This window comes from Hippocampus zosterae, chromosome 4, assembly GCF_025434085.1.
Source record: "Hippocampus zosterae strain Florida chromosome 4, ASM2543408v3, whole genome shotgun sequence".
Classification (NCBI taxonomy): Eukaryota; Metazoa; Chordata; class Actinopteri; order Syngnathiformes; family Syngnathidae; genus Hippocampus; species Hippocampus zosterae.
This window is the reverse complement of record NC_067454.1, coordinates 17,995,508-18,067,596: the sequence shown is the minus strand read 5'-3', so window position 1 is coordinate 18,067,596 and position 72,089 is coordinate 17,995,508. Positions and strand designations below refer to the sequence as shown.

General features: G+C 41.5%; 4 protein-coding genes across 8 annotated transcripts in view; 2 read left to right on the top strand and 2 right to left on the bottom strand.

Annotated features, from left to right (window-relative positions):
• The window catches only part of sema6dl (sema domain, transmembrane domain (TM), and cytoplasmic domain, (semaphorin) 6D, like), a 22,900-nt gene extending 20,649 nt beyond the window's left edge, over positions 1 to 2,251 (top strand). For all 5 annotated transcript variants that reach the window (XM_052063705.1, XM_052063711.1, XM_052063707.1 and 2 more), the window contains one exon: positions 1 to 2,251. This exon is cut by the window's left edge and continues 1,282 nt beyond it. The gene's annotated coding sequence lies outside the window, so the exon portion shown is untranslated.
• Positions 2,252 to 41,433: 39,182 nt separating this feature from the next.
• On the bottom strand, positions 41,434 to 44,293 carry LOC127599640 (E3 ubiquitin-protein ligase RNF128-like). The gene has a single exon (XM_052063732.1). The coding sequence runs from the start codon at positions 43,859 to 43,861 to the stop codon at positions 42,785 to 42,787; it is 1,077 nt and encodes a 358-aa protein (XP_051919692.1). The 5' UTR covers positions 43,862 to 44,293; the 3' UTR covers positions 41,434 to 42,784.
• Positions 44,294 to 47,992: 3,699 nt separating this feature from the next.
• slc24a5 (solute carrier family 24 member 5) lies at positions 47,993 to 57,831 on the top strand. Its single transcript, XM_052063724.1, has 9 exons — positions 47,993 to 48,285; positions 50,628 to 50,807; positions 51,734 to 51,817; positions 51,906 to 52,009; positions 52,110 to 52,210; positions 53,062 to 53,348; positions 54,284 to 54,490; positions 55,964 to 56,065; positions 57,180 to 57,831. Exons 1-9 carry the CDS (start codon positions 48,123 to 48,125, stop codon positions 57,500 to 57,502), a joined length of 1,551 nt encoding a protein of 516 aa, XP_051919684.1. The 5' UTR covers positions 47,993 to 48,122; the 3' UTR covers positions 57,503 to 57,831.
• Positions 57,832 to 58,342: 511 nt separating this feature from the next.
• On the bottom strand, positions 58,343 to 67,590 carry myef2 (myelin expression factor 2). The gene is made up of 17 exons (XM_052063741.1): positions 67,375 to 67,590; positions 66,067 to 66,269; positions 65,312 to 65,364; positions 64,592 to 64,599; positions 64,402 to 64,495; positions 64,051 to 64,239; positions 63,765 to 63,918; positions 63,639 to 63,688; positions 63,497 to 63,557; positions 62,521 to 62,622; positions 61,660 to 61,704; positions 61,480 to 61,575; positions 61,277 to 61,372; positions 61,102 to 61,161; positions 59,503 to 59,672; positions 58,889 to 58,940; positions 58,343 to 58,729 (listed from the first exon to the last, which is right to left on the bottom strand). The coding sequence occupies exons 1-17, from the start codon at positions 67,482 to 67,484 to the stop codon at positions 58,566 to 58,568; spliced, it is 1,707 nt and encodes a 568-aa protein (XP_051919701.1). The 5' UTR covers positions 67,485 to 67,590; the 3' UTR covers positions 58,343 to 58,565.
• Between the last annotated feature and the right edge of the window lie 4,499 nt (positions 67,591 to 72,089).

Below are 72,089 nucleotides of genomic sequence, written 5' to 3'. Positions count from 1 at the left end.
AGTTAAAAGGGAAAAAAAACACGCGTGCGGCCAAAGATATTCCTCCGATGTTTTTCATTTTCTTGATTTCCATCCTGCTTGTCATTCGGTGGACATCGGTGCATTGGTGTCACCCGTTTTCACAAGTTAGGCACACGGATTAGGATACCAGTGGCACCAGAGTGTCTGTCTGTGTGTGAGGTACCAGGTTGGAAACAGTGGAATACTTGAAGAATGGGTCTCATTTTTCACTGCCTTTGAGCACTGTCTTCCCACTAATGTGAACTCAACAGAGCTGTCAGCTGTGCTTTATGCAAGGCAGCAGAGAATAAACCTAATATTAGTAATTGTTAGGTTCAATGAAAACAACAACACCGGACAGCAAGCATACACAAGAGTGTAAATGATGACGTGTGTTTTGGTCATGTATGTTTGCATCTGTGTGGGCCGATGGGAATGAAGGCCGAACACGTGTTAAGCCTTCACACGTCGAGAACGGTGCCATTAAGACGATGCTCCTTAAAAACCATCTAAGACCTAAGTCACTGTCTCGCCGAAATGTGTTGCTTCGGTCTTCTCAGACCTAATTTTAAACTAAGCCTCAACCATATTTTTTTTTTTTCATTTTCAAGGTGATACGGTTGAGCTACTTTTAAAATGGTCACACTGGGTTGTCTACTCGAACAGGGACTCTTTACTCACTGGGATATCCTCAATACATTTGCTGCTATTGGTTTTAGACCTAGCTGTGTGTGTTTGATACATATAGTGCTGTACCAGAGTGGGATGACCCTAATATGGGTATGCACATCTTTTGTTTTCATTCAAAGAGTAGCTGATAGGCACCATTTGAAAAAACCAAACGCATCGTCAAAGACTGATCAATTACCCGAATCCTAACCTCAACTTGTTGGAATCATACTGCAGTTTTATTTATGTAGCAAGAATGCATATTTCTCATTCAACGGACTTCATAACACAGATGAGCCGTGTTGCGTTTGAATTGGGGCATTTTCTTCAATAGTGAAACAAAACATTTCTTTCTCCAACAACCACAATGTTGGTGACATTATTAGACTGACCTTGAAATAATACATGACTTTAAAAGCTCATTTTACCTTCAGTGTTTGTTCCAATGCCCGTGTTATCAATACAGCTTCCCTGTGAGTGGCCAATGTACAATCAACACAACATTTACCAATGTGTCCAGATAAGTCATGCTGGGAATGACAAGTTTTTGTATATACAGTACTTAAATCCTATAAATAAGGAATAAGCATATTTTTAGGCAAGCGAACATGAATCTGTGCATTTTGTGCCTTATTCTCGTAATTATCGACCACAGTACAGTATATTATTGGCAATGTCAATAGTTGTTAGTATGTTATTGTCATTTACCATCTAAATCATTTCATAGGCCAAAACGTGTCGAAAATGAACTACCTAGTCATACCTGTCGGTCACAGTCCTTTTGTGACCGGGTCCTACGCAAACGTTTTAAAAGGATGGGCATTGTGGGTGTTGACGATGTATTAATCCACCACACAGAGGTGCCATGCAGAGAATGTATTTTTGACAGTGGGATGTACGCTGTTCAGACCTTGCACTGTGGACCAGTCGGCTCAATTCAGCACATCCTGCCCGCGGCCAGTGTATTAAAAATGGTGGTCAAGCGAAAGCCGTTAACCATTCGAATCAAATTCAATTGAGTTTTTATTGGTCAGCAGGGATAACTTGAGGAATGATTTCATTTCACAATCTACATGAGTGACACCTAACCTAAATATCAGCTGCCTCGTTAGCCCAAAGCCACATTTTGTTTACATGTAATGATTGTATGTAAAGACTTCATTCCTGCTTGTCAGCTAAGCAGTATTTGGGCTCAGTCTTTTTTTTTTTTTTCGTTTTTTCACCTGCAACCTGACATCCATTCAACATACACTGCTTAACTGCCTTGTACATTGCAATATGAATTCCTTCTTCAGTTGCAATCTAAATTGAAGCCTTTAAAATTCATTTTAAGCTCTTTTTATGTGCAGAAAAAAACGGTTTTGGTCATGCCATTTAGATTTAAAATGCCATGCAACATGGCGATGCAAAGCCAGGTGTATATATTGGATCTCCAGAGTATTTGAGCGTGTAGATAATGTTTTGAAGATGTACTGTGAAAGTGTAAATAGTAATGGTCTTTGTATCATATTTTTTGTTGACTTTTTTTTTTTTTAACACGGCATGTATAGTTGAAATAAAACATTACTGCACAGAGATAAAATGTAGAAGTGGTTTGTTCATTTTTGGTTAGATTGGTTAGAACGACCGCCTCAAAGTTCTGAGGTTGGGGCTTCGGCTTCTATATGCAGGTTGTTACAAGAGTGCTTGATGTAAGTCCTGAATGCACACTGCCCCATCAGAGCCATCAAGAGTCCTTACAATGATTACGACTCGCTTCAGAGTATTTTTAGAGCAGGGTTGTTTTGAAGTTCGGGGCAAGCGCAGACTCAACCACACCAGAAAGCATGTGGGAAAGTTTCCAAAATAGAATGTTCCTGCAGATACCAAACATCTGGACTAACTACCGCTCAGAGCAAAAGATCTAAGCCACTAATGAGCTGTGGAGGAATGCATCCACACCAGCACATGCATACATTTAAATAAACATCCAGAAAACGATCCGACGTGAAAATACAGCTGGGGACAGATAAGATGTTGACAACAAAGGAGAAAGGGGTGATAACAGAATGAAAATCTCAAGTGTTTCAGTGTGGTTAATTCGGTTGGAAGTGATAACCATCATATGCGCTGCTCCTGTAAATATGTTCGACAATATACAGTCCCCGACTCAAACTTATTTCTCAAACACGAAATACAGCAATGGCGTAAAGAAAGAGTCTTGTCCATAATAAATATAAAACACCACAGAAAAAGACAATAGATACTTCTTTACAAACAAAACTCCCGCTCTGCCTCCTCTGTTCCCGAGACCAAACTGTACTGTTGAAAAAACATCCACAGGTCCAGTATATTTCAAGTAAGCGGCGGAAGCGGATCTCCGATAGCGAACGACGCTGCTCGGCGATCACACTCGCGCTCCCTTCATGCCAATTCAGACTTTTATGGTAACATACGAGGAAAACACTGCCCCAGTATTTGCATACCGCATCCCCGGTCTGGCCCCTCGATAGTGATTGGTTACCTGTTTTTAAACATAGAACCACCAGTACGTTGGCGCCTTTTCTGTCTGGTCTACATCGAATTAATGTGTTGCAGACTTTGCAGATGGCCGATGTCGCCTGGGCGCGACGAGTGTTCTCAACTCGTCTTTTGTTGTTCAACCGCTGTTCCCGAATTATTCATTCCCCTTTTGTGACCGAGTTTCACCCTCTCCCCTGTGATCGCCCACCTGTATTGACGTGCTAATTGTGGACTTCAACAGCCCTCCAGCTTTGCACACAGGCATTTGGGGGTGCTGGATACGCACCCAAACGTTTAGATGTGCCCAGATTAAATTAAACTTTAAACATGATACCATTTCACTCATAGATTCCTGTTTTATGCATGTTTTTTGCAATGTGGGAGGAAACTGGAGTACCCGGTGAAAACCCACAGAGGCCCGGGGAGAACATGCAAACTCCGGCCGGAGCTGGAATTGTACCCGATACCTCCGCACTGTGAGGTTGACGCGCTAACCACTGGATCACCGTGCCGCCAAATAAATACCATACAATACATCATCAAAATCTGCTGATGGACACGTGTAAAATGTCAAATATACAATGATGCAACATATACGCAAAAGAATGTGATTGTTATCATGGACAAAGAAGCTATGTTTTTGTGGGCAAGATTACGCCAAAAATAAAAATAAAAATTGAAACGTTAGTGGATGGAGCTCAGAGCAAGGAAAACCCCAGTATGTCTTGGTGCAGGTCCGAGTATCGATCAAAGTGTACAAGCTGGTGCCTCTCAAATATGCTCTGATAGTCATAGCAAGTGAGCCCAGTTTGTATTTGAATTCTTGTTGTTTTAATTCACGGCACACAAAAGGCAGAGGTAAGCTGTTAATTATGGCAGCGCATCTGGTTTATGCAACATGGTATGTTAGTAAAGAGGCATTTGTGTGATTAGAATAAAATGGCATCCCGCTTACGTTTTCCAACTTCACACAACAAAGAAGGCAGCTGTCAGTTGAGAGATGCATTTTCCATTACAGCAAGTTGGCAAAATGAGCATAATATTCGCAACACTGTATGCAGTGAACCCCCACAAGGTTGACATTCATGAATTTATCTAGTTGCAGATGACGTCTTGGAACATATCCTCGATTGTTCGCTGGAAAAATGTTGCTGTGTTGTTGTGCCTTCATGAAACATTTTTGAACTATGTTGTGGTGAGGCGAAATGCTTCATTTGGACTAAAATTGTGTTGTGCCACCGTCGTGTGGGATCTAGAAGCAATGTTAAACTTTTTTTAGGGTGCTAACTATGAGGTGAATTTGCTATTCACAGCAGGGCTACTGCATATAATTGCGACGGAACACATCCATCCATTTTCAACACCGCTTATCCAGAACATGGTTGTAGGGGAGGGGTGGATGGGGGTAGTAGAACCTATCCCAGCTGACTTTGGGCGGAAAGCAGACTGTACCCCGAACTGGCCGGCAGACTGTCGTGGGGGACAGCAGAACATTTCAAACACTTAAAATCAGATTCTAGCCAACCCACCCTTGCTTTTGATTTTCCATCCTAATCATTTTGCTCACTATTATTGGGATTTGAAACATTGTTGGCCACTTCTTATCCACCTTTGCTGCAGTATCCCAACCACTATCGCATGAGCGATGTGTGTTAGGTCAAATACACAGAAAAGAAAGGGGTGCGCTCTCACTAATCAGAAAGAAAAGGGTGGTGTTGTCGCTTTTGGCTCATCGTTCTCGCTCGAATGCTGACACAAGTGCTCCTTCATTTGCTTTCAGCGGGGCCGCATGTGCAAACATCCTAGCAACCCCAGCTCTCTCTCACTCTCGCTCCCTCTGACACACACACAGGAAACACACCCCCTCTGAATGTTCCAACACAGGCTGGGGTGTGATTTGCTTGGCAATGGGGAACAACAAAGAAGTGCCTCTTGCTATTCTGATGTACATCCCATCCTCTCAATTTATCAGATGGTCTCTTTCAATTAGTGAAGGCGAATCAAACACAGCCAGTGATTCTGTAGCCGTTTCATTCATTTGTCCAACCGCCTGGCCACACTCATTACCAGCACAGACTCTCCCTGCCACCCCCCCCCCCCCCCAAAAAAGAGATTGTTGTAGTCAATTGAACGTGGAGGTGGACTCTGGGTCTGTTTACATATGTGTGTTTCTTCTACATCTCATGGGGCAACTGAAGTGGATGTTATCAAGCGAACATTTCAACCTTTCATAGGCAAGGGATAGGAAAAGTACTGCATGCAAGGATACAGTTCAAATACAACCTGATGACTGTGTGAGGGTTTCTGTCTATTTTTCTTGATGCAAGGTCATATCTCATTTATCATCTGCAATCAACAATTTGATAATACAATATCGCAGAGAAAGAGCATAGTCTGCTTCCTTATCCTCGCACTAACAAAATAGGTTAGGAAGCAGTAGGCACACTTCTCTTAGAGCGGAGTTTGCGCTTGGAAAAAAAAACTTTTTCATCATATGTGTTGAAACAGTGATTGTGCCCTGAGAGAAGTACACGACAAATAAGATTTGTGAAAAAAATCTGCCAACTCTGGCCCCATCTGGTGCCTCTAATTTGATAATCCAATGCACAAGAAAAAATTGTGCCCTAGGAGAAACAAACACGAAGAGACAGTCAGTCATGACTTACGAGGTGTCAATCATTTGTCGTGCACTTTCATTGCGGGCACACACCGGCAGCCTTGCAAAATAAAAAAAAAAGACTTGAGACTGATAAGATTTTGTGTTATAGTAACACTCCGTTATGAATAAGATGCTTCTCTGGGGTAAGGCGGGAATAGGTCAGTGCAAAGCGGTGGGGGTGTGCACGCGAGTGTGTGACAAATAACCAACACCTCCAAAGTCATGACTTCTTTTAGGGGGTGGGGTTGCTTTCATAGCACCTCTAAGGGGAGTCCATTATTCATTCCTGGATTTTTGGTATTCCACTCGGGCTTGGTCCATTTGCCCCGCAGAGAGTCAGGGTTCAATGTAAATCATATTAAGCGACTTTTTTTTCATAGATCATATTTATCATGTACTACTATTAAGTCACAATAACTGTTTTAACATATATGACAAACTCCCCCTATGCATAGATTGGTCATTCATCTGATACTCCAAATGGAAAAATAAATTACAGATGTTGCAACTTGTAACTTTTGCAAGAGGGAAATCCACAACCACAAACAAAGCACTCCATCCATCCATCGTCTTCAGAACGTGTCCTTACTAGGGTCAAAGCTGGAGCAGCACACCAATGCACACCAAATGTATTACATGCTAACATACTGGGAGTGCTCTGGTCCGTTTCTGTCTATTAACTTTCACCACCATCCCTATTTAGAAATGTAAGAATGGTTATTAGACTAATAGCTATCTATCAGTACTTCTTCCGATCCTCTTTTCTTAAAGCCCAGGGGTGAGACCGGCAATTAGACACACTCGCTCATGGAGAGGTGCTTAGAGAGCAAATACAAGTGCTTGTACTGATGCATGAAAGCCTGACGGTGTCCGGGCAATGGTTCGTTTGAAGGGATAATTAAATGACAGCCAGCGGCAAGTCAAATGTTTGGTATGAAAAACAAAATAATAAAAGAATGCCTTCACGTGCCAGGTAAACACATGTTGTCAGCAACTGAAGCCGAGCTTTGAAAAGAGACTTATCAAGAGACAGTTTGTTACTATTTGAGGGCTGGAGGTACAGATGTGGTTTCATGAGCAAGCGCAAACATTTGCAATGTGGCTGAGCTATAAGCAAAAGAGCTCAAGGGACTAAAGCAACACAGCACATCAAGGGACTTTTTTTTTCCAATTCGTTCAATTTATTGAAGCTCAGCCCAGCGCCTCTGGAATCAGACACATTCTTGCACAAAAAGAAATACAGTGGAGGAACACAACAAGACTATTTGAATTCATTGCTTTACATATAAAACGTAATGTTTATGGCAGTTAATGCTCACAGATCACTTGGAGAAAATAACATGATCACTGCTTTTATGTGTTCGCCTGCAACTGTATTTTATCAGGACATTATTATGATTGAGGTGGCCTATAAAGAATGATGTAATGCATTGTATTCTGCAGTCACGTCCAAAGATAAATATTAAATGTTGGATTCATGGCCGAGTGCATTAATGCTCCGTCCTCACGGCAAACAAATTGAACAATTCAGAAAATATATGCCATGTTCTGCTTTTTTCCCCTCTCTATGCCCTTCAGTGTGGTCAAGGATGCACTCAGTCACCGATGCAATCTGTTTGTTTTTTTTAATAAACATAATGGCAACAAAGAGAACACATTCGCAACAGAGCTGCTGATGGCCACAACTCATGCCTGTAGGCCCCACAATCATACTGACGGCCGGAGCCAATCTTTATTCCGAGCTTGTGCCCTCTTACATGACGGCACTCCCTACACAACTGGCCCCGCCCTCACACACACACAAATAACAATAAATGGATATTACAGTACTTTAGCTTTAGCATATGATCAGATGGTCCAAGCTTATTGGACAGAAGCTTAAAAAGTCAACTACTCAATTGAAGTCTCTTTTGGCAAAGGGCCGCATTGTCAGAGCAATGTGAGGGAATGCTATGACGTATATACGAGACACACCATCCAAAGATTTCCTGCTACGCACCTGTCTGGCATCACAATTATTGGGACTATTTAAGGACCTCATTGACCCACTTCAAACTGTTGAATATTTTCACCTTGCGCAAGTGATTGTTCTTGCATATTTTGTTTAGGCGCTCTCATAGCACTCTCGTTTCGTTGATTTAGGTTTACTCTCTTTTTTGTCTCTTGCCTTTGAATATTTTCTTCGTTATTCAGGTAAGTAGTGCTTGGTGTATATAAGTGTATGTATTTTGTTCTTGTCTTTTTGTTTCTTACGAACTGCTTTCGTTTGTGTTTTTTCCTTCCTTGTGCAAGCGCTGTTTGTTTTATTTGCATTATTCCTGGCGTGTTGTCCAGCGTCATTATTTGTCAGTCTTGCGCCCATTTTTTCTTTGTAAATAAATATTTTTGTTAAATCAATTTCCCTGAGTCTACGTCAGTAGGCTCCGATTTTATCCAGAACTTTCAGGATGTCCGACAGTCCTGTGTGCAATCATGCAGGAAACGGGTTCAAACAGCACTCAGCTGTCAAACTTTGTGGGTGTGTTTGCGCAGGTGTGTCCGATATGCTTTTATGAATAGGACGTTAAGAGGGTGTGAACTGCGGGCGCTAATGAACAATTAAAGATGTTGTCAGCGGCCACAGTTCAATCTTTGTGGATTCAGCCTATATTCCCATAACAATCCGGAATGCAAAGTCTGATCCTGGTATAACCCTTTCAGGGACAGCAGTTACTACAGTGGACAGCTTATATTATTAGGACCTGAAAGGGTTAAATAACTAAAGCAAAAATGCATAAAATGGAGACCTCTGAAAACATATGCATGGATGCCTCCATGGCAGTGGTTTTATCAGACCTGAACAATGTTTCTTCACTGAAATATGACGAAGCAACAACAAGGCTGAAGGGCTTTCTTGATGGAAATAATAGTATCACACTTGAGTGACTTCGAAAGAAACACCGTCTGCTTGTCAAGTACTGTATATTTTACTCTGTTTGATCTGAGTCATTCAAAGCAATTCTTTTGGGGGGTGGGGTATGTTTTTAAAACCTCCTAAAGAAAAACATCAAGGGTGGGTCAGTTGACTTTTAATTGAGCTTTGGTGTGAGTTTCCAGCTGTTCAGTATCTCCTCTCTAAATGGACTCTGCACCCGTTGGTGATGTACTTCCGATCACACCTGTGATCGGCAAATTAGTTTCCAATTCCTGCTCATTCACAACAGTGGGAAAATGAAAAGAGAGAAAACTTGATGAGAAAAAAATAGTAAAACGTGGGCGGTATTTTCAAGTTTCCTAATGCAGTGGATGTCTAGAATGAGCACTGCTGTGAGCCTGTGAACCGAATCGTGTAGCTATAGGAGTGACATTAGCTTCCACCATTTTATAAACGCCCCCCCCCCCCCCACCCTCCGCACATATTGGAAGCAAAATACGAAAGAGGGGGTTTGTTACTTGCCACACAGAGGTTATGTAGTAGACATTTCAGCATTGATCAAATACTGTATGATACCGTTTAGGGCAGATGGGCTTTTAGTTATGGATGCTCCTCCATTGCTGTTGAAAAGAAACCATGACACCAGCAGAAATGTTGCCATGGTGTATTTTTGAACGTTTGACAACACAAAAGAATCGGATAACAGCATAAATTAGGTTTCCCAATGATAAGTTACGAGTGCTGAATCTAACTGCCATTTTTTCCCCAACTCAATATTTGTGGACTGCACTTCTAAAGCACAGAACCTATGTAGACACAATATGACTAAACCACACACATCACAAAATTGTCTTTGTACTACAATGGATCCAAACTAATCGGGAGATGCTTCTCTATGCAGCAAGATAATGACCCAAAACACTGACAAAACAACAAGGCAATTCATGAGTGTGTGTGTCTGTGTGTGTGTGTGTGTGTGGGGGGGGGGGGGGGGGTGTCAATTCAATTAGTTTTATAGAGCACTTTAAAACAACTACCACTGTATACAAATTGCTGTACCTGGAAACGGAAAAGGCTCAATCCCCTCTGAGTCACCACTTAGTTTGCTGTACTTCTAATCATGTCTGGTCCGCAGACCTGAGGCACCGGGTCGGTGCATGGAGGTGGAGGAGCTCAGAGAAGCACAGTCGTGCGAAGCCATTTAAACAAATAATAGGATCTTGAAAAGGAGCCAGTGAAGGGATGCCAGAGTAAGAGTTATATGCTCCCTCTTACGAGTACCAGTCAAGAGGCGAGCAGCAGCATTGTGATCCAACTGGAGATGCTAAATGGAGCATTGGCTGACTCCAAAATAAAGGGTATTACAGTATTCCATGCCTAAATTACTGTTTCCAAGTGCTCTTGAGAAAGGACAGGCTTTACTTTAGCCAGCTGCCTAAGATGAAAGAAACAGGATTTAACAACGGGCCCAATTTTCCAGTCCAATTTCAAATCAGTGTCCAGTTTAAGACACAAGTTCGAGACTGTTCACTTACGATTAGGAGCCAGGGGTCCCAAGTCCCCAGGATGGGATGTACAAAGGCTACTGGGACCAAACACCATCACTTCTGACTTCTTTTCATTGTAATTCCAGAAATTCAGTGCCATCCAGGTCTTGATTTCTTCTCGACATGATAAAGGTAGATGACGCAAAAAACTGAGTTTTTTGCTCAGCAGGACATAGATCTGACAATCATCACAGCTGTGGAAGGAAATATCATATTTCCTTAAGATGGAACCCAAAGGGAGCAGTTAGCATGAGACCATGTAGAGGCCCCAAAATTGAGTCCTATGGAACACCACACGACAGTGGGGCAGTTCATGACTCAAAGAAACCAAGGCTAACACAAAAGGTTCTGTCAGTTGAATAGGACCGAAACTACTTTAGGGCGCAACCGCCAATGGCCATCAGAAGCTGCAAATTAGCAAACAGAATACTATACTGTGATCCACTGTATCAAATGTTAAATCCAATAAAACCAGGCACACATTGTCTCCAGTGTCAGGAGGATGTCATTAAAAACTCGTAACAGGGCTGACCCTGTGCTATGCATAATCTTGAAACCTGACTGGAAGAAAATGTCATTTTGATGCAAGAAAGATATTAACTGCATCTGCCCCAGAATTTTTTAAATGAAAGGCATCTTGGAAATGGGCCTAAAATTTGACAGTACACCTTGATCAAGGCTAGGTTTCTTGAGCAAGGGTTGCACCACAGCATATTTAAACCATTAGAGAGCTATACCAGAAGAGAGACTGCTGTTGATATTGCCCAAAACTGATGTACCAATACTCATGAGAACCTTCTTAAAAAATGCAGAGGAACAATCACAAGGGGAGCCAGATGGATTAGTGGAAGGTTTTAGACTGGCAAAGTCAATCACAGGGCCTTAACACAATAGAGCCAGCGTTTTACCTCCTGAAGGGGAAACTGAAGGACCACCCCCACCCCGAAACAAATAAGAACTGAAAGAAGCTGCAGTAAAGGCCTGGAAACACATTTCAAATGAAGAATAGAACAGTTAGGTGACGTTAGTGCATCCCAGGCTTGTTTGCAAACACATGATAAAAGGTCATGATAAAGAGATAAAGACTCGTTTTCCGTTTTCGATTTCCAAGGTTTAAACAAAAAGCGAGAGCTAGCTCGTTCCTGTTCACTGGAGACAACAACACTGCCTTTTAGTGGATGAAGGAAGAATGGCCTTTCAAAACGTGAATCGTGAGAACTGTTGTACGGGGCAATATTTTGATAAGTCGTGATAAATGTACACACAACATTGAAAAACAAAATTATATTTATGGATCTGAAAAACACGTCAAACTCGAGGATGTATTTGTGTGAATGACTTTGAGAAATCTCTCCCTATGCATTTGAGTTACCCACCATTTTCTTTAACTGTAAAATTATCCCTCAGATTACAATCACTCATTTTTTTATCAGCATGTGAAGCACTCAACTTTTTTGGTTTGTATTTCCCAATGTTGTGAAAGGAGTAAAAGTTAACCAGAAACAACTTTGCCGAGATCGGAACTACTGTATGTCACAGTTGCATCAGTATGATATGCTGCTAAGGGAAATCAAATTTGGGAGACTCCAGTCACAGGCTGCAGTTTTATCCACTCCCTTTCAAAATCGACTCAGATTTCCTTTTTGCGAAAATGTAGCCTGTTGACATCTCCTATCACAAGGACCAAATCAGACATTAACATGCCGAGAGAAGATGGGTCAATGCATTTGGAAATGTACTGACTGTCATCCAGCGTGGCATCAATCCTGCCAAAGACGGACCAGTGTGAGAAATCCAGATAAAGCATCAGCTGAAGAAAGTAAGATGACAATCTGTCCAAGCTGGTTCTTTAAGATGCAGAGCCACGGCTCCACTACCAGTGTGCAAAGGCGTTTATCGCCAAGATTTCATTTGCTGGAAAGTGTATATTTTCGGCTGAAAAAGCATGGAAGTCATGCAAAATCAAACAAACCACAGGGACAGTGCCGCTGAAAGAGCATCACATGTTAAAGTGAAGGATTATGATCACTGTTAATATGAAAAGCTCCACAGCCATGCAACTAAATTGTTTGGGGAAAGAACAACTTGATTCTCTTTAAATCTGTTTTTATTCCTTCCACTCTCACCCATTGAAGCTTTTAGAACCTTTGGAGTGTGGGTGTTCTGGGAGCTTTGTTGGTTAACCGATGGATTATAGCTCGTCATTCATGGTTAAAGCCTAGCCTACTATTACAGCGCTTTGTCATCGTGAAATCACATCTTCCCAGACACGCATGCTGGGCCACACCCTTACGCACACGCACATACACACACACACACACACACACACACACACACACACACACACACACACACACACACACACACACACACACACATGCGCAAACCCTCAAGATGAATACAATGTGCATGTTTCAGCAGACGGGGCTTCATTACCTGCAGGGCCCGGAGCCTGGGAGAACCCTTTCATTGTCAAACACAAACATGCACAGAACGGTCCGCCTCAGGGCAAATAATGCGTCAGGATGAACAGAACTCTGTAATAATGACAAAAAGATTTCATCACGAGGCGCAATAGCCTTCACAAGACCTACTTAATTACAGTTCGGGGTGAATTATAAAATCCACTGAAAATACAAAATAGGCCGCATGCTTCAGAAAAAAACAAACATAAAATGTTAATCAAAAAAATGTAACTACATACAAATTCTATAATTCTTACAGTGTGCAGAGCCTTAAAATATTATTTTTTTTAATGTAAAATATTGTTCACATTTTTTCAAATGATTCCTTTTGTGTTTTTATTAGACCTGCCGAACGATTAAAATATTTAATCGAATTAAAAACGCAATTGTCATAATTAACTCATAATTAATCGTCATTACTCACACATTTTTTAATCTTTTCTGAATTTCCTTTTATATTTTTTGTCGTATTTTTCCTCGTTCTAATACACTCATCAACATGGAATCATGGATCAGTTTTCTACATGCAAAATGCAAATATTTACTGAAACAACAATTTTGATTTTGAACATGAACATTTTTCACTTGGAGCAGTTATTCACACATTATCTCTCACACAATACTATTGTCTATCAACAACAGTGAAAAAAATATTTTGCCATACAACAGCACCTTTAACAGCTCTTTTTAGGGAATCAAAACAGAGCAATATAAAATTATAAAATGCACATCTAAGATAAACGAGTACTCAGCCTATAGTGGATTTAAGCCATGGCATATTTCGTTTTTCACAGGTTTGCTTTGAACACAGCAGTCAGGTTATGTTGATTCATTGGTCCTTCTTGCGCGAAAGTCTCTCTATGGTTTTGTGTAGCCATCATTTCGGATGACTACACTTGGTTCGATGACAACACTGGAGACGTTTTATTTTCAGTGTGGTCACTACGACTACCCCGCTGAACTCTCGACGTGCCTCAGTGCACCGTCACTGTCAGACGAACATAGAGAAGCTCCACCCGCTTTATTTATATGGACACGGAACACTGTAACCTTCCACACAAAATAGTTCCAAACAAGTAACAATCACGTCAGTGGCATACATCGTATTCGACGGGCTACCTGCTCTTCATTGTTATTTCTCTCCCAAAACAGTGTCTTCTCCCGTTTGGTGTACCTTAGCCTTCTCCGCTACGTTCAATCTCTGTACATAGCTTGTTGAAGGCTCTCGGTGGCAATCCGAAGTGGAGACGTTCGACGCAATGCAAATGATTTCAGCTTGAGTCGAGCTGTGGACAATGTTGACAGGCTTGCATTCAGTAGCCATACATTTATCTATGGCTTCAGCAAATTTGTTCTTCGTCGTGTTATCCATTTTCTTCACTTTGAAATGATCCATAGCTATCCGTCTTAGACGAGGGGGCGAAGTACTCACATCAGCTCTGTGCTTGGCCATTAAGTGGTATTTCAGACTCAACGTGCTATGACGATAGCTCAGTTTACGACCGCAAAACATACAAGTAACTTTGGTTTTGTCAGTGGAACTATCTGCCAACTTTTTAAAAGTAAACTTTCCATTCATAAACTCTATATGTTTTCGGTGTCTCGCACTGTCATGGCTGGCAAAACAGACCTGGGCGTGGACTTCTGCACCGTGCTAGTTGTTTTGTTTCCGGTTTATTTAGAGAGCAACGTAAAACCCACTGTGACGTGTGCTGCATTAATCTGGCGAGAAAAATATTAATCACGTTAAAATTCATTTATATTAATGCCAATAATAACGCGCTAAACTGACAGCTCTAGTTTTTTATGTTTTCTTTCTTCTTCAAATACTGAAAAACTTGGTTGCAATGGATTCAGTTCATCGCAACACATCATTGTCATGGTAACAAATCCCTGCTCAGTGTTGGCAGTGCTCATTTAAATGAGCCAGGACCACCGCTCCCAAAACAGGCTCATTTCAGGTTCTGTACACTCTAAAAATATGGGGAAATGGGTGTTGTACTTCTTGACCCCGTTGAAAGCATTTCACACACATGTTATGAAGACAACTGCGAAATCTTTGAAATTGTGAAATAAAGGGGAATGCATAGTTTAATCTGGTTCATAGAAACATTTCCAGACACCAAATCATACATTGAGATGATGACAAATCCATGACTCCTGCTGGGTTCATAAAGTAGATGAACAAGGTGCAGGCTCATGCATTCCTGTATTTAAGTATGAATTCCGATTCATCACTATGCCGTTAAAGCTTTGTGTTCTGTTTATTGATGAATATTCACCTGTATTCATTTCCTCATATTCACTTTCTTAGCTAAGTGATTGACATATGAGCTGGATTGTTTTACACCAACATATAGTTCAGGGCCACACACTTGCCAAGCTTTGAATAACCGGTTCCATATTTTCATGTAAAGATAATACATGGGTGCATTCAGACAACTAGGCGGCCCGGTAGTCCAGTGGTTAGCACGTCGGCTTCACAGTGCAGAGGTACCGGGTTCGATTCCAGCTCCGGCCTCCCTGTGTGGAGTTTGCATGTTCTCCCCGGGCCTGTGTGGGTTTTCTCCGGGTGCTCCGGTTTCCTCCCACATTCCAAAAATATGCATGGCAGGCTCATTGAACACTCTAAATTGTCCCTAGGTGTGAGTGTGAGCGTGGATGGTTGTTCGTCTCTGTGTGCCCTGCGATTGGCTGGCAACTGATTCAGGGTGTCCCCCGCCTACTGCCCGGAGACAGCTGGGATAGGCTCCGGCACCCCCCGCGACCCTACTGAGGATCAAGCGGTTAGGAAGATGAATGAATGAATGAATTCAGACAACTAATACATATAAATATCACCTGGGCCATAGAAAATAATTATTTCATTATTCCCCGATTGAAATGGAATTACATTCATTCATTCAGTAATTGTGAATAAAAGAAACATTTAGTTGACATCATACTGTATGTTATTGTAAAATTAAATTGCTAAGCTATCATGATATATGCTGGCATTTGCTCTGCATATATCAAGTGAATAAAGTGAAAATACAGCCTGTTGTGAGAAAATTCTCAAGTAACCAAAGCACTTGAATAGGCTGAATGGCTTGTTATGACATGTCTTGCTGTATTGTTGCTGTGTGTCATCTCTTTAACTGTTCAAGATGATTCCACAACTTGTCGATGCTGTGGGTAAATACATGAGAGACCATATCGTGTTGCGCTGAAACCGCATTATTTGTAATGTAACACGTTACAATGAGCAAAGGCAGTGGCACCAACCGCCGAACTCTCTTCGTATAAGGTTTTACTGATCATTAAGTGCAATATTAAAGGTACTGTAATATTGTTTTGGTAAGATAATTAGTTAAAAAAGTCAAGTTTTGCTTATTTCATGCCCACCCTTCCTTAGCCATTTCTTGTGCCTTAGCTTGATGTACTTTGTTAATAACTTGATTGTTTTGACCCGATCCCCTGCTCTATATAACCAGCTCAGAGCTGGGTGATTATTCGGACAAATATTTAAATCCCAATTACTTCAATTATTTATCGATTTCAAAACGTAATATTCTGGCCTCATGCCCATTCATTCTTGCACGTTGGCCACTTTAGACTCTTAAGGGCCCCCTATCCTGCATGATGAAGCTGTTTTCCTTCTACAACACACCTTATTCAAATGATCAGGATCATTATCAGGGTCCTGCAGGGTTTGCTGATGAGCTGATCATTGTTAATATCATGTGGAATTCAATCCATTTGCATTTTCATTCTGCTGCATCCTCACAATTGATGCAATGCATCTTCACACACATTCAACCGTGTATTGGCATAAGCAGCTCTTTATCGTATTTTATCTTACCGGTACTTTGTTGTCCGTCCATCCATCCATCCATTTTCTGATCCGCTTATCTTCACGAGAGTCACGGACATATCCCAGCCATTTTCGGGCAGTAGGCACGGTACACCTTGAACTGGTTGCCAGCCAATTGCAGGGCACACATTGGCAAAGGAACATTTGCGCTCACAATCACGCCTAAGGACAAATTAGGGGGTTCCATAACCTGCCATGTATATTTTTGGAATGTGGGAGGAAACCGGAGTACCCGGAGAAAATCCACGCAGGCACGGGGAGAACATGCAAACTCCACACAGGAAGGCCGGGGCCCGGAATCGAACACTGCACCTTTGAAATGTGAGGCAGAAGTACTAACCAGTCAACCAATGTGCCATGAACTTTAATGCATAATGTGGTTAATTATTTTTTGTGAATTTAGTTTTACAGTAAACCCAACTGGGATGTCATTAAACAGTTTTATGCATGCTGAGTTAGGGTGGAATCACATATCACACGTGACTGGGCAATTAACATGGTGCATTCACGGTACTTTCACGTCAAAAACTTGAATACACACCACGCAGTTCGGCACATTAATCATTTTTCTTCCATTATACTGTTTATAAGTTTGAGAGAAGCGAAAATCTATATCATGAAAAAGTTTCAATGAATTGGCCAGCCCTAGCATCTGCAAAAGCAAACTGCGAAGAGGAGGAAGCTGCCTGAAATCACACCACATGAGACTTCTTTAGTGTGCTAGAAAAAAAAAAGCTTTTATTCTGCTGAAAAAGATTGAAATGATTGTCCTTGACTGTTTGCAGGCAAGTGCGCCAATCAGATGATTCTGCGCCATTGTCAGCTCTTGGCTCTTTTTGTCTCGGTTAACAGGAACATTGAAAGTTGCCTATTTCTGAAAGCGGCTAACAACATAACGTAGCCCCCCCCCCACACCTCCCGTCCCCCCGCCCCCTCACTTTAGTGCCACAGCAAATTATTTGTCCTTGCAGATCGATGGATGGTCTCATGCCCTGTACGCATTGGCACATACACTTGCCGATTTGCAAGCGGGCTGCTGCATCAGCCGCTTTGTTTTCTGCCATCCTCGAAATGACCTTGTTTATCAATCAGATAAGCACACAGAGGCCGATGGAAAGCAACAAGCTCTTGTGCTTCCCTGCTTTGTTTTGTTTTTCTCCGTATACAAACAAAAAGGTGGCCTTGTTACCCTTCATTCTGCCTAGATCAATAAGAAAGAGGTGTCACACTGAGCGGGTAAAGTGTCTGTCTCCCTTCCCAACCTGACTGAACACTGTCTCTTTATGTCGCTGCGGCACATTAGTCCGGGGACTGGAAGAGGCTGGTGGCTGGAAGGAAATAGAAAAGTCATACCACAGGGTTACAGAAGAGAGACGAAGGCACCAAAAACAAAACAAAAAAAAACACGGGAAGAGCTGAATGGAAAGATGTAGCACAACAACCGTGACTCTTTCCAGCAGGCAGAATTAGTATTCAGGGCAAAAACATATCAGTAAAGTTTCAATAGCCTGAGCTGAACGAATACAGAATGGCATCAAGTCAAGTCAAGACAAATACAACTTTATTGTCAAATGTGCATACAGCACAGTTGAAATTTCTTCCCTCTCAAGACAACATTAAACAAGAGGAGCCGCTGCGGGTGCCCGCGCTGCCAATTTCCGATTTCAAACATTTGGGAAATTTGAAGGAGTTCATTCGGCGCACACCTCGAAATTTCAAACCGTATAAGCTCATTTGTCTGGGTTTTTTTAAGGGGGGGGGGGGTGCTGAAAGTTGTCAGCTTATTGAAGAAGGGGATTCTCCAAGTAAGAGATAAAATTCACGGATCGATTATAGCCATAGACATCAGTGCAGCAATGTGAAAGTTGACAGAAAATGTTGCCTTTACGCGTCAGTACTGACGTGTTCAGCTTTCGAAAACGATCGCAAGTGTTAATATCCAAAATATCACGTATCACTCATTGTATTTACAAATGACCCGATTTTTGTTTTATGGATCTGGTATCGGAGAGGTAACAAAGTTTTGCGAAACTGTTTCTTAGCCCAGCCTTGAGCCCGGCAACCCCAAATTGGTGTGTTTACGTTCCCTCTGCCGTCTATGGCGTCTGCCAGACCCGACAGCAATCCACAGTGAAAATGTAACAAAAATGTAACTGGTTGGGCTATCTCGTCCAGGATGTTGAGAGTGTCAAGTCAACAAGTCAAGTCAACAGTATTTATAGAGCACTTTCAAACAGCCATCGCTGCATACAAAGTGCTGTACATGGAGCGATTTAACATATACAATAAACAGTAAGACGAATCAGTAATAAGTAATAAGTAATAAGGCGGTAGAAAGCACCAAGCAGTAAAAACAATAGCAAATCTAAGTCATGCTGAGTCAAACGCCAAAGAATACAAGTGAGTTTTGAGGAGGGATTTAAAGATGGGCAGCGAGGAGGCTTGCCGAATGTTCAGTGGGAGGTCATTCCAGAGAGATGGACCAGCAACAGAAAAGGCTCGATCCCCTCTGAGCCTCAGTTTAGTTCTTGGTACGTCTAGCAAAGACTGGTCCACAGACCTGAGGCGCCGGGCAGGGGTGTAGGGGCGTATGAGCTCAGAGAGGTAAGGTGGCGCGAGATTATTCAGAGATTTGAAAACAAAGAGGAGGATCTTAAAAATAATTCTAAAATGAATGGGGAGCCAGTGAAGGGATGCCAAAGTAGGAGTTATATGCTCCCTCTTACGAGTACCAGTCAAGAGGCGAGCAGCGGCATTCTGGACCAGCTGAAGGCGCTTGATGGAGGACTGGCTGACTCCAAAGTACAGGGCGTTGCAGTAATCGAGCCGGGATGTGACAAAGGCATGAATTACTGTCTCAAAGTGTTCATGTGAGAGGAAAGGTTTTATTTTGGCCAGCTGTCTAAGGTGAAAGAAGCTGGATTTAACAACGGCACCAATTTGCCGATCGAGTTTGAAATCACTGTCCAGTTTAAGTCCCAAGTTTGAGACCGTTGATTTCAGATAAGGAGATAGGGGGCCCAAGTCTACAGGATGGAATGTACAAGGTCCACTGGGGCCAAACAATATCACCTCTGTCTTCTTTTCGTTGAACTTCAAGAAATTTTGTGCCATCCAGGTTTTGATTTCTTCCAGACAGGATAGGAGTGGCCTTAATGAGAAGGTGTCTTTCTTGCTCAGTGGGACATAGATCTGGCAGTCATCTGCATAGCAGTGGAAAGGAATACCATGTTTCCTTAAGATGGAACCCAATGGGAGCAGATACAGCGAGAACAGCAGAGGCCCCAGAATTGAGCCCTGTGGAACACCACATGACAGGGGAGCAGTGCGTGATTCAGAGCAGCCAAGGCTGACACAAAAGGTCCTGTCAGCTAGATAGGACCTAAACCAATCAAGAACACTCCCGCCAATGCCCACCAAGTGCTGCAAACGAGTCAGCAGAATACTGTGATCCACTGTATCAAATGCTGCAGTTAAGTCCAATAAAACCAGACACACGTGGTCTCCAGAGTCATTTGCCAGGAGGATGTCATTAGAAACGCGTAACAGGGCTGACTCCGTGCTATGCATCGTCTTGAAACCTGACTGGAAGACCTCCAAGATGTTATGTTCATCCAAGAAAAGTTTCAACTGCATGTGCACCACTTTTTCCAGAATTTTGGAAATGAAAGGCAGTTTGGAAATGGGTCTGTAACTTGACAGCTCATCTGGATCAAGACCAGGTTTCTTGATCAAGGGTTGGACCACAGCATGTTTAAACTGTTGGGGAACTACACCAGAAGAAAGGCTGCTGTTGATGATATCCAAGACCGATGCACCAACACTCGGGAGAACCTCCTGAAAGAAGCGTGGGGGAAGAGAGTCGCAAGGGGAGCCAGATGGCTTCGTCTGGCAAACTACATCCTCCAAAAGCGCCAAGGACACAGTATCAAAAGAATTTAGGACAGCTGAACATGGAACATGGACAGAGGGGTCAGATGCGGTATTTGGGACCGGAATCCTAGCTGTAGAGACCTTATCAATAAAGAACTGAAGGAATCTGTTGCACATCTCGGCTGAAGAATCCGCGCAAGTAGGCAGAGGGGGTTTGAGTACAGAATCTATCGTTTTAAATAGTGCACGAGGGTTGTGACGGTTGGCTAGAATAAGGTCCGACAGATATTTTCTTTTGGCCTCTTTTACTGTGTGTGTGTGCAGTGCGCGGAATAAGGATCTTATGTTTCAATAATGTTTGATTCTAATTGTGACTATGCCATCTGATGTTATTTACAATGTACATTAACTCCGTATGAAAGAAATAATGGCAGAGGTCCACTTGCTGCCTTCATCCACAGTGGCATTTAAAATTCCAATGTCACTTGACAGCGTACACTTTTCTCACAGCAAAAGCCAAACACAAAGGGAAAGAGACAGAGACAGAGACTGAGCCCAAAATTATTCATGCCCTGGCCACATTTTAAGCTAATGATACAGCTTGTTTATTTGTTCGCCAGTCAGCCGTAAATCGACGATAGTTGTTAGCCGCCTTCCAAGACTGCCTTGAGAATAAAAACACAGCGTTCTGGAAACGTGAAGCAAAGCACAAATGTTAAGATGAGCACAGGACTTATTTCCAGGCACGTCTGAATTGAAGGAGCTTTTGTTTGTTTGGTAGCACGAAATGGGGAGCCTCTGTTTGCTTTGCACGTCCCATTTTAACACGTTGAACATATAGCATTTGAGTTCATTCTTATAGCGTGTCAAAAATGTAATTGAAAAACAAGAGATCAATGCTTGGGTTACCTTTTGTGAGGCAGCATTTTTTTTGTCACAACATATAATTTCTTATATCTAGAGTAATAAAGACCGTTGGTGACGGCCAAAAATAAAGGGCTAAAAAAGAACATTTAAAAACCAGCTTTGTCCACATGAAAACACATTTATCAGCAATCAGGGTGCTGAAAAAGCAGCATTAGCAGAATTGGCCACACAATCTGACACTAGACATTCCAAGATGTACAAAACTGTTCTGTATGAAGCCTGGGAAAAACACACACATTTATACATATATATATATATATGTATGTGTGTGTGTGTGTGTGTGTGTGTGTGTGTGTGTGTGTGTGTGTGTGTGTGTGTGTGTGTGTGTGTACTGTATATATATGTATATATGTATATTTTTTTAATTGGACATCCATGTGAGAAGTTTCACTTGTCGATCTTGACACAAAATTATATCAGCATCTGTAAGTCGTAAGTTTCAATACATCACATAATGTGATATATTTAACAGACGCTGAAAATCGGAGTTTTGGAAAGTCTTCACACTTGGCTTAAAAAGTGAGTAAAAATAAATCAATCAATGTGGATTTGCATGTGGATGAGACCAAAAGACATAAAAATATTGTTTTCTAGAGATACGTGGAAACTGTGTTTTCCCTGATAGATGGATTACCGGTACTTCAAATGAACACAAATCAATTCAAGCCATGCCAGACAACATTTGTAGAAAATACTGTCATTTGGACACATACAGTACACCAATCAGTCCTCAACTTTATGTATATGTGCAGAACCAGCCTCAAACAATTGTACATTTCAAACGATAATAATGCTCACTTTTTAATTGAGATGGACAAAGAAGCACTTCTTTAAAAATAAGCTTATAACGGTGGTTGTAGTTGTGTGTGCACCACACCGAACCACGTTGCCCAGGATGATGCTGTGGTTAAATGATGTAACGCGTGTGCGTGTGTGTGTGTGTGTGTGCGTATGTGTGTATGTGTGTGATGACGACACGTGTTTCCATATGGCTCACTCATGAATGAGCGCATGTGATCCATTTTCCATGTGTGCGGCATGGCGCACACATCGTGGGCTTTGAAAGAGTTAATCGAAGTGTTAAAACATAAATATGTTGGTCAGAGATTTATTCCATTATTTTCCAGTGGCCAAATAAAATATTCTTCCAGCATCCCAGGATGCATTATGATCAACTTTTGATGTTCTCCCTTTAACTCTTTTGGGGGGGGAAATAAAACCTAGGCCAACAAAGCCACAAACGTTAACATTAAATCTAAAGACCTTACGAAATGATGATTTCCATGTGGACGAGCTGCCCTCAAATTTAGTTTCTTGACGAACTGAGCTACACTCCAAAATCAGGAACAGCACCCAGCTGTCATCATTTTTTCCCCTCATAAATCAGCGCGCATCAAGTGCTTTTAAAATACAGGGGAGAGAATTGTCAAGAACCTCGCCTAAAGTCGGTTCTTGAGTGCTTTCCTTACAATTGCAACCCGGCAAAGAAGTAGCCTTTGCTTAGCGGTTCCACCTCTGCACGATATGGAGAGTTAAAAGGCTGTCATCTGGCCTTTGGAGCACCTCCGACTGCCCAAAGCAGCGTGAGCTGCAGCACAAGTGACAGATACACACAGGGGGGTCAATGACTTTGAATGTGCGGACTGGGTACATGCGTTTTGTTGCAAAGGTGCACGTGTACTTGTGCCTTGATACTTGTGTGTGTGTGTGTGTGTGTGTGTATACGTTCATGTGTGGATGTGTTACGTGTGTGCATGTAGGCTTAGAGAAGGCCTATTAAAAAGCTGCCTGAGGAGAAGGCTTTCAGCAGGGAATCTATGGGGGCAGAGAGGATGGCAGGGCCATTGTGTGTCATGGTCCCATCCTGAGAGCTGGAATTAAAGTCTTTCTCCTCTACTCAGCTGGAAGATTCTGTACCACCACCGACCCCATGTTCAATTAGAGCGGCACTACAGAAGGAAGAGAAGGACCGACACGAGCTACTAGGATGACTGATGAGGAGGAGACAAGTGAGAAAATAATAACTATTGAAGGAAAAGGAAAACAATGAACTTGGGGAATGGGAATTTGACTATAGGTCCTTGGGTCCCAAGTTGGGTGACCATGGGAAAAGCCATCCAGTTTTTCACCACTGATCCTATTCAGAGTCATCAGTCAGTCACAGAGCGCATACATAGACAGACAACCATTCGTATTCCAAACGGTGAGGTGAGTGAACCATCACGACAGAATTTATTATTCTTATAATTGTTTGAAATATGGAGTCAGCACAGTGACCGTTCGGTCAGCATTTTTGGCGCCGATAACGCTGACTTTGTATAGGAGTTCTATACCGTATTTAGGGACGTGGGACTTGCATATTGTCGCTGTCCTGTGAAAACCACCTCTATGTCGAATGTTGTCATTTTTAACATGTTCTACATTAACGGGGTATCCGCATTTTTTTTTAATCAATCCCCATTGGATTGCAATGGGAGTGTCTCAATACGTGTATCCATGTCACGTACGATAAACAGTGATGAGAAATAACGGAAATGCTTTCACTTTTCAGATGCATTGCCTTCCACTCTTTCAAGACTTTCCACTCACATCAAAAACACAACAGGAGAATGGCATGGGGGTAGGTTGTGCCTTTGTGAAGGTGATGGTTCAATCAAATACGGCAAACAAACATAAGCGGACGATAATGAACAAGAGCATTACTAATTTCGCTAGTTGATTTCGACCCATCCTCATTGCAAACCAAAGCAACGTCAATATTTACCAAAGGGAATGAGTGTGGCAAAGCACATTTATCAGTTATTGGATCACGAAACGGGTAGATGGAGGATTTGTAGGTCGGCTGCCGTCTCCACTACACATGGTCTGTCCGTTTGGGCTTTATTATGTCAGAAGGGTGCATTGGAAAAGAAAGTAAACAAGTTGTCAGGCCCGATTCGGGAACAACCTGTGCTGCCTTACAGTTAATGCTATTAACCCTTTCATCCATCCTGTAACCTGATAACATGACAGGCTGTACACTATAGTAACCACTGTCCTTCAGAGGGTTAAGGAACGCTGATAACATTGTTTGAGAGAGGTGTGTGCTTTTGTGCGTCTCACAAATAGAGCAACTTTAGTGATGGCTTTTATCCCGTGTCTTAGCAATGTAAGGCAAAAGGACAAGAATACACTCTTAAAACTGCTAGGTCAAAAGTAAACCAAATTGCGTGAAATAGCTAACCCAGTGCTAGGTCCAAAAGTGACAGAGTCAATTTGCTGGGTTATTTATACAAAATGCATCAGATTGAGGATTTCGCCCAGTAAGTCACTCACATGATATGTTTAGCACAGTTAGCCCTTCCTAACACAAGCTACCTATTTACCGTAACTTGGGTGGGCCATTCCCCCTGACTGGGATTTTAACCCGGATCCCAGTGTCCATGTTCCGAATCATGAAATCAATTTCAACTTCCACCCAGCTTCAGCTCTGAAGCCCGTCCATATCCAGTCTTTAACCCAATCGGCTGGTTCAAACATAATTAAGAAAACCGCGGTTAAAATGACGCCAATCTGCTCAAAATCCACAGCTACCACCACTCTGTGGGAATAATGCACAGACGCAGACCAGCAGGGCAGTCGTGTTGACCGTGACTATATTTGTGCTTTCTTGCTGCTGTCTGCAGTGTTCCACCTGATTCGTCGTATTATTCAGTTGTGACAGTCTCATTTCAACTCTCATACAACACATACACATCAACAAAATACGAACGTAAGGGCAAGGAAACATAAAACAGAGGCGGATGATGTGTTGGCTAAATCACAAGGAAAACATCCCATCTGAGCCTGCAGTTACCGGTCCCACACATCACATCACATGACCAGTCATGCACACTGGCTCATTTATCGTGAGCCACTGTCACACACAAGCACGCTATCGATTAATCCCTGAGGGAAAGATTTTCCATATCCACACAGCGCAAAATGAGCACACATGCGTGTATGTTCTCCAGGACGGAACCGAATGCAGACAAATAAGGAATTATGATGACAAGAAATAAATGCAAATGAAGGGAAATAGTGTGACTGGACTCTTTGTTCCCCATTCAGTGGTGAACAATATTATCCCTTGCCTGCTGGGATCTGAACTAAGCAATGAAACGCTATGCAGATCCATGACTATTTTTTGCAGTACATGTGCGTGTGTGTGGCTCGAAAGAAAAAGTCATGCGTGTGTATTCATGCATGTAGTCGAAAAGGAGCGTGTGCCTCTCCTCCCGCTGTGATGTGACATCTTTCCAATCTCGTATTCCACGCCGCTCCTCTGTGATCAAGCTGCTGTCACAAGCGGGCTTTCGGCGCTGATTAAGTTGAACTTACCATGCAGAAACTGCGAGGCACCGTTGTGTTCAGGGGCAGTAAATTACTTTTATTCACGCAGGAGGGTCAAGAGAAGGAGGGGAAATGTGTTTGTGTGGGTGGTTCATCACTGGTGTTTTGTGTGGTCAAACTGAGATGCTATCACGTTCTTCTAAGCACCTGGTGGGGATTACTTTTGCTCTCATAGCTCACGGAAACATCCATTTGGAAGAGATGAAACCAGGTGGGTCGAACCGATTTGTTGGCAAACAACTCACTGACTTATTTGTAGACAAATCTTTCAGAAGCGAAATTGCCAAATGCCCCCTCTTCGGAAATGAATCGTTGTTTCATGTGAAGATTTATAAGAACCCGTTGGAAAAAGTGCAGGACGCTGTTCGAGATCAGCTTTGTTTGGAATTTGAAAAATACATTTTTAGAGCAACTAGTACAAACTGATACTGTCATACGGGGGTGTAGCCAGGAATTTTTCAGTCGCGTGGCCAGGGTGGCAAAACACCTCAGAGAGGGATGGAGGCGTGCATCATTCTTTGTCATACCATCGACAGTCAGGCTTTTGTCAAATATACCCCGACTGGCCACCTCATAGCTCCGCCCCTGCTCTCATAAAATCTCAATTAGCTGTACAGGGCGATGACATGAACACGATTAGTGTTTACAATAAATTTCAGGTTGATCCATTGCTCAACTGTAAGCATATTGACTCAATCAAACGCGTGTGACAACAGGCGATCAAAGTCAACCTTTTCCTTTTGACCTCAGGGGGATTTGAAGACACGAAGAGGTATCGTGGGTGAATTCAATTTTTAAAAGTTTGCAGGAGAGTGATCGAAATTTTTAAGGCTGATATCATAGGCGTCCCCTATGTACATGTTTATTATGTACATGTACCAATATGGAGGAGGGGGAGGGTCGCTACTTCCCTGATTTTTGTTTATCGCGGGTGGTTATGGTACCCATTAACCGCGATAAACGAGGGATTACTGTATATATATCCATCCATCCATTTTCCGAACCGCTTGATACTCACTAGGATCTCGGGGGGTGCTGGAGCCTATCCCAGCCGTCTTCGGGCAGTAGGCGGGGGACACCCTGAATCAGTTGCCAGCCAATCGCAGGGCACACAGAGACGAACCATCCACGCTCACACTCACACCTAGGGACAATTTAGAGCGTCCAATCAGCCTGCCACGCATGTTTTTGGAATGTGGGAGGAAACCGGAGCACCCGGAGAAAACCCACACAGGCCCGGGGAGAACATGCAAACTCCACACAGGGAGGCCGGAGCTGGAATCGAACCCGGTACCTCTGCACTGTGAAGCCGACGTGCTAACCACTGGACTACCAGGCCGCCTTGACTGTGTATATATATATATATATATATATATATATATGAGTGTATATGTATATATATGAGTGTGGCCGTGTTCCATGAACCTCTCATAAGCGCTTAGACCAAAAACCTCCACAATCATGGAAGCTGACCTGACCTTTTGGTGTGTGGCTGCAGAGTGGGGGAGCACATTTGTCTGACCTTCCTTCATAAGATGTTTGTTTTCTTCCAGCGTGACACAGGTCGCAAATCACCCACTCATGACTTGACACAGACAAAGTTGACAGTGTAGTGGAAACATTTTTCTTCATGTCCACTTGTCTGACATAACATGGGTGTTCTACGCATGATGTTACCTAAACGCAGCTGGTCTGTCTTGAGTCGCAATCCCTTGCCCATGAGCCAAGTTCCTCTTTGTTTTCTTTGTGTCACGTGGCGTGGTCGTGACCCCACCTAAAGCCAGAATCTTTTTGATAGCTCCACATCCCCTCCGTCCCATGCAAAATCCTCTGCTGAGACACATACACCGATTCTCCTCCATGCCTAGACAAAGGAAGCTCAGATTGGGATGTAACTCAGGCCTGCACATTTTGGAAAGGGGAGACAAAGCCTTCTCTTCTACTCGAATAACAACACCGTTTGTCATCTCCCACAAAAGAGAATACATAGTTTGCATTTAATTCGACAATTTGACAGCTCTGCGACTGCAAGGGAGCATCAATGTTTTTCAAATCAAAACCACCTTGCTATTGCACATTTCACCTTTTACTGGCGGTATTTTTTGAGGCTGTATATTGACTACATTTGTGTAATATACTGTTTATACTCGTAAAAAAAATCTCCAGCCCTCACACAAGTTGTCATAAATACTTCAAAAACTCAGCAGAGCACGAATGTGGTGAATGCATCTACAACAAAACAAACAAAACTATTTATTTAATAATTCTGCATAAGGTGATAAAATAATGTCAACATAAGTGTCTTTTTCATTCATGAGGTTGCAATTGGAATTCTACTGTCCGTGTAGACGTCGCCAGTAAAAAGATAATATTGACATGACATTCAAGTATGTAGTTAGAGTACTGTATGAAAACATCTGTCCGCAACTATATATTTTAGGATATAATTGTATCATGCAAAGAATGGAAACAAAAGGAAACACAATCTTCATGTCCTTTTAGTCAACTCTCACCATAGATGAGCCACGTCCTAGCAGTGACCCTTGTTGGAGTACAATAATTAGGACAAACCTCCATGTGACATTTATTGGGAAGCAAATGGCAGGCACAGCTTGTGGACAAATGGCGGCCATGACAGATGGTCACTGCAACTGAGTGACTTTTGGGGACCTTGTTCAGCACAATGACACAGAGACAACAACCCGAAGCTTCTGTTATGTCACGCTCACATTAAATGTAAACCAGCGATGCACATGCCAGCAAAAAAAGTCACGGAGAAATTAAATGGGACACGGGGCCCCGAGCCGATTTCCTGCTGACGCCGAAGGGCTCTCTTACCACTTACCTCGATGTATACTCATTTAGTTTTGGCCACCCCGCTCTCACGCTGAGGAGGAAACAGTGAAAACCGCAGGATGTTTTTTGTCGTTAGTTGTTTTTTTCTGCTTACCCTTTGTCCTGCAGGCTCTTTGCAATTCAGCAAATGGGTCATTTATTAATGACGGCTGGAGGTAACGGGACAACACCAGGAGTTAATATGGCTCAAAAGATGGCCTTGGAAAACAGTCTGACAGGGCATCTGGAAAGTATCCCGAGCTTTTTCCACATTTTATTCTACAGACTTATTCGAAATTGGATTGGTCAGTATCATACTTACAAAAAAAAGCTGTGGCTTCGAAGTTATAATACTCTTATAATTAATATTTATTACTTTTTTTACAGAGGATAAATTGCCAATATTTTACATCAGGGGTGTCCAAACTTTTTGCCAAGGGGGCCAGATTTTATGTGGTAAAATGTCGGGGGGCCGACCTTGGCTGACATTCTTTACATTGAACAACAATATTGTTCAACAAATTTTAGTAAGCCAGTCTGTTTCACATTTCCTTTTTTATTTTAATTTCAACAATCTTAAGAATTTCTTTTGGTTCATTTGAAACAGGTATATCACATGCAACTGCTTATTCACTTGACTTTTTCTTAAACAGAAGTCTCCTGAGTGCAAATTGATTGATTTGAAACATAAAATGTATCACCATGACTTTTCAATAGTCACAAAACCTTTGACTCGAACAACAGGGAAATGAACAAGCAATACACATATCCACAATAGGGATGTGAATCTCAGCACTGAGGACGATTCGATACACATCTCGATTCACTACCAGCGATGCGATACTTACGGTAAACGATACATGGAATTTTCTGGCGACACGATGCGATACGTTTCACCGTCTTCACGATGTGATACGACGCGATACACATTTAGTTCAAATCAATCCGATCCGATACGATACAGTGCAATTTGTTGTGATATTGTGCAATTAAACATGATACAAATACGCAAAGAAAAAAAGTTGCAGTCACAGCATCAAAGCTGCTGTGTGTATTGTAGCGTACACAGACCACTCTCACTGAGTGTCAAAATGAAATGTCCAAAAGAGTCATCCATATATAGTTTTTCCTTGCGCGGTCACAGTGGGCTGCAAGGGGAACCCCAAAATAAGAGGCGATTTTTTTCTGATCTTGACCTGGTTTGCCAAGTGTTTCTCCGGTGTCCAACGAGGAACTGGACGGGGAGGCGGGGGGAAACTTGTCGGTGATGTGGTGCCATCGTTTTCAGTGGTCTGTATATTTGTGGTGCTGCCGTTGTACGGCTTCGTAGTGCGACATTCTTTGCAAATTACGGAGCTTTTATCAATCTTTCCGTCTTTCTTTTCGAAGCCGTAGTATTTTCAAACATAAGATCTGAATGTTGCGGAGGATTAAATACAGTAGTTTCCTCGCTGCTGCTTGCGCTAACTTCCATAGTGTTTCGCTAGTTGTGTACTGGACTGTATGTGACTCGCGGCTTCCGTCCGTATTCAACACAAAATAATGATGGTGCATTCATTGCGCCTAGGAAAGGGCAGATAGGTGATGTTTAACATGAATAAAACGGCGCTTGAATCGGATTTTACCGATACCAACCAATGCATCGTGATGAATCTCGATTTCACCCGTCAATCGCGTCGTACCCAGTGAATGAGCCGATGCACTCGCATCGCGCACGTGCGCATCGATATATCGATTAATATCGATTATTTTCCACACCCTTAATCCACAACTGCAAGGATCATTTGAAATATGACATATCAGTCAATATAAACACGGAGTGATGTCTTGTTAACTCGTGAGTGATGCCCTCTAGTGTCTAAATGCTATTACTCATTTAGTGAATGCTATTACTCATTTAGCCACTAGAGGGAAGCAGTACTCTATGAAACATCACTCCCCAGTCTACGAGACCTCAGTCAATGCAACACGTGTTCCATTGCGCCCAACCTGTGGGCCAGACGGCACTGATTTTATGACAGGGGCCGAGGGCCGGATGAAATTCGACCGCGGGCCGCATTTGGCCCGTGGGCCGGACTTGGGACATTTTACATTGTGTGAGAATTAAACTAGCAGAGTTTCACAACGCACCGTAGATGGTTTTTAAATACATAACTCAAGTTTGTGTTTGCTACTCAAGACAAAAATAAATAAATAAATAAAGATGGCGCCGCTAAATGAAAAAAACTTTCTTTCTGTACTTCTTGGAAATTACCATTTCCAAGTGATATTAAAAAATAAAGACGCCGTTTGTGGGATGAATATCATCACAGGCAACGGCGGGGGGGAGGGGGGTGATCATTGATTGGGGCTGTCAAAGTGTGCTGAGAGGTACTTTTTTTCCTTGGAGGACACTGTGGTTCCAGCCAGGCCTTGGGCCATCAACATTCAAAGTGTGGCACTGGGGTATTTTTCCAAAATATGATTGCACGAAACTCAATCTTGAAGACAGAAGAGTGCTGACATACCATTTTGATGACATAGAAAGAAACAGATTTGTGAAAGTGGAAACCCACACAGGACTCCAATAACCTGGATTTATATTGGCAAAATTGGATTTGATTGGTACAAGGCTGCTCCGGGACAGGTGCTCACTTAATACTGAGACAACAGTTAAACTCCGAGAAGTTCTGCGTCCCGTTCTCACTTAAATACATGCCACCTTTTAGTCATCAATATATTGAATAGACATCTTCAAGATGAGCTCACACTATTCTGTAGCATAACTGGTATTATTATCACATGACACGGATACTGAATATATCCCAGTCAGTTTTGATTATGGTGCAATGGATACGGTTTTATAAATACCATTCTTAAGATTATGTTGTTGTTGTTAATTGCTATGAATAAAATTACAATTTCTGCATAAGACCTATAACATTTGTGGGAAGCATTTATTCAAGGTATCATATTGAGCCTATTTCTCAATACTACAGGAGGTTCCATTTTGAACCAGCTGGTGACGCTCGGTGTGTAAAAATGTGTTGTCTCTATCTGTCCAATAGATGGCAGCATTAATCATTATGGCGCATTGAATTAGGTACTGGACCATAAAATTAGTATGCAAAGATGCGAAAGACAACTCAAGGCTATTTGTAATTTTGACTGTGACAGAATATTTCTTTCCTTTAAACAGCTTCATACAGCATACTGTAGTCTCATTCATTTCTCCAGATATATAATACTTGTACATTTGATTGGATTATAATCAGAATGTTACAGTTAATGTAGCCACTGGAACCATATATGTTGTCATAGAATTTAAAAACTGACTGAGTGACTTTGATAAGCCGCATCCTTGCACTGACCCTTGCTGTACTACAATACTGTAGAAACGAGAACTTCAAGTCATGAAACTGGTACCTTTATGAACGTGTCAATAAAAATGGACACCTTGTAAAGGACGAATTTGAACACAACACTTTGTATTTATTGGACCTGTACTTACATTTGATTTCATGCTCATGTGTCCAAGGACCGGCAACCCAAGGCCAAGGCCAAGGACTTGGAGAATTTTCCAAGGCAAGACCAAGGCCAAGCACTTGAGAAATTTTCCGAGGCCAAGGCCAAGGACCAAAGACTTGCCTCCGAGGCCAAGGCCAAGGACCAAGGACTGATTATGAAGCTGAGGCCTAGCCGAGAACATGTATAAAACAATGCTATCATACCACTTGGCGGGTATTTATGATTTGTAACACCTCTCCATCATAACCCCTTGCACTCCCTAACGCTTGAATGAAGTGTTTTTTTAAAGAGTAGAACAGTCAGGGTACGTGTTACTTATACTGAGAAAAACAAAAATAAAAGCACATGATATACATTTATGAATGAATGTTTTAGTGCAGTAGTTTCTTAATATGAAGTAAATCAACACTCACCAGGCATGACATGCCATGGAAGACAAGTTGAGAAATGACTTTGCATAAAAGTCAATCACTGAGTGCAAGTAATCTCTGCAGTGATAATTTTACAGTTTACCGAAAAGTATGATCAGAAAAGTATGAGCCCCATTAGGCATTGAGAGAGTCCCAAATTTTGAATTCTGAAATGGTCTACCTATTCAATTGCATATGATAAAAACACAAACAACAACATACCCAGTCAGCAAAACTGGTCTGGCCCAGCTCTGGGGCAGACATGGCAGTACACTCAGCCCACATACCTCAATGAATGACGGTCCTGCAGTGGCCCACGTCTGGCATCCATGATGTGGGCCGCATTCGGCCCAGATCTGAGCCGCATTGTAAAACCATATCTGGCCCTACTCCTGCCCGACGCTGGGCCAGAACGGGTTCCTGATATCAGCCTGAATTCAACCTCAACTAAGCCACATATTTCATGACCCATATTTGAACCACATTAAAAAAAATCTCAAAAACCACTGTTATAAAAATATGTTTATTGTCATAATTTGTGTACCTCATATATAACTCCACATACACTGGAAAAATGCACTTTTCTTTATTTAACAGCGAACACAAAGTCCAAATTGGGATGCAGCTTACTCTTGAACGGTATTTTTCTGTCCATCAAATTGTTGCACTCTCCATGTCCTCTTTTCTTCTCATGCTCTCCTGTCACCACCCTGATCAGGAGCCAGATGTAGCCATCTTTAGATTGTGACATCAATTTCCTGGTCTGAGGCCCAAGATGTTAGGCTGTTAGGTCTCACAGCGGCTCTAAGAACAGTAAGAAAACAAGAATGGACAGTGTTGTTAGGAAAACAAACATTTGTACTAGGGATGTGAATCTCAGCACTGAGGACGATTCGATACACATCACGATCCACTGCCAGCGATGCGATACTTAAACGATACATGGAATTTTCTGGCGATACGATGCGATACGTTTCACCGTCGTCACGATGCGATACGATTCGATACACATTTAGTTCAAATCAATGCGATACGATACAATGCAATTTGTTGCGATATTGTGCAATTAAACATGATGCAAATAAGCAAAGAAAAAAAGCTTTTAAAAAGATGGAATTCAGTATGGTATTACAAAAAGGATACCACTTTATTACTTATAAAGAGTAGAACTTGTAAAACAACTTATTTAAGCCCTTTCACAATTGGGTTTTGTGCAAAGAAAATGTAAACAATTTGACACCTGACACTCACAGCTGTTGCTATAGTGTAAACACAAACAGACTCACTGAGTGTCTTATATGAAATATTCATATATATATATATATATATATATATATATATATATATATATATATATATATATATACACACACACAGTATATGAATCTCTAGCGCAAGATGTACTGTAAGTGCAACTCTTTGCGCACTGTTCAGCGACACAGTAATCTCACTTCTCACTTTGTTGTACACATCGGGAATATGTTTGTAAGTGAACACAGACCTGTCTGGTATTTTATACCTGGGTTCCAAAACGTGCACGAGCTGTCTGAAACCCTCGTTGTCCACCACGCTAAGGCTGGAGGTCTTTGCATATGAAATAAGCAGTGGCCTTAGTTATAGCCAATGCGCGGTCACAGTGAGTTGCAAGGGGACTCCCAAAATAAGAGGCGATTTTTTTCTGATCCTGACCTGGTTTACCAAGAGTTTCTCCGGTGTCCGACGAGGAACTGGGCGGGGAAGCGGGAGGGAAACTTGTCGGTGATCTGGTGCCATCGGTTTAAGTGGGTCTGCATATTTGTGGTGCTGCCGTTGTATGGCTTCTTAGTGCGACATTCCTTGCAAATTACGGAGGTTTTATCAAGCTTTCCGTCTTTCTTTTCGAAGCCGTAGTATTTCCAAACATAAGATTTGAATGTTGCGGCTGCATTAAATATAGTAGTTTCCTTGCTGCTGCGTGCGCTAACTTCCATAATGTTTCGCTCGTTGTGTACTGGACTGTATGTGACGCACGGCTACCGTCCGTATTCAACACAAAACGCAAAGCAATGATGGTGCATTCATTGCACCTAGGAAAGGGCAGATATGTGACGTTTAACATGAATAAAACGGCGATTGAATCGGATTTTACCGATACCCATCAATGCATCGTGATGAATCGCGATTTCACCCGTCAATCGCGTCGTACCCAGTGAATGAGCCGATGCACTCGGATCGCGGACGTGCGCATCGATGTATCGATTAATATCGATTATTTTCCACACCCTTAATTTGTACATGTCATGAACAATGAATGGTCAGTAAAAATAACCCCTGAAATTTCTTATAATAATAAGAAATTGTTATTATAATAATGTTATAATAATACATTTCATTTATAAGCGTCTTTCAAGACACTCTAGGACACTTTACAACCAAAACTAAACTAGGTGTGCCGCTGTGGGGTGGAATATTTGCCACCAAAAACGCAACGTGAATAACTTTTAAATAGTTTATACTGAATTTGAATTACGTGAATTGAAGGTCAATGGCTCGGATAATGGATGGATTTGTATATTTTACTCTGAATCATATTGAACAACTGAATCTGAATTGTACAATTTGAATTTGAAACGATAGGCTTTTTTTTCTTTGAAACTGTATTGATCCTCAGTGAAAATTAAATTCTGTTTATTTTCATGTTCAGTCTTACAAATACAAAACAACGGTTTTTTTTCAACGTCAGATTTAGTTTTTGAATTGAAGTACTAAGTTTTAAATTAACTTTATGGTCAAGTATGAAGTATCCGGTTTGTATTGCAGCAAACGGAATCAAAATTAATTTCATTGTACTTCAGTACAGAAAGGGTTCTTTTTGGCAGCACCTCTGACTGTTCAATCACCTACATTTTCACAAGTGATGTGTCGGTCGCGAACGAGCCGGTACAAAGAAGTGAACGATGAGACGATTTTAGCCGAAAAAAACGACCATGTATAGTAAGTCGGTTTTAGTAAGGGTGTGGTAAATAATCGATATTAATCGATACATCGATGCGCGCGTGCGCGATGCGAGTGCATCGGCTCATTCACTGGATTCATCACGATGCATTGGTGGGTATCGGTAAAATCCGATTCAAGCGCCGTTTTATTCATGTTAAACGTCACCTATCTGCCCTTTCCTATGCGCAATGAACCATCATTGTTTTGCGTTGTGTGTTGAATACAGACGGTAGCCGCGCGTCACATACAGTCCAGTACACAACTAGCGAAACACTATGGAAGTTCGCGCAAGCAGCAGCGAGGAAACTACTTATTTAATGCTTCCGCAACATTCAGATCTTATGTTTGGAAATACTACGGCTTCGAAAAGAAAGATGGAAAGATTGATAAAAGCTCCGTAATTTGCAAAGAATGTCGCACGACGAAGCCATACAACGGCAGCACCACAAATATGCAGACCACTTAAAACGATGGCACCACATCACCGACAAGTTTCCCGCCCCCTACGCCGCCTCCCCCGTCCTTTTTCCTCGTTGGACACCGGAAACTCTTGGCAAACCAGGTCAGGATCAGAAAAAAATCGCCTCTTATTTGGGGGTCCCCTTGCAGCTCATTGTGACCACGCAAGGAAAAACTATATGGATGACTCTTTTGGACATTTCATTTTGACACTCAGTGAGAGTGGTCTGTCTGTGTACGCTACATTACACACAGCAGCTTTGAGGCTGTTGACTGCCACATTGTTTCAATTGTATTTTTTTCTGTCCTATGGAGATGGATATTTCATATAAGACACTCAGTGAGTAGTCTGTTTGTGTTTACACTACAGCAACAGCTGTGAGTCTCAGGTACCAAATTGTTTACATTTTATTTGCACAAAACCCAATTGTGAAAGGGCTTAAATAAGTTGTTTTACACGTTCTACTGTTTATAAAGAATAAAGTGGTCTACTTTTTGCAATACCATACTGAATTCCATCTTTTTTTAAACTTTTTTTCTTTGCGTATTTGCATCATGTTTAATTGCACAATATCACAACAAATTGCACTGTATCGTATCGGATCGTATTGATTTGAACTAAATGTGTATCGTGTCGTATCACATCGTGAAGACGGTGAAACGTATCGCATCGTGTCGCCAGAAAATTCCATGTATCGTTTAAGTATCGCATCGCTGGTAGTGCATCGAGATGTGTATCGAATCGTCCTCAGTTCCGAGATTCACATCCCTAGTTTTTAGCCGAAAAAACTATCATGTGTATGTAGTAAGGCGTTTTTCGATGAAAAAAACCCGACCATGAATAGTAAGGTGTTTTTAGCCGAAAAAGAAAAACGACCATGAATGGAAAGGCGTTTTTAACAACAAAAAAAAAAAAACGACCATGTATAATAAGACGTTTTGAGCCAAAAAAAAGGACCACGTATAGTAAGGTGTTTTAGCTGAAAAAAAACGACCACGTATAGTAAGGCGCTTTTAGCAGAAAAAAATAACCATGTAAAGTATATAGTAAGACGTTTTTAGCCGAAAAACGACTTTGTATATAGTCAGCCGTTTTTAACCCAAAAAAACCGACCCTGTATAGTAATGCGTTTTTCAACAAAAAAAACGACCATGTATAGAAGGGCATTCTTAGCCGAAAAAAAATAACAATGTGTCTTAAGGTGTTTTTAGCCGAAAAAAAAGACCATGTATAGTAACACGTATTTGGCCGGGAAAAAAAACGACCATGTATAGTAAGGTATTTTGAGCCGAAAAAAATGACCACGAACAGTAAGGCGTTTTAACAACAACAACAAAAAGAATAGTAAGGTGTTTTTAGCCGAAAAAAGACCATGTATATATAGTAAGATGTTTTTAGATGAAAACAACGACCATGTATATATAGTAAGGCGTTTCTAGCCGAAAAAAAAACGACCATGTATATATAGTAAGGCGTTTTTAGCCCAAAAAAAAGGACCACGTATAGTAAGGCGTTTTTAGCCGAAAAAAAGGACCATGCATAGTAAGGCATTTTAACTCCAAAAAAACTATACAGGGTAAGTCACGACATAGTCATTTTTTTTCGGCTAAAAACGCCTTACTATAAATAGTCGTTTCTTTCAGCCAAAAATGTATATTTATACATGTCCTCGGCTAGGCCTCAGCTTCAAAATCAGTCCTTGGTCCTTGGCCTTGGAGGCAAGTCTTTGGTCCTTGGCCTTGGCCTCGGAAATGTTCTCAAGTGCTTAGCCTTAGCCTTGCCTCTGTAAATTTTCCAAGTCCTTGGCCTTAGCCTTGGCCTCGGAGTCAAGTCCTTGGCCTTAGCCTTGGCCTCGGGTTGGACACAACACTGCCACACCACAAACACACATACAGGCACAGTGAAATCGCGTTGATCACACAGTCAACTCGTGTGCGGTGACTTTTATGGTTAAACTATTTTTCTGTACTGTTAAAATGACGCCACGGAAACGACACGCTTCCGGTAACAATTGTTACCGTGAAATCCTCAGGCTTGCCGTAGTTTTTTTTTTGTTTCTTTGTTTTGACTGAGAAATGTCCTTGCCTCCCAAAAACGCACATTATTTGGAACTGTGCGTCCCATGGGAAAATTATACGTCTAGGACGCGGGACGCAGAGGTAACGAAATGGCTGAATCTCTAAACATTCTCTGTACTACTATTATTACCACTACCACTAATACTACATTAATTAATACCTTCAACTTCACAATAATAATAAATAATCAACCATGTTTTTAAACGATGTATTATCAATATTTATTATTCCAAACATGAGAAAGCATTCAGCAAACATAACTGGAATCGAGCAAAATGACTCTAAATCCCAACGGTCAAATCCGGAAGTGAAGTGCCGACATTATTGACTCCAGCTGTAACGCAAATTACTTGGTTCAAACAAACATTCTAGTGCGACCGCACAAACGTGACAACTGTGCAAAAATAACTAAATAAAAGACACCACTGTTACAAAAAAAGCTTTCCACGCTATTTAAACTGCCGATCGCGAACGGAACAAACCGTGATTGAAACTGACTGTGATGCCGCTCTTTACACGTTGTACTGACTGTCAGTGGCAGTCCCGCCCCTTTTGATACGCCAGATAAAGTCTTCAACGTGGGTTTCCCTAGATGGATTTTGTTTGATTTCTTTATGATTTTTGCGGTACTCTGGCCCACTTTATACCTGTGGACGAAGGATTAGAGGCTCTAATCCAGGTGTCACCAACATTTTTGAGGGTGAGAGCAACTTCATGTGTACCGATTGTGTGAAGGGCTACCACATTGATACACGTCTGAAATAACATATTTGTCCAAAATACCTTCAATAATATGAGGATGTGTTATTTTTAATACTTGATGATTTAAATTGTCAGACTTTGATCGTGTTTCGAAATGTCTCACAGTACTGCCAATGTTTGCATTTTTAAATAATATTTCTACTAGCAAATCACAATGTCCAGGCACTGGCGGGCTACTCAAGTGGTCTTCACGGGCTACCTGGTGCCCGCGGGCACCATGTTGGTGACCACTGCTCTAATCCCTCGTTGTGTCCGAGGACCGGCCAAGGACCAAGGACTGCCCTTCGGTCCTCGAAGTCGAGGAACACATCACTGCTTTTTACCCCGCAGAAATACTGCCCTCTGCTGCCTCCCATATTGCGCATTGCAGAAACCACCACAGTGTACACTTTTAGGCGTCTATTTCCTAACAATACGTAATAATCATCACAACAGTGCACTCCATATTTGCGATTCATCAGTGAACCCAGAAACACACACAATGGGAGAGTACGTTGTGCTATTTGAGCTAATCATCTGAGGTGGAGGGGCCGGGGGAGGACACAATGTTTGATGTTGCATATAATCACTAAATGGATTCATTTGTTTCTTGCTGCACTTTTGTAATTCAATTTTCCTCCTTCATTAGGATAATTACTCAGGCAGTCTGGGACAAGAGAGACTCCAACAAGACCGGCCGCAGTAATTTCTTTCTAAAGACCTTCGCCGAGCTGAGGCTGCACAGAGCAGCAGACAGAATCTTGCGTTTGAGTGAAAATATGATGGTTGGTCGAGGTGAGGAAAACAGCATTTGGAGTAATAAGTGAGGTTCCACTCCAGGAAAATTATGTCGGAGGATGTAATGTTCTCTGAGGTGATGGGAAAGCGGTTTCTACTCGAGAAGGGTCTCCATCAAGCGTCTGTACTCACAACATAATAACAGCAAAGTACTGGTCCGTGACAGCATTATTTCTGTTGCGTCATTTTTTTGTGATTGAAAAACAAAAAGAAAGAACATTGCGACTTGCAATAATAGAGGGGAATCGATTCTCTGCAAAATGTTCTCTCCGTTAGATTTTTTTTTAAATAAAGGCTGTTCGACTGAGAGAAGCTATTGTCCAGCAGATGGTAGTAAAGGACAAAACAGTCAGGATAAGCACTGATATGTCTCCTATAGCCCCACAAACATGCTTATTTTCTTATTTGCAGGGTATTGGTCTGAAGTCAAGTCAAACGACTCTTACTTTATTCCACTTTTTGATGCCTATCAGGGATTGAAGGTCAAATGCGGTTTCGAGTGTACAGCCACCAACTGTATAGTATGCCGTTAAATGAAAACCCTCTGAGTCAATTTTCACAGTAACAACTGCAATAAATCAGAAGAGTGTCACCAGTGAGCAGAGTGTGCCTCTAAACTCAGGCTTGCCAGCCGTTCCCAGCCAGCCTAGTTAGATCAGTATTGATTCTGTGTCTCGCTGTGATGCTGCAATAACATTTGACCTGTGAATGCTGAGATCACAGCAGCAAGCTGGACTTTGACACCGCCGCTTTCTCCTATCGCTCGGATATGATACAGTATGTACAGTTCACCTAAGCGTCAACCGCACACCCATTCGATTCATTTGGTGCACCTGAACAGACTTATCAATCGCAAAGTCATTTTGTCAACCAATGTTTGTCAAGGCAATTGTAGCGGTGTCAAACTGTACTGATAGCTATTTCAAGTATTCAAGTGATTTGGTTACTTAAGATGTGCATTAATTTACAGGATGAATGCAAACAAAGAAAGTTGATTGAAGATCATTTCTTGTAGGTACATGTTTTTTCTATTCTATTGTGTTACGCTTTGTTATTGGATAAGGAGTAAATGGGATAAAGTTTTAGTTAAAGTGATACTTTTGGGCAGTATCTCAACAGGCAAATTCCTGTTTCATACTTGATCTGTTTTACTTTTACTTGAATCATATTAACCCCAAATACTCTTACTTGAGTATGATTTTTGTCTTTTCTACCCATCACACGGTAATAAGAAACTTGCACTTGCACCATATATAGTACTTTATTTGCATTTCCTATTGTTTTCTTAGCAGATTACAGGACAGCTCCCCCACCCGTCAATTTACAAGTACTTAACTGGCAAAAAAAATAAAAAAAATAAAACACATTTCTTGTTTCATTACCTTGTATCTGCAAGACACAACACAATAACGGCGATCTCTACTGCATGAATATACTTTGAACTAATGTAATGCTGCTTTTGTTGATGTTGTTGTGACTTCTCCTTTGCCCCATCTGAGGAAGTTACATTCATGCAAGATACTGCTACTATTCTAAGTATAGCATCCAATGAAATGACGTCAATGCCCAGTTTTTCGTGACACTGAAAGACCGGTGTCGTGTTCTACTGTCACAGTAGTTTTTCAGTGATATAGAAGTTTCCTGCATCTCACAACCCAAAATCATGGAAGCAGAGATAGATGTTGATTTTCAAAATGTACCGGTATTTACTCTTTTCGTGGATTTTATCATTTCATGTTGTGAAAGTGTTCATAATGTTGTGGGGCATACTGTAAAACACACAAGTGCACGCACACACTCTCACATACACACGCGCGCGAGCACACAAAATTCTCATCTACTCGTATGTTAATCAGCCTCATTTTGAGGGATTTATTGCATTCCGATACGCATCAATGTGATTTCATACAACAAATGATAGTCATTGTTACAGAATGATTTAAGACTCCTAAAATCCGTAACAAAATGATTCAGAATACAAAAATATGGAGAGAGCACTATCATAACGACACAGGCCCAACGACAAACTGATATCAACTTTATTTCCGTCTCACTTAATCTCATGTATCTTGAGCCTATCCCAAAAAATAGCCAGATTAGAAATTGTTGAAAGATACAGTCAGGGATTCATTTAATTGTAACGTGCGCTTGTGTATATTCACAAACCGACAGGAATATACACAAGATGATAACAAATCTCAGTGTGTGCGCTGTTATTTTATAAGAAGTACACTTAAAAGATAACCCCCCCCCCCCTTCTCCTCCCCCAACAAACAAATACACAATCACCATTATCGCAGACGTCATCTCCACTTTGGACATTTATTGCTTGCGTTTATTACAGTGGGACCGTCCACTTCTAAATACAAGCTGAACAGAATCAACAAAGAAAGCAGTTGATATGCGCTAACATGTACACGTATCTGTGGTTCGTGTTCGTAAGGAGACCCAGAACGAAGCCCCTGGGGTGATGTTCTCCACTCAACATGGTGCAATGTGTCAGGCTGCATTTCCAGCCAAGGGTGTGTTCGCCGGCTTGCGGTGGCAAATCCAGCTCCACAACCCGATGTGTTAAAAGCACATAACCCGATAAGAACAAGAAATATGGCACACATTTCTTGTTCCTATTCTTGAAAAGGTGACATTTGGAAGCAGAGGGAGCCCGATTTTCTGTCGTACTTCCTTTGACAGTGGTGACTCGCTTGTGATGTGAGCAAAGCGAAACAGAACCCGCGCTCCTTGCCTCGACATGACTCGACCTTCTCATTGTGCTGAATGATGACTCGATGAGCGCACCCTGAATTGGCATCTGAGCTAATTACACAAGGTGCAGCAGCATTATTAGGTGAATCTATTTAGCCAGCGTCCTGTGAGGTTACAGTGAAGCCCTGCATATTTGCAAATGTGCCTGTTTTTACTCCATGAAAAGGTGCTCAGGCCAAAGCAGGAACAGTATGTTGATTGATGTTGTTGATGTCTGAGGAGTTTCATTTGGACATCAACAGTGCTTTGCCACCATCTTGTGGCAGCCATAGACATTTACAAACCTTTTTGGGAGTGAGGAATCACTTATATTCGCAGATTTGCAGGGAGGTTCACTGTATTCCAATGAAGAGGTGCATTCATTGGGTCCAAGAAACAAAGCATATTGATTTTTAACCTGATAATTTGACGGAATTTTCTCTTTGTCGTGGTGACGTCACTGTCCTCGAGCAGCTTCGCCCTCAAAGGCCCCGTTGTCGTAGTGATGCTGCTGTCTCTCGGGGTCAAAGTTCAGCGGGTCGGTGAGCGGGACCTCATACATGGCTTCCCCACCCGCCACTGTGATGACGGTGACCTCTTGTGGCGACGTTTGAGACATGCTGTCCTTTTCGTCCGCCTCCACTCCCAGAGCCTTGAGGATGTCACATTTGCACATGGGGCAGGTCCTTTTCTCCAGCAGCCACGGTTCGATGCAGGCTTTATGGAAAATGTGGTCACACGTGAGCACGGTCACCACCTCGCCCGCCTTGTACGACTCGATGCACACGGCACACATGTGAGATTCGCTCGCCGTCTCTTCGTCGTCTTGCTTCAGCTTGCGCACTCGCAGGCGCCCGATGGCCTTCTTGGCCTCGGATTTCAGCCTCCTCTCAGCTCGCCGGTGCATGCGCATGTTGTAGAGGCGGCTGGCCGAGATAAACAAGAAGTAGGCCACCGAGGCAGCCGTCACGATGAAGAAGGCGATGGACATGAAGTAAAGCCAGTAAGTGTCCATCCAGGGGCCGTGGGGGCTGCCGACGTCGATCATCATCCGCACTTCCGTTCCGTTGCGCACCAAGCTGGCGATCTCCACGCCTTGAATGTTACCGATCATGATGGCGATTTCCAGAGCGTCCGAGTGCGCCATGTTCGCGGTGCTGTTGCCGCTGCCGTCCACGTTGTACACCACCACGGCCGACGCTCCTTGACGTTTGGCGGCGTTGATCTTCTGACTGAACGTACAGTTTCCCCTTTTGACGAGCGCTATCCAGGTCGAGCCGCTGACGTTGTACACAGGATCCGGGCCGCAGCCTTTGGGGTCCCCCCTGGGAATAACGACGACACCTGCGGCTTGTGCAAGCGGAGAGTTGCGGCCGAAAATTCCACACTCGCAGTCTTTGTCCACGGTCTTGTTGGGGCTGATGAAATAGTTGATTTCCACCACAGCGGTCCAAAAAACCAGAGCGGCCGAACAGTGAACGAGTCCAGACAAACACAGCAGAAGCAACAGGCTGCGTTGTGTCTTCTCGGCCATGGTAACGCTCTTCTTGCAGTTCAAAACAAAAGGAAGCGCTCGGCTAGGCTCTTTAGCTTCTTTAACACGCCTTTTCCAGTCCCGGTTCCTGCTTGGTGGAGGCACGGCGATCTAAATGCGGCTCTGGTTTCACCCTACCTGCTGCCAGCAGTAATCTGATACGAGCCTTTGGGTAACATAACACGAGCTACGCGTCAGCCGTGCACCTCTCTCCTTATCTTCCTGAACCTTGAACGCTGCGCACTTCCCGCACACGGTGGGATATTGCTATTCCACAAGTTGAAATACACAAAAAGCACACGTCTACACTCTTATTACTCTCAAGACAGCAATTACACAAAGAGATAAGCGTGCGATAAGGACAACTTTAGGGACACGGGTCCGAAGCGCAAAGCTGTTGTGTTTGAGTCATACAACCGGCTGACTTTTGCTTGTGTAACGATGAGCGAAGCAACTCATCCAGTTATTCTGGTTTGGCCTGTTTCCTTCCCTGTTTTTGTGGTGGAGGTGAGTTCTGTAAAAAGAGGCAGAACTTGTCACTCGGTATTTGGAGTAAATTGTCTCAGACCGGAACACACAACTTCAACATGTTTGAAAAGTCACTCGAGGAGAGCAAACATGACTGTGTTTGAATAGCTACACTCATTGAACTTAACAAAAGGTCGTTTATTCAAGTATATTTGCAAACTTTTTTTCATGCTAAATTGGAGACAATAAACTTTTAGTGTACTTTTTAAATACTACATTTTAGCAACTTCACACAAGTATACTTGGATTGTACTAAAAAGTATACAGACAGGTACTTACAGTGTACTTTTAAACGTTAATGGCTTCCAATTTAGTACGAAAAAGTACACTTTATGTACTTCGTATAGCATACTTCCTATATACTACTTTTTCATAAGGGGTGCAATATCTGAGACTAATGGAATGGAGCAGAGTACAGTCATGGCAAACATTTCCATTGTATCACCTTACACACAAGTGAAAGCACAAAACATACACACACACACATACACAAACACAATAAGAGACGCTTCCAATGTCAAACAAGATGGAGAGTTTTGCTGTATTCTCCACTCACTAAACCGGAGAAGACCAACTCAATAGGACACTGTTAAATAATTTATCCAAAGGGCAGATTTAACTAAATGGATGTCAGTATAATCATTTCTGACATTTTTGATTACAAGAGCAATTGAGAAGTTGTGACTAGTGAATTCTTGAAATATTCACCTTTGAACGGTTGGAAGAAAAACACTCATTCTTATCGGTGTGTTCCACTCACCCCCACCCCCTCCCAGACCATATTAGTGGATGCATATTTGATACTGTACATGTTCATAGTTGGGGTAGCAGGAGTTCATCTCTCAGGACTTGGCCTTTGGAACCAGAGAATACAGTCTGTTCATGTCTATGCCCATCAACCTGACATGTGTGTGTGGTGTCTGCTTCTCAGTGTGGTGTGCACCCAAATAAACAAAAAGCATGCTGGAAGTTGAATTTCTCCTCATATGAATACGGTATGCACGAGTACAATTCAAACAAAAACTAGCAAGAGTTTTCTCAAGTAATACTGCCACCTTCTGTCTTAAGTGTCTGGTGCAGGCCCATGACAAGAGCAACCACACCCAGTGAAAACGACGTTAATTATTACTGTACTGTTTGTGTTGATCAAGAATGTAGCCAGAGTCCGCCCATCTCTCAGGCCAACATCAAAGTGCTGATGTGTGCTTTTATTTCCTCTCGCTCGGATTATTGTAATGTCCTGTTCTCTGCTCTTCCTAAAAGACTATTTCAAATTTACAACTACTGTACTCCAAAACTTAGCCACACGAGTCCTGACAAGGACCAGAAGGCGCGAACACATTACATCAGTTTTAAAATGGCTGCATTGCCCCAAACCGTGTGTTTTAGGAATGATTTTTGAGGTGTTTTTATTAGTGTGTGTGTGTGTGTGTGTGTGTCAGCATAGGTATGATTGTGGGGACAAATATTTGTGTATGTTCGGGGGAGAGGGGAGTCCTCTTTTTATGTTTTAACTTTGAAGTTTTAATTGCACAACATCTTGAGTTGCATTTTTATGTATGAAAAGTGCAATATAAATAAAGTTTGATTCATTGATTGACTTTCAAATGTTTTTTTAATGTTCTGTGTGTGTGTGTGTGTTTGTGTGTGTGTGCGCGCACTCCATATGCGAAATCTGGAATTGTGTTTGAGGAAAGTCGTATTTAGGCTCCTGGGTTGTGTGAAATAAACGCATACGAAACGATCAGATAAAGCAGGGGTCTCAAACTCCAGTCCCAGGAGGGCCGTTGTCCTGCATGTTTTCCAAGTCTCCCTGTTGCAACACACCTGATTCAAATGAACAGGTTCAATGTCAGGCTTCCGCAGAGCTTGCTGATGATCTGATCATTTGAATCAGGTGTGTTGCAACAGGGAGACATGGAAAACATGCAGGACAGGGGCCCTCCAGGATCGGAGTTTGAGACCGCTGAGATAAAGGCTCTTGTCACTTTCACAAGTTTGAAATGAAAAACAGGAGATAGGTCGTTCCGTTCAATAGAGATAGCGACAGTGCCTCCCAACGGACGGAGGAGAGATGGCCTTTCAACACGTGAATGTTGATGCTGTGTGTGTGCGTGCGTGCGTGCGTGCGTGCGTGTGTGTGTGTGTGTGTGTGTGCGTGCGTGTGTGTGTGTGTGTGCGTGTGTGTGTGTGTGTGTGGAAGGGGGATGAGGGGGCGGGATACTGGTATCTTAGAAACGGCTTTGGTGCATTTTAATGCCATATAAGGCCTTCATTTTCACAGAATCCATTTAGTGACCATTTAATGCTTTTTTAGTGACACCCAGAAGCCCTGCAAAAACCAATCCATAGTTTTATTTATTTTATGCTTTGTGATTTAATTTGGGGCTTACATAGGCTCTATATTGTATTGCATGCATTATTTTATTAACCCGCTGCAATTTTGTGTGTGAGTACAGAACATTTACTTTGTATCTTGCTCTAGTATTTGTTCCTATTTAATTGATTTGCTATACATTGGATTTCACAAGCGCTATTCGAGCAAGGCCGTTCCCCCTAGAAGAGGTCAACAAAAGAGGCATTTATCAGTGACTGATTGATGAACCTTCCGTCAAGATTGGGGGAATGGCCCCTCCTGGGAAATGGCGAGACTGGGCTCAGATTTGTCAGAATCTGGCTAAAACAATACCGTATGTTCAGTGCCATGGAGTCGCCGACAGATAGGCCCCGCAAGCTGTTATAAGCCTGCTTTAGTACAACACCTGTAAGAATTTTGTTAAGACAATATCGTGTTGAATTGGCCAAGATGAGTTCCAACGATGCTGCACTTCCTTCTGGCCAAGAAGGTGCAAGTAGGTCTGCACACTTGCTTTAATACAACCAGTGTAACTAAAATGCGTTTGAAAGCAACTTTTCCTTATAAACCAGATATATTTTCTCTTCTGACCACCACAGGTAAACTTTGGGTAGTGCGTGTCTACATGTCATTGTTTCAGGGATCATGAAAAATTACATTTGTAAAGCCACAGATTAGTTTGCATTATTGTTGGAATCTTATATATGATTTACTGACTTATGTTTACACTGCACTTCTGTGAGAGAATTTGGTGAAATTGTGTATAGTAAAAAGACTGCAAGTCTGCAAGTCAAAATGATAAGTAAGTTAACAAATGATTTAAAAAATGATATCGAAAAACAAACTGTCTTTCATATTTATTCATAGTTCATTTTCCTGCATTTTAGTATAAGGCTAAGGCCTATAAGACCAAAAATCAGAAATTGGATTTTTGTTTAAAAAAAAAAAAAAAAACCCTACATGGGAATAGGACCTTTTAAAAACATTTTCAATCACAAACAAAGGAAAATGCAATTAATTATTTTTCTAAATCATTCAGCCCTACTATGTGAGTTACTGTATGTTTTGCATGGTTGTTTCACTTATTAGTAGATCTGATTTACTTGTACCAATGTTTTGATTGTAATTACATTTTGTACACTTAATCCTGATTGCACACACTCCCCACCGCCCGGGCTGCAGTCTGCTCAACTGGAATGACTCACAACTCGTGATCCCCCATTCTTAACAAAGTAGACCTTAAAAGATGCTTTTCCCCTCAAACACTCTCTTTCTTTCTCTCACTCGCTTCTCAGCTTGTAGTGCTGTAGTTCTTATACAGCACACTTCATAAGCCTATATGTCTTCTTGGATTCCTCTTCATCTTTTTTAACTCAAATGGCCGCGAATAAAGTCACAGCTCGTCAGAGCAAGAAGAGAAAAGATTTTATACCTTATTTTTTAGGGTTTGTCCTGTTCTTGTATTGCAGCGTTCAGCTTGTGTCATTCACAGCCAATACAACTGACTGGAGCCACACGATAAGGGTGCGCCGTGCACTTGGTAAGTAAAGCACATTTACACGTTGAATAGTCATACCAAGGTGGCTAAAGTACTCACCTGCTGTATTTACTGCAAAAAGTACAGACACATGAAAAAGGGACTGGTAATATAGTACAACTATTGATTCAACTATTTTTCTCAAATAAAATGAAATAAGTACCAAAGTAAAATTAATTTTTTACTACGGATTAGTGCAGTGCTTGTCATACTTTTTACAAGTACCACCTGCATAAAGACTTCATGTACCTACGGCCATGCCCGACATTCAGATACATTGTCGTCGTGGGCCCAAGCCTTAAAAAAAAAAGGAAACACGGGTTTTATTTATTCCTAAGTAGTGACAATTTATTGTTCGTATACAAGTATAATGTTTTAAGCACCTGTAAGCACAATTTAGATTTTAAACTTTAATATTGTATACATGTAAGTCAAAAATACTTTTAAAAAATGAATGACTTAAGTGAAGTTAAACATAACTGAACTGTACATTAAAAACAAATTATGGTAATAATAATAAGTGTAAGCCACTGTGACATTGTGCAGAGTGAGAATTTTTAATTTAATTATTTTTTTCATGTACCAGTAGAAGGGAGCTTATATACTCGTATGACACTTTACGAATCAATGGATTTGTGCTGTGATTCTATAAGTGTGATATCAGTATCATTGGTGGTACCTCACTTATTTTAATATGGAATCAAAGGGGTAAAAGGTACATTTTCCCATATTTAAGCACAGTCATCAAGTTCAACATATTAATGTTGCAATGCTACTATGGCTTACGATAAGTACAATTTGTATTTATTTTGGGAAGTATCTTTTGAAGGGGTACCTGATGTAAAATGTTTGAGAACCACTGTATTTGTGTCCAAACAAAACGTGTTTTCATAGCGTGGCACTTGGGAAGAAAAACTCTTACTTTCCCTCTGTCATGAACCGGCATAGCTCTCCAACCACATGCCTGACAAAATCTGCTTAAGTATCAAATATTTGTATTTTGGTATTCACCAGTGCAGTTCTGTTAGCAACACTAGCTTCCATTGTGATGTTGGTAGGAATTAGGCCGATGTTCAAGCTATTAAACGCTTCATTATAAATGTTTCGAATGATTTTGCACTTCAAACAGTGGCAGTGCTTGACTCACTAATGCCCACATCTCACTGCCGTGGAAAGCCATGAAATTACAATTTAAGACTTTGAGCATTGATTTAGTTAAGAATTTGTTGTGGCAAGTTTGACGTTTACTGGCCATCGCCACCAGTCAGTATAATAACTCGAAAGCAACTTGTAACTAATAAAAGAACAATGCTTTGATAATGGAAAAAAGTGAATTGAGTATGTTAAGAATATCATTGGTGTGATGGACTGCATACAAAAACAGCCTTTTAGTGCTCTCGTAACCTCAATTTATATTCAGATCACCGATTTATGGAATAACAATTGGCCCCTTGCGACTAAAGACAGAGGGCAGCCATCTTATGTTGCCACTGTTACTGACAACGTCTGTTTGGTTTTTGGCTGAAAACACTGTTCATGGAGCATGTTTTATGCCACAACTCCTGTATGGCATAATAAGAGCTTTTCAAAGACCGAACTTCACTGTTTGTGTCAGAAAGTCAGATAATTTTACCTCAGTATCATGAATTGTGACTGACAAAGGCTCGGTTTACATTTCACAGTGAATATTGTCATAATGGGCTTTCTTTTCAATTCATTGTTAATCGTTTTGATAAAATGATGCCAATACATTTTCTGGAGTACCTTGTAGCCTTTTTGCTGTAGAGACAGAAAATAATGTGAAACCACCGTAGAGAAGTCAATGTATTTGAGATAGGTGCGCTTAGCAAGACGGATGCTGGTAGTTCAATTTTTGCTATGGCGAATAAGTGCTATTGTTAGCCCATCATATACATAAGTACGTGAATCAGATGCAGTTCGAATGGTCATAGTGATTCTCAAATTGTCATATGGGCGCCCTCTAGTGGTACATAAAAGTATCACTGAATTGAAAACAAATGCAGTGGACTCCCACCTACATTGCACACATTGTATAAGACAAACGGTCATTCCAAAACACATTCGGACCAGTGAACAACTTTCAACAACTGTCTTGAACTTGGATAACATGCATGAATTTGGGATGTGGGAGGAACACAGAAGCACAGGGAGAACATGCAAAGTCCACAGAGGAAAACTACATATGGTCTTCAAAACCAGACCCTCTGAACTGTGCGGCAGATATGCTAACCACTAGTTTCCCGTTTCCCTCTAACGGTATTTTAATAAAGATGTGCAAAAATGGAATGTAATGGGGTCCCAATATGACTACATCTCCGTTTCAGAGAATGAGACAGAGTGTATAGCACCTCACTCGTCGGAATTCCCTGATGGCTTCTTCACCGTGCAGGAGAGGAAGGATGGAGGCCTCGTCATCTACTTCTTGCTCATTTTCTACATGCTCTTGGCCGTTGCGATAGTCTGTGATGACTACTTCCTCCCATCCTTAGAAGTCATCAGTGAGCGTAAGTTGGTGTTAAATACTTTAGTAGAATGTCTAACTCGTGTGCGGGTGGGAATTTATCTGTGAGGTAAAGTCACCAATGTTAAACCTGAGAAAGGGCCTGCTGGCTCACTGTCATTCCTCCATTCTTCTAGTAGTTCATTCCAGGAGTTCTGGGGCTGAGGTCAGATTTCTGTGCAAGTTCTACAACAAACTGGACCTTACAGAAAAGGCATTCATTAAAGCGTTCCTACAAATTGGGAAGCATACTACAAAGTGGTCAAACTGAACTCGTGAAAAATTCATCATAGTCGTTGATTTAGCACCGTCTTCATGTCCATGTCATTTTTCTTGTATGTGAATGTGTATTTTAAGGCCACATTATGAATTGTGCTTCTATTATGAACTACCGGTAATGAATTTCTCAAAAACAAATTATACAAGCCTTTCTAATTACAACATAAGACATGTAATTATGTCGAAAGGCATCGCTCATTTCCTTGTGCAGGAATTATACTTCCTTGTTTGATAAGATAACAGGTCAAAATTAACTGTCAAACTAAACGTAAAAAGAATTACGTCTTGTTATTCAAAACTACGACATAGCTTATCCTTTCAGTCGACTAGTGTATTGCAAACTGTAAATAGCATCGATGCTGCAGTGATTGACCTCTTTTAAGCAAAGGATTGAACACAAATGGTACAGCAGCAAATGTAGACAGATAACAACAGCGCTCACTATAGAACAATGAGCCCCTGCTATTTGGGTTTGATATTGACCAAACCATGAAAGTCTCTTCACTTGCTTTTGTCTAAATGAAGCTCCTCAACTCACTTTCACAATTCCTTGGCAAAAGAGAATAGTCCCCAATGTTGGTTTTTTAAACAATCAATATATACTTTCTTCTTTTATGCTTTTATTGGTTCCAAGATTCTATTATGTTTCAGGTTTGGGACTGTCTCAAGATGTCGCTGGTGCTACATTCATGGCCGCCGGGAGTTCTGCACCTGAGCTGGTCACAGCCTTTCTAGGTAAACATGATAGGGATGATTTTCATTTTCACTACATTCTATCAACTAACATCCATTTTTCTTTGTTTGTTTTTTCAATGTGTGTCAGGTGTTTTTGTGACAAAGGGGGACATTGGGGTCAGCACCATAGTGGGCTCAGCTGTGTACAACCTCTTGGGCATCTGTGCTGCATGCGGACTTTTGGCCTCTATGGTACAGATTTTCCAGTACATCCACACATTGACCTACTTAAGTTGCTACTGTAAAAGTGTGATCTTTATGAAAGTTGTAAATGTTGTTTTTGTTGTTCCAGGCAGGACGTCTCACCTGCTGGCCATTGTTCAGGGATTGCTTGGCGTACGGCATCAGTGTCGCCGCTGTTATTGCCATCATTTCTGATAACAAGGTGTACTGGTGAGTGAGCATGACCATAGGAGAATGGGATCTCGAGGTGCTTGTTAAACACAGCAGCTGTTGATTATGTCTCGTGACAGCAAGAACAAAAACTGTACCGAAAAGATATTACAGACGTTTATGACGTGTATGTGATAGCACGGTGTAATAAATGTCTCCTTTATGGAAGGATTTCATGCATATCATTTGTGTTTCTCTGATCCAAGATTCAGAGATGATAAGATTTGAACTCTTACTCATAAACAAGGAGGATTTTGAGGGTCTTGACCCCTACCAAGGTTTAAACGTTTGTTAACTGGAGATCAATAAATCATCGGATTAAGGGCAATGCGAGATGTACAGCCCGGACGCGATTCAACAATTGTGAAGGAAGGAACATCAATGGAAGAAAACCTACCGCAAGCAGTGTCAAAAAAAGTGGAGTAGGGTTCCCTCGCTATCTGCGGGAGGTCGAAGCTCCACTAATGTGGAAAATTTGTGAATAATTGATACCCGCCCAAAAAGGTTTAGAATGGCCGATAGGTGCAACAAGCACTACTTTTTTTTCTTTTTTTACACTGGGCTGTGGACTGACTAAATTAAGGTCCTCCCTCACTACTTCAACAGACTACAAAATGGCGCCAAAGTAATTCATTTCTATTTGGCAGGGGGCTTATAAGTGAATAAAAAAAATTAAAATCCAGTATTCGCAAATATGCTAGGGAACACGGCCTCTGACCTGGGTACAAGCAGAATTGTGGCGAATTCAGTCCTAACTTGTTTATAGAACAACAACCTGTCAGACACAAGAAGTTTAACCTCCAGGAGACTTCTGCCATGGGCAAATATCACGCATACGTCTTCCTTTTCAGGTACGATGCGGCCTGTCTCCTCCTGGTCTACGGAATCTACATTGTCGTCCTATGCTTTGACCTCCGTATCAGTGAGTTTGTCCTGAGGAAGATCAGTCCTTGTTGCACCTGCCTGGGTAAAGGCTCTGGGGAGAAAAGCGAAACGAGACCCTTGATGGGTCTCTGGCACGACGACACAAGCCTCCGAGTCCACAGCCGCTCCAGGACGGACAGTGGAATCTTCCAGGATGACTCTGGATATTCCCATCTGTCCCTTAGCTTGCATGGCCTCAATGAAATTCCCGATGGTAAGCTGCGACACAATCACAACTGTTACTAACGTTTACCAATCAGATGTGACGAGGCTTTGGAACAGAGAACAAGATCTCATTGTGGCTCCACAGATGTGTGGAGATAAGAGGAAAGTTTCAGTCCTCACTGCAAGACACATTCAAAATCTCATAGACTTTGATAAGCAAAACCCCGCAAGAAGCAAGATGCTCTGGTCCAATTCAAATTCAGGCCAATCAGTTCCTCTCTACAACATACAATCTTATTGAAGCACGGCAGCAAAAGTCTCTGAAAAGTGAAAATATACATTTTCTGAATTTGTCACAACCCTAACAATTTTGTCTGATTTAAAAAGAGTTTAAAATGAGGCTTCAAAATGAAAAATAAAGTCCTCGTGTCCACAGTCAAATGCTAGGGCGGCGTGTCCGTGAAAAATGTATTTCTAACATAATTACATGTGTGAGCCATGAAAAACATATCCGCTTAAAGCCTCTGCTGGCTCTTATGCAAAGTATATTCCTGCAGGGCTTTTCCCAAGCCACGTCTGCACGCTGGCAGTTGTTATTTATTTTTAAATCCCGAGCGCTCCCGCACACTCACGGCAGGCAACGAGGCACTCTAAATTGGCCATTCTAGTGGACTTTCCAAAGGGAAGATGTATTTTTGGGGTGTGGGCATATGTTGCTGTCTACAAGTGAGTGCTGGACAACCGCTGATATTCAAGTCATTTCAAATTATACTGTGGGGGAGGACTCAGTTTTAGCCACAGAAAAAAAAATCAGGGAAACTAAAAACATTTCAATGCTATCTCTCTATAATTTGGTACTACAATACGTATAGTTCTCACTCTTTTCATGTTTTCAACAACTATCTTTAAACATGCGTAATGTATTTCGAAACAACTCCCTGAATTCACTTGACTTTAGCCTAATTGTGGCCAATCTATCGACAGAGCATAAAGGTGTGTTCACTGTGCCCGAGAGCGATTTGAAACGGATCCTCTGGGTTCTGTCCCTACCGATCATCGTCCTGCTTTTCCTCACCGTCCCTGACTGCAGAAGGCGGTTCTGGAAGCAATGGTTCGTCATCACCTTCTTCATGTCCGCAGTCTGGATCTCAGGTTTCACTTACATCCTGGTTTGGATGGTCACTGTTGTTGGTAAGAAGTTCACTCGTGAGTTTTAAATTAGAATGCACACTTTGTAGTGTAAATTACGGATCACAGTGTTTGGAACTTGTGAGGAAAACGTCAGAGGAGACTCACATGTTGGTCTGCTGCTTAATTCCTGAGATGCCTCGGTCCTGGACAGATGACTGCGAGTGTGTTTGGGGGGGGGGGGGGGGGGGGGGTTGGGGGGTGCAGTCTGGGACTGCAGCTCCAACGAGCATGTGCTGATGCCGCCACTGCAGGATTACAGCCCCCCTCCCCCCACACACACACACAGACCTCAGGGACCAGTCATGTGAACACTTGTACCACGTAGAGCTCCCCCCACGGGCACAGCTCCCAGAACGGCTTTAGTTACAACTGAGAGCAGGATGGGGGTCTCATCATGTGACGGGCTAGTTGTACTGAAGTATATAATGAGATTATTATCCCACAGTCGTCAGATTGACTCTCATGGGAGGAGTCTTGTGAAAGAGTCGACATGAGACCAAGCAGGTGTAGAGATATAGCCTGGAGAGTGGGATTGTTTCCTTTCAGTGGCATCACATTGTCTCATTTTGAAGTTCGTCCTTAAATGTTAAACGGCACATTGCTGTATTTCTAGCCGCATCGGAATTTGCATTTATGAAGTTAATTCTTTATTCAGGGGCGCAAATATGATTTTGGAACTGGGAGTTGCGAGGACCAAGCAAAGCGAATTCTTTGATTTAGTGCCATGTAATTGTGTCATTTGAAAATTAATCAATGAATGAAACTTGCCGATTATTTTTTCAATTGTATGGGGGGATATCCCATTCCTCACTACCTTGAATAAAACGTAGTTCAACATTTAAAGTCAAATCCATTTCAGATAGCTCATACAAAACAGCAGTAATGCAGAACATAACATATTCAAGATGGCGAACGGTGCCATCAAAAGTCAAGTCAACTTCATGCATCATGTTGTTCAACAGAGTTCGAGACCATGAACTCTGATGACGCATGAGATTATTTCATGTTTTCGACAAGGCGAAATTCACCACATTAAGGCTCAACAGTAGACTTTCCCCATGTGCGCTCCATCTGATCACTTTCCAAACTGTACAACTATTTTGACATTTGGAGTTTGACATTGGGAATAGTCAAAGATCACCAATCTCAAATGAACCACAGATTTGGTTGTTGGAGTTTCAATTCCTTGAGAAAAGCACCATCATATTTACAAGTCTGCATTGACGCACACTGTCAGTGTGAACGCTTGACTCACAGCTTTCACACATTACATTTATTAAAAACATGACCTTTTGACAATAATGAATGTCTCACGAGTCAGGACATTAACAATGAATTAGTATTACTAGTATAGACTTAGAAAACATCTTAAAAAGTAATGTTTTTATACTTTATCATTTATCTTCATATGCTATATAATGATTTGAAAGTATGCAATATTTGTTATGAAGTAATTCTTTTTTGTTTAAACAGGTGAGACACTCGGCATTCCCGATACGGTAATGGGACTCACATTGCTTGCAGCTGGAACCAGTATACCCGACACTGTAGCCAGTGTCATGGTGGCCAGAGAAGGTATAACAAGCCTTGATACAATACGAGGTGTCAAAAAAGTTCTGGAACTGGTTTCAGAAAAGATGTATTTCACACCAAAATACAAATTTCCCTTTTCAATCTGGGCCGGATGATCAGGCACATTTACAAAGAGATTCTGCAGTGTTTGCTTCATTCTGTTCGTGAGAAGGGGTGAGCGTTGGAGCAGATTTTTCTTTGAAGGGGAAAACTTGTAGTTTGGATTTGAAATTCAGTGGTGTCTTAAATTGACTTTTGAGGTTATAGAGAAACAAGCATTGCTTTTTTTCTCTTGAGATAGGTGGCTTGCTAACCACCATTTTCCATGTTTGCAGATTAGTATTGGCGTTGCTGAGGGTGGGGCGGGTTTGGGGGGTGAGTGGGCTGGAAGGAGTGAATTGCATTCCCTTTCATTTTAATGGAGATTATTTGCAATAGAAGCATGTCAACGGTCCATTTTGAACTTGTATCTCTCTGCACCAGTGTGAAGTAAACGCTACTCCGTGGCAGGTTTCAGGTTTGCAGTGCCACGATTTCACGCATTGTTTTTGTGCAGCTCAGAACGACAGTATATCATTAATTTATTTTGGGTGTAATTCCATTGTCGACCACAAGATGTTAGCACACCATTTAGTTCGACACTAAATTTGACCGATGTATAAGATTGAAAACGAGCAGTAATTTAGCTCACAGTAGTTTTTCTTCTAAACATCAATACCGTTAAATCCTGATTTTTACACTGACAGAAAGTGATGGCTGTAGCTCATTTTATAATGTACGGTATATCTTGGGCATGATTATTGATGTATGAAGTGAAACGATATTTTTGTAAAAAACGGTGTATGCTTCACAGAGATTGGTACACTGCACGATATTTTTGGTTATCCATTGGTGAAAAAGTGCAGTCATGCCTAGGGTGTATTTAAATAAGGTACCGGTATATATCTCTCTGGAATGCAATCCCTACTAAATAGTGAATTAATCTTATCTGTTGTGAAACCAATCCTGCAACTTTTCTGACATACCTCTTATTTCACTTATTGCAATGTGACCAGGAGTACATAAGCTGTTTTGTTTTTCGACATCAAATCCCAATATTTGAATTATTTTCCGTCAGGGAAAGCTGACATGGCCATGTCCAACATTGTGGGCTCAAACGTGTTCGACATGCTGTGTCTGGGTTTGCCGTGGTTCATCCAGACTGCATTTGTGGATACCAACAACCCCGTGGAGGTTAACAGCACTGGGCTGGTGTTTATATCCTTAACGCTCTTGTTTTCCATCGTCTTCCTCTTCGTGGCCGTCCATGTGAATGGGTGGAAATTGGATTGGAAATTAGGACTCGTTTCCCTGGTTTGCTACATCCTCTTTGCTACTCTGTCTATCCTATATGAGCTGGGGATTATTGGAAATAATCCTTTAAGACTGTGCAGCGACTGAGAAATGACCCTCTCCAGGACCAAAGCCATGTTTACCAAGACACTTGAGAAAATATTTCAAACATGTTTCAACTCGTGCATCCTCACAATTAAATCTGCTGTGCCATGAAGCATGGTCCGCTTTGTATTGTCTCAGGAAGAGGGTGACATGTCAACGTACCAAAGATCACTTTGTTGGTGTAAACGTTCAATTGGTTTACCACCACGATGTGAAACTTTCTCCAGTAGTCAGCTTTGAGATGTCTTATTTAAAACTTCAAAAATGGGAAATATATTGCGACCGGAGTGAGCTCTCCATCCAGAAAGAAATAAAAGAATGATGTTGACTGACTTACTTCTTGTGTTTAACTCATTCACTCCCAAAGACGTTTTTAAACGTCTTTTCAGACTTGGTCCAGAATTGGCTGGTACTGAATGAGTTAAGCAGGCACCAAAAACTGAACACTGATCAAGTTTTATGAGCTCTTATTGCCTGCGAGGTGAGGTGGAAATAACCATGAATGGCAAGTGAAAACTTTCCGCTTGCTGTCACCTTGCTCAAAACAACTGCATTGCAATGAGCTCACAGACCACAAGCGCTTCTCTGAGATGTGATACAATTTGGGTCATTAATTGACAACCCCCACATCCCACCCAAACAAACTAATTCTGATCGGGAGTACAACAAAAAAAAATTACAGGGTGGAACTGAGAGTCAGCCTTAATGTTTCAGGTGCAATGTTACCACAGCAGAGAGGCCACTATAGGGCAGTGTTAGGCAATAATGTGCAATGGAACCAAGCTTTGGGTTCACGTTACACACTTAAGACTTTGAACTAAACAGACTTTTATTACCAGCGGGTTTAAAAATTAAAATGTTTATTTCTTCAAACAAATGGCCAAACAATAAAAAAAGGATTACAAAACAAGATAAAAGAAGCCATGTTGTAGATATATTAACAGAAACAAATGAAAACTGTGGACGTGAAGTTAGATGACGTACTGTACTTGTGTTTTTAAAACAAAACAAGAGCTCACTGGCAAAGATGGTTCAAAATGTGGACATGAGGGCTCCTACAAAAAACCTAGGCATTACGATCAATACGGACATCCACCTCTCGGCCATTGATCTTTGTTCCATTCATCATCCGGCAGGCTTTCTCGGCACTCTCTGGAGAGTCAAATCTCACTGTTCCGCAGCCCTTTGACTTGCCATTCTCCATCTTGATCTCTGCAAACATCACCTGGCCTGAAGCCAACAGAAGATGCAACATTTCACAGAGTGTTCTTTTTTATGTTTGCTCAACCATCAATGTGCCACAACAAGAGAATCTCTAGGATGTGGTATGACTTACATAAGTGGATTGTTCTAAGATTCATGATTTCTATAAGAGGGGGAAAAACATACCACAGTGACTGAACTTCTCTTTAAGTTTTTGCCATGTAAGTTCATAGGAGAGCTGCAAAGAAAGAAATAACAGTGCTAGTTTTTCATATAATGAAGAACACACGTCAGTTAACAGTGAAAGGTTTTTGTGTTATACCTTGGTATGATTTGGTTTTAGATTTTTTTTTTTATGACCGATATTTATCCCTTGGACTATTATACATTTCACAGCAGAAGAGGACAGTGGCTGACTTTTTCAGACCTCTGCATCAGCTGATAAATTCTGTGGACAAGATCGGCTTTATTTTAAGGCAACGACCTTTCACCAATCCACCAAAATTAATTAAGTCTGCACTGATACAGCCAGTCGATCAGTATGCCCCTATTTATTTCACAGTGTTTCCTTTATGTTACACTATAGTTAATAATAAACATATGTATTTAAAATGATGAAAAACAGTCATTAAAAACTCAGAAAAAAAATCTGCAAACATGCAACTCTCTACAGTAAAGAACGTTTTCGCTGGATTCAGTTTTAGTCATACTTCTTCAAACGGATTAATCACAAAAAACAATGTTTCACTGTACTAACGGTTGGTACAATAGCCACCATCTGGTGGATCGCTCGAACTTACATTTCGCACAAAGATCTGACAACCGGCTTTGGGCCCATAGCCTCGGTCAGACATGCCCATGTGACTTGGGCCGCCACCTCCAAAGCTGCGGTTCATGTCCATTCCTGACATTCCCATGCGGTCAAAGCCAGAGCCCATGCGATCCATCGCCATACTGCCCATCCCACCACCTGTGACGAAATGACAGAAGATTTTAGAAAGAGAGCAACCGCCTCCAGCAGGTCATTGAAGACTCCAACACTGTCCGAGGCCTGCTTGGATGAATCAAGATCAATTACGGAAAATGGATTGGAATTCGTCGATGAGTGACTTCATAAATACTGACAGCTTCCATTCAGTTGTGATCATAATGTGCAATGGACGTGTGCGATACCGAAATACTAAGCCGGTCCAGAGACACCATTTGTACAGGAAGCTGTTCGAACTGATAAACACTGTTGGTTTTAATAAATTCTAATGAACTTATTGCGGCAATACATTTCAAAAAAAGCTGGGACAGGTGACAAAACAAGACAAAGAAAGAGAAAGTTGAGGAATGCTCATCAAACACCTATTTGGAAAAAAAACAAGATACCTGGGAACAGGTGGGTGCCATGATTGGCTATAAAAGGAGCTTCCATCAATTGCTCAATCACAGTTCACAAGCAAGGACGGGGCAAGGTTCACCTATTTGTGAACAACTCCATTAGATAATAGTCCAACAGTGGAAATACAATATTCCTCAACATACAATTGGAAGGAATTAAGGGATTTCATCATCTTTTTTGGAACTCGTTGAAGCCGTAAAATTCTAAGTTCATAAGTATTTGCCCAAAACAATAAAGTTGAGAAGTTTGAATATTAAATATATTGTCTTTGAAGTGTATTCAATATAGGTTGAAGATGATTTGAAAATCATTGCATACTGTTTTCCTCCAAGTAACAAAATGTCCCAACTTCATTGAAAGTGGGTTTATACTTCAAAAACAAAGGTGAAGGTGAACCTGCTCAATGTAATGCAGTCCTCTCTCATGGAAGTTAACCTTTTCAGGGTCAGTGATTAATACAATAGACACCTTATCATCTTATCAGGTTACATCAGGCATGTCCAGCTCCGGGCCTGGAGTGCCACGGTCCTGCCTGTTTTCCACCTCTCCCGGCTGCAACACATCTGATTCAGATGATCAGCTCATCAGCCAGCTCTGAATCATCATTAGAACGATCCGGATTATTTGAATCAATTGTGTTACTCCTGAGAGAGCTGGAAAACAGGCAGGACAGCGGCCCTTGAGGACCGAGTTTGGACACCCCTGGGTTACATGGTGCATAAAAGGGTTAAGCTGCCTAATAGAAATCGCTTGCACTTAGCGTCAAGGTTCTACACCACTTCAGCAACTATAAAACATAAAATGAATACCTCTCTTGACTGCGCCGATTAAAATGAGCAAAGGTTTAACTCTAGACTGACTGTACGGGTGCATCTAATGTAGCCACTGAATGTTTACTTCTGTAAGGTGTTAATTTGAGGAGGCTTGGGTGGTTGATAATGGTAATTATTACTCTGTATGTGAAATCTTCCAAACCTCTGGCAATCCTGGGTAATATGTGATAAATGTGTACCTAATCCAGTCCCCATGCTTCCCATGCCACCAACGCCCATGCCTCCGCCAAAACTTTCACCTGATGGAGAGACTGCAATTTGGGGCAATGATGGGTTAGACCGCGGGTACACCCAGAGACAGTTCAAGAACTGACAAGCTCATCTTGCGCAGCCCCAAACATGAAGAGGACTTACTCATTCCTCCAAATGAATCTCCAAATCCCCGATTCATTGGCATGTCGCCGTTGCCAAAATCCCGATCCATTACGCCCATTCTTGACCGGAATACATCTGAAAGGCAAAAAGTGTAACTTTGACGGCGGCAGCTGTCACTAATCTCGGAGTTTTTACACTAAATTGATAATTGTTTTTAGCACAGTGACAGAACAAACACTCACCGCTCATCCTGCTCATCGCCATCATGTCTCTCCCTCCAAAGTTAACCAGGTTGGCCATGTTGTCCATGCCTCCAAACCCCCCACCAACACCCATTCCTGCCAGAACCGTCATCAAATGACAATTTCAAATCTGACAAATAAAGCACCCATTGACAAATGTTGGCCAAATTAACTACTGACCACCTCCAAGTCTGTTCATTCCACCATAACCTGCAGCGTCCATACCTAAAAACAAGGGGAAAGTCACATCATGCTTAAGGACACATACAACGAAGTACATCATATGGAACAATGCTACATGTGGCTGGACGCTCTAGTCAAGAACACACTCCCATTCTAAATCTTATCTGATAGATGTACTCATAATGGATTGCCAAGCGATGACGCTGATTGTCTACTGTATACAGTGGACCCCTGTAAATTGGCATTTCAGCATTTGTGAATTAGCCTATTCTTTGGCATGAAAGTAAAAACTTGTAGATTCACAATTTTCTTTTACTTAGAAGAAAAAAAAACTGTGGGAAAAATGGCTATTCACTCTTCGCACTCGCGGACAGTCCCTGTCACTTGCAAAGAGCGGGTGTCCACTGTAACAGTAAAAATGTATTTCTCAACCTGTAGATATGTAGTTGCAATTGTATAAGGACCGTAAGAGAAACTGACAGCATGTACAGTCATACCTCGGTTTTCGACCATAATCCTTTCCAGACGGTTGTTCGAAAATCAATTTGTTTGAAAATGAAAACCACGCTCTTAAAAAAAAAATTATTGAACACGTCTGTTCACCATGGAACGCTAAACGAGGAAGCGTCACTTTCTCGTCGACCCGAGGAAGCATCACATCCTCATGTAAGGAAAGCGAGAGGAGTCAAGTGAGGCATTCAAGTGCGCTTAGTTTGTTCGAGAACGGAAATTCGTTCGTCATCCGAGGCATAAAAAACTCGAAATTTTTGGTCGAAAACCGATCTGGTCGAGAACAGAGATGTTCGAAAACCGAGGTTTGATTATACTTTTTTTTCCCTCCAGATAATTCCAAAATACCTCCTGGCCCCATGGAGCCCATGCCTCCTCCACTGCTCAGATGGTTTGCATTGATAGGCTGCCCTCCTGGTCCTAGTCCCATACCGATACCAGACAGGCCTCCTGAGTTCATAAATAACAGACAACATACAATTCGTCAAATCTTTACCATACCTTCTTTCCATTCTGTTATTTGTGACCAACGTTCCCTCTAATTTTCCATGCATCTGAGCATTGACACAAACTCCTTCAGCACACCTTGGACCACGGTGAGCAACATTGGACATGCACACAGCTGCCAAACCAGTATCACACTTGTCCAAAACTTGAGTTCATAGGTTACATGACATAGGCATGTTACAAAAATTAAATAACAAATAAAATAAATAAAACCCTATACAGTTGATCAAACTGCAACCTATAATTGAATAGAGAGTTGTGAGATGAATAAAATCAGTCCTAGTTTGTTACTTTTATTTTAGCACATGGGTAATTTTAAGGACAATGAATGTAATTAAGACTCAATAAATCTGTATTAATATTGAATTCATTAATAACAGAAAACATAATTTATTAAAACACAAAAAGATTCTTGTCACTTGAAAACTGAAATGCGCCAAAGAGCTTCACTGAAGGGACTTATAAACAACACCCATGTTTGGACTTTCTGAATGGAGCGGTCCGCCTGTTGGCTGCAGCTAATTGTCAGTGTTTAGTGTGAGTGTGTCAATGTATTATTCAAACGATGATTGAACAATGGATTGCTTGGTCACGCTCATGAAACTTTCAGGGAAATGGAAATGGTGTAGTGTCCTGTTTGTAGATGAATATACTGGGATGGAAATAAAGGAATGAGTACAGAAATGTAAAGTGTGTGCATGGTGCACAGAGAGAGGGCAACATTCTTGCGACCAACTAAAACATTTTATTTCCTGACATTGAAAAGCGTCTCTCCATACCACCATGCAAATAACCTCAACTCCAGCAGCACACTTACGTGGTAATTGAGTTGTTTTTTCCATTGGGCGATAATCATCAGGGGGAAGTGATTTATCATCCTATCAAAACACAATAAAATGTAGTGTATTTACATTTCGACATTCACTCAAATCCCATCAAAATGATTCGAAACGCCTCACCATTTTAACATGCATTTGTCTATCAAAGAGCATCTGTCCATTGAACATGGCTGATTTCAGCGTCAAGGAGTCGTGAAAAATAATAGCATTCACTCGAGTTTGTTTCTGCCGGCAGGCTAAGGATACAAATGGCTTGCAGGGCCTCCAGCGGCTCCTCAAAAGTCACAGTTCCCATCCCACGGCTCTTGCCGTCCTTGTCCTCCTTCACATCAGCCCTTTTTACCACACCCGCCATGCTGAACACTTCCTTCAGCTTCTTCCAGCCGACCTTGAAATCAAGCTATAAAATAAACAAAATATCATCATTTGCAGTCACTGTCCAATATCATCAATGTTCTTACTACGCCGTTGGCATGAATAATGTGGGCCCGTATATTCTCGCTTGTGACAGGAACATTTCGGTTGTCCTCACGTTGGCCACAAACACTGTGCTCCCCAATCGACCAGTTTGCAACGCGTGCTTGATTTCAGGTGGAATGTTGGGATTACTGGCGATGGAGGGGGGGATATTCATTCCACCAGGTCCCATGTCCTGCCCCCGGCCTCCTTGTTGGCCTCCCATGCGCTGCAGCACACGGCGGGCATGTTCTCCATCAGGGTCCTTGAAGGAGAAGCAGGTAAAGGTTCACTTAGATGAGGGTAGACATTAAAGCTTGAGCTACTACTACAAAAAAATAATAATAATAAACAAAGAAGAATCGGAAGTGTGAGGCTCTACCATCAAATGTAGACCTCTCTTGACTGGTCCGCAAAGTCTACATACCTCCTTAATGTTGAGAGGCCGTCCATTCAGGTCATATTTATTCATCGTTTCGATTGCCTTGCTCACAAACTCTTCATCCTTGAAGTCCACAACGCTGTTTAAACAGGACACAAAGACACCTTGTTAAACCATGGAAACACAAAATGCATTCATAAAAAAACAAACTAATGATGATGGAGATGTTTCTTACCCGCAACCCTAAAGGAGCGATATCACAGAGGTACAGGTTGCATTTGCGTAAAACAAAGGGAGAAGACAAAAAGCAGTTAAAGAAGACCAAGGCACTTGGATGCTCCTGTGTTCATCTATTTGTTTGGTGATTTTGAACTTTAGTTTTAGTACAAAATATTCGATAGGTGCATTGCAGACCGCTTTTAAAGGTCAATTATTATATTTATTTCAAGGAAATAATATGCATAAAAAAAGCATTTAGTGTTAGATTTTTAATAGAGGCACACACTTCTACATCTTTTGTATGCATTTATCCCATGAAAAGTAACAACATTCGAATAGAAAAAGATAGGTCCCGATCTTGCAAGAGTTCTATTCCTTTGATGAGACATTTGGAGATTTAATGGTCAATCAGTAGACAAATCACACAATCCACATGTCCCTTTGGAAAATAGCCCAAACAAACTAACTTTTACAATGACAGCAACAAAAGCAAAAAATAAATAAAAAAGTCCTCCTTGGGGGAGGAGTTCAGAAAGCTACTTTCCAAAAATTCAACAGGACATCTCCCTTTCAAGTAAATGTCAATCATGATCCAACTATCAGGCTCTAGAAGCAACCTAGAGTACCTCCAGTTCTAGTCAGACCCAAAGGATCAGAACCTTCAAAAGCACTTGATGAAGGAGAGCCCACTGAGGGCATTTAAAACCTGGTGCAGCAAGTTGGCCACATCACTTACCCTTGACTTTCCTTCTGCATCCTTAAAGAGCTCCACGTATGTAACCTCACCGACTACATGAGACATACACAGGAAAAAATACCAAAAAAAGAACAAAAGGCAATGTAAATCACCAAGTCATCAAGATGACATCGGCCTTGGCCATGCCGCTAAAGCTGGAGATGTCCCGTTAAAACAGACCAAGAGCCCACCAGATAACACCATGCCTTTGTGGGCAGTGACTGAGACACCCAAAGGCCGAGGCCAGAGAAACACACAGCTACATTCAACCTGGGAAATTCAAAAGACTTCAACATTATAGATCAGGTGGTCAACAGATTCCATTCATACCAAGTGAGTTTTACGCCGTCTTTGAGGCCTCTAAAAGTATATCGTAAAGAGTAAAAGGTTCATACACGGAGTCAAGGTTCACTCTGCAACAGATGCAACAATGTCATACAGTCATATTCTACTACACGTTTGAAATAAGCTAACAAAGCATGTGATACAATGTCATATCCAGCTTTTCTCTCAGCATATCAGCATGCCACTCTGCAATAACACAATCCAAAGAGGATTTAAACTCCATTGCACTAAAGGCTTCTTTCCTGCTATTTGAGCACTGTACATCCAGAGAAAGGTTGTAACTTCTACTACTACTACTAGAAACACGTAAATCCACGTGCTAACGTAGAAGGGAGAACTAAACTACAGTATTGTAACGATTCGGAGCAAAATGAGGTTCCTGACACAAAGCCCGCTATAGACAGACTTACCTTTATCACGCATGAGATCTTTAATTGCTTGCCATTTCATGTCATACGGGATGTTGCTGATGAACACCCGATTCCTTAGACCACCTTTCTTTTCGCCACCATGTTTGTCTTTGTAAGGATGGTAGCGGCCTCCTCTTCGGCTTCCAGAAGATTTCTCTTTACCTTCATGTTTCTCTCTAGAGGGTTTGAAATCTTCGGGATCCCTAAAAAGATATTAAATGAGGGAGATTTTGTAGATCTGCTTGCTACATTGAAGCATTCTGTGGTCCCCTGAAAGCTACTCCAATAAATTCCATCAGTTTTTGTTATATAAACAGTTTTTGGACAGCATATTTTTTATTGATTTTGTTGTTACACATGCATTTTGTCAACATACTTGCAGGTTCATAAAGGACATGTACCATGCTCATTTCCCAAATGAGGAATTTCTGTTATCAGGACAAAATGGACAGCGCAAACACGAGTCCGTACTAAAGGATATTTACTGTATTACTATGTTTTTATATCACCATTTACAATAAAGAAATAGTTTACTTCATAAAAAAACAATTAATGACTCAAACTAATAAATACCTAAAGTTAACTGTTCTCTCCTGGCACCCTCTCGCTCGTACAGGGGGCTAATTGGCCATTGGCCATGGGTTGCTGCTGTTCCTGTGGGGGATTCTGTATCGACTGACCGGGGTCGTTTGGAATCATCAAATGGACCCTCGTGTCAGTTAATGAAATCAACATAATTTACTGTTCATATGTTCCGAAGAGGGGACGGGGGTATTCCTCCATCTGTGATCGCTTCACAAGGTTTCTTCCTTGACTTATTTACCGGAAGCCAGCCGTAAATAAATTGACTTATAAACGTAAACAATTTACATTTACCAATATAGAATCTTTACAGAATGTACATAAACTGGAAATAATTTATGTGATGATCAACCAAGATAGGCGTGGACATAGCTTCAGAATTAAAGACCCGTAATTAATTTTAGGATCGAGTGTTTATTCCGCAAACGGATTTAGCGCTAAACATGTGCATTTGCTAACATTTGGTTGGCCGTTGACTTGATCTACCATGCGCAGCGTTCGAGCCAGTGTAAACATATCCATGCATACTTCTAAAAGATAAACTGCAGTAAGGAAAAAATAAATAAATACATAAACAGTACATTTGCGATTTTACGAACGGGAGATTACACAGCATCACTAGGTAACGGACCGTCTCAGCTAACAATGGTTAGCATCACAGAGACTCCATTTTAGCTTAGCTTCATACATTCGGTGAAGAGCGCTATAGGTCGGTCTTTCACTCACGTCTTTACGCCATTGGGTGTCTCGGGACCAGGCTCGCTAGTGTCCGATTTGACGGATGCAGTAGGCTCCTCTAGCTTTGGCTCTTCATCAAGACAAGGGATATCTTCCATGATTGTGGCGCTGTTCCTTAGACGACACAAGATGCCTTGACGCACTTGCAAACCTGCTCCATCTCGCGAGACTTGGGGATGTCGCGAGTCTCAGGGACTTTTGCCAAGCGGTGTGGCGTAATTCTTGTCTGAGGATGACGAAAAAATACAATAGAAGAGATGAGGGTACATATTACTCTTGTTTTTAATATATATAATTTTTATGTATAGATTGTTTACATTCTAGTGTGTAGTTTGTTGTCCAGTATATGACAATTTGTGTTTGCTCTTATTTTGCCTTCTCTTGCTCTACTGCCTGCAGCCGGGTTGCCATCGCAAAAGATTGTTCTCAATGGCCTTATCTGCATCAATAAATATATTTTTTTTATCCGTCCAATGTGCAAATACACATACAGTATGTTTGTCAATGTCTGACACAGTTTTAAAAATAGACATCCATGGGTCATTCCAGAATTGGAGGACACTTCGTGCACCAACACTTTTTTAATCTTGGCCATTTTTTAAAAATCATCAAAAATAATCATATGATTCACTATAAACTGTACAATTTTTAGAAGACATTTTAAAGTATTTGCTATGCCACATAGTTTGGTGTGTCTGACAAACACAGTTATAGGTACTTGGGCACCTGAAAAATCCATCCATGCATGCATTTTCCAAACTCCTTATCCTCATGGGGTACATACAGTAACATGATGAAAAATAAATGCTAATGATAGTCACGGGTGATTCTAGGCCTGGCAGTTTACAGGTGCTGAGCTCTCCATCAGGCAAGACAAATATCATTGTTTTGTACATTTTAACACAACTTCATTCCCAGACAGTATTTGTGAAAGAAAAGCGTAACACAGTATTTGAAGGCCATTGATTAAACTCTGATCAATTTTATTTAAAGAGCCGTGGGAAGACAGCTCATTCAAAATGCATATATTTTAATGTATATGTAGAGTCTACATACACATTAAAATATATGCACTTTTCAAGTGATTAACAAAATTACAGAAACTCGATCTCGTACTCTTTATTTGTACCGTAATTTTATTTAGAATGTGATGCACAAAGACGCCCGCTAACTCCTAATTAAAAACATCAACAGTTACCTAGTATTAAATGCTGCAAAAGTGAGGACCTTTAACAGTAGGATTATGTTGGTAATGAGCGGTTGAAATTAAGAAAGGTGCCACATATCTTGGTTTACCACATAATTTTTGATCCTTCAAATTTAGTGGCGTTGGTGTTCATTTTAAGGGTGCTTTAGCACCCCCAAAAATGGGCTAGAAATGTGTTTTTTGGGGGTGGAGTAGCTAAATGCTACCTGTGTTTGCTGCTCTGCTCAGAAGTCCAAAACAAAATTAGCTACGATCTAATTAAAACAAAAACAAACAAAAAAGGAAGAAAAACCTTGATACTAATGTCTTATCATATGAAGACAAATAGTGTTGCGTTTAAGTAAGACATTAAATTAAGGTGAAGACACTGAAAAACTATTTAAAAAATAGAAGAAAGGATTTACCTTAATTCTAATCATGGTCCGAGCAATTAGTTTGAAGATGTCATTTTTGCTGAGTCATGTCACTCACTTTTTTACTCCTCCTCTGGATGGCTTAAAAGGTTTTAGTAACAGGGTTCCATGTATGTTGAAAAAGATCGAAACCAAAACAAGTTTCTTTGTTGAACCAGGTAAGACAAGTTCAAAAATACATAGCAAACATTAGTCAGCACGCAGCTGGGCCTCTAAATGTATTTATATACTGTACGTATTTTGCAAATGAATACAATGAGACTATATGGATAAAATATTTGAGGCACCGCACCATGAACATCTAAGGAAGAACGCACCATGAACATCTAAGGAAGAAACTATAAACTTGGTTTCCCCTTATGCAGCACAGTTTCCATACTTTCAGTCAGGCTTTTCAGTGTTGTAGTTAATCCTGTCCCAGAAATGATCATTGTGTATTGTCAGGATGATTGTTGGATTCCTGAATACAATCTCATGTTGTAAAACATCCATTTACGTGTGTCAAGGTCTCTGCAGCTGTAATTCAAATTATAATTGAACTTTATTTGAGAATGCATTGTTCTTAGTCACTTACTGAGAATGGATTGCTATGACTTGATTTTATTACCATGTCTCAAGTTGACCTTGACAGAGCATAGAAGTTGCAAAGTAATTAACCTTTAACATAACACTTACATTAACCTGTAAAGTAAACAAAACCAGGTTAATAAATGCATTGTTTGTTGACTTGGCAATACACGCGCATTCATAAAATCGAGGAGTCTAATTAAGTTCCGAGAAACAGAAACCCTCAATAAATGCAATTTGTTTTTTCTTTTGAAGTTACGATAAATTCTGTGGCCTTAGTTTACCAACCAACCATCATTATCGGGTAAATTGATTTTTGTAATAACCTTATGAGAACTTCAGATTCGAATTTCTATAACCTCACTATAAAGAAAGACACAGCAAAACCTGAAATGAAAAAAAAGGCCATATATTGCATATGTTACTTAAAAGGGATTAATAATTGCTACTTCTCAATTACTGTACATTTGTACATTTGCATTAACATTTCTGTCTTTGAACTCTTCGGGGGAGATTATGACACTGTAAAAGCGGTGTGAACTTCACTCATTAGCATTAGAGGTATACTGTGTACTGACCCTGAGATAAAAGTCTAATAATCGTTATCCTTGTGTCCTATGGACACAGGAGAGTCTTTATGCAACAGGTTTAGATTTCAGCCACACAAGTGTAAGAATTGCATAAGATATAGAATAAAATGAACATTAGATCCAGCTATGCATGTTTTAAAGATCTTCTAATCATATTGGATTAGTCATTTGCTGTATTGGGCGTCATTAAATTATAACGCATTGCCGAGTAAAAGGTCACGGTGATGAAAACCATTGACCTTGAAATGCTTAAGAGGGAAAATTAGGCCATTTAGTGCTGGTACCTCTGGTATTCTGCACCTAGGCCACCAGGGACAGTATAATACTGACATACAACTACACATGCAGCCTTCTTCCTCCGTCAATTTCTCTATTCCTCAGTAATCCTGATGAATATCAAGCATCCTTCGCAGAGAATAAAGCCTATGTGCCTATGAGTATTGATATACTGTATTGTGCGTCAACAAGTGTTGATTCTACATGATATACAGAAGCCTGTCTATGAGGTTTCCTATGACGTGTTAGCATTAAGCTAGCAAAAACGATTTGGTTGTTTCAAATACAAAATGTATATTTCTCTTTGTTTTATGTTTACTTTGTTAATAAACTTCAACAGTGAGTATAAAGTGAACAGTGAAAAGTATTTTTTAGGAGAATTGTTCACTAATTCTATTTGTTAAACTGATGATTTTGGTGAATTTATTTCAAGTTTGCATTTCTGAGAAATTGAATCTTTTTTTATTTGTTGCATTTTCGCCTTTCTTTTGTGTACACTTCAAAATGGAAAATGGAGCTTGCAGTTTGCCACTTGTAGACTCTAATTTGTTACACACAAAAACAATGACCATTTCCCACATGGAAGTCCTTATCCTCAGATCTGAGTCACTGCACCACTATGACAAAAAAGCCTCATAGCTGATATAAACTTGTACTGCATAACAGCACAACAGCATAACAGATGGCCGCTTCCATACTGAAGGCTATGGCAAGATAAACTGCAAGTTTTCTGTGCTTTCTTCATTACAGTAAAACCGCTCTATTTCATCATGGGCTCATCTGCCTCATCGTGTCTGAGAGCATCATCATTATAATCAGTTATAAACAAACACGGCTTGATGCTGTTGTGATACCTTTGCAGTATTTACTCGCCAGGCACAATGAGAGGCAGCATTTCTCCTGCAGACTAAACCGTGACTTTCCACTCTCATTCCGGTGTTGTCACTTTGAGGGGAGAACACAAACACACCCAGGCTGCAAAGATGCAAAGGGAGGAGACAGAAGATCGCTTGTTTATGTGCCGCTGCGGCCATCCTTGCGCTGCCGAGGCAGGAATGTTGTGAATGAGTGAGGCAGCAGGGCAGCTGAGTGAGACTAACAAGTGGTTGCCATGCAGCAGGAGCATGTGCGTTGCGATTGGGAGAGATAAGAAATCGAGAAAGAGAATGATAATGAGCAGGAGGCAGCAAGTAAGGCGGCACGAGGATGAGCAGTAGCATCCCTGAGAAGAGACGTATCTCCGGTTGAGCTCCCCCTACCCTACTCGCCGCTCCTCTGTTGCCTTCTTCCTTTTTGGATTTTTGTTTTGTTAAGAAACTAGCCTTGAAACATGCTAATAGTGGTAGGTTTCATGGACATATTTGTGCACTGTCTGAGAGGGAGGACCTCTGCAGAAGATGTGCTATCAACAGGTCTGTGATTGGCACCATAATGACGGTAAGATGCCTGCTTTCCCTCTCAGGACACCCACCTGCAAGTGCAGTCTCTGTCTTTCACTCTCTCTCTCTCTCTCTCTCTCTCTCTCTCTCTCTCTCTCTCTCTCTCACATCGTGCATACCTGTATCTCACTAATCATCCTACTTCCCTCTCTTGTGTCTGTCAATTCATTCCACCGTCTGTTCCATTGGCTCGCCCATTCTCTTGATCCAC

Coding starts and splice junctions, on each gene's coding strand:
- LOC127599640 (XM_052063732.1), bottom strand. CDS start 43,861: ATGGCCGAGAAGACACAACGCAGCCTGTTGCTTCTGCTGTGTTTGTCT.
- slc24a5 (XM_052063724.1), top strand. CDS start 48,123: ATGGCCGCGAATAAAGTCACAGCTCGTCAGAGCAAGAAGAGAAAAGAT. Junction 52,010..52,109: donor GCGGACTTTTGGCCTCTATG/GTACAGATTTTC, acceptor TTGTTGTTCCAG/GCAGGACGTCTCACCTGCTG. Junction 54,491..55,963: donor TTGGATGGTCACTGTTGTTG/GTAAGAAGTTCA, acceptor TTGTTTAAACAG/GTGAGACACTCGGCATTCCC.
- myef2 (XM_052063741.1), bottom strand. CDS start 67,484: ATGGAAGATATCCCTTGTCTTGATGAAGAGCCAAAGCTAGAGGAGCCT. Junction 61,705..62,520: donor GGGCTCCATGGGGCCAGGAG/GTATTTTGGAAT, acceptor CCTTGTTTTTAG/GTATGGACGCTGCAGGTTAT. Junction 58,941..59,502: donor GTCAGATCTTTGTGCGAAAT/GTAAGTTCGAGC, acceptor CTTTCTTTGCAG/CTCTCCTATGAACTTACATG.